The sequence below is a fragment of the Arachis hypogaea genome, chromosome 12 (genome assembly GCF_003086295.3).
Source record: "Arachis hypogaea cultivar Tifrunner chromosome 12, arahy.Tifrunner.gnm2.J5K5, whole genome shotgun sequence".
Classification (NCBI taxonomy): domain Eukaryota; kingdom Viridiplantae; phylum Streptophyta; class Magnoliopsida; order Fabales; family Fabaceae; genus Arachis; species Arachis hypogaea.
Genome location: NC_092047.1, coordinates 5,418,260 through 5,490,348, shown reverse-complemented (window position 1 = coordinate 5,490,348; position 72,089 = coordinate 5,418,260). Strand labels below are relative to the sequence as shown.

The 72,089-nt window shown below is 29.3% G+C and overlaps 6 protein-coding genes across 6 annotated transcripts; 4 read left to right on the top strand and 2 right to left on the bottom strand.

Annotated features, from left to right (window-relative positions):
• Positions 1 to 2,690: 2,690 nt before the first annotated feature.
• LOC112726556 (uncharacterized) lies at positions 2,691 to 4,524 on the top strand. The gene is made up of 2 exons (XM_025775983.3): positions 2,691 to 4,039; positions 4,356 to 4,524. The coding sequence occupies exon 1, from the start codon at positions 2,886 to 2,888 to the stop codon at positions 4,029 to 4,031; it is 1,146 nt and encodes a 381-aa protein (XP_025631768.1). The 5' UTR covers positions 2,691 to 2,885; the 3' UTR covers positions 4,032 to 4,039; positions 4,356 to 4,524.
• A 7,692-nt stretch (positions 4,525 to 12,216) lies between these two features.
• LOC112726554 (uncharacterized) lies at positions 12,217 to 14,050 on the top strand. Its single transcript, XM_025775982.3, has 2 exons — positions 12,217 to 13,565; positions 13,882 to 14,050. Exon 1 carries the CDS (start codon positions 12,412 to 12,414, stop codon positions 13,555 to 13,557), a length of 1,146 nt encoding a protein of 381 aa, XP_025631767.1. The 5' UTR covers positions 12,217 to 12,411; the 3' UTR covers positions 13,558 to 13,565; positions 13,882 to 14,050.
• Positions 14,051 to 25,703: 11,653 nt separating this feature from the next.
• Positions 25,704 to 28,851, bottom strand: LOC112726553 (cytochrome b5). The gene is made up of 4 exons (XM_025775981.3): positions 28,717 to 28,851; positions 28,440 to 28,543; positions 26,540 to 26,606; positions 25,704 to 26,282 (listed from the first exon to the last, which is right to left on the bottom strand). The coding sequence occupies exons 2-4, from the start codon at positions 28,518 to 28,520 to the stop codon at positions 26,008 to 26,010; spliced, it is 423 nt and encodes a 140-aa protein (XP_025631766.1). The 5' UTR covers positions 28,521 to 28,543; positions 28,717 to 28,851; the 3' UTR covers positions 25,704 to 26,007.
• Positions 28,852 to 32,452: 3,601 nt separating this feature from the next.
• Positions 32,453 to 36,226, bottom strand: LOC112726552 (protein TILLER ANGLE CONTROL 1). Its single transcript, XM_025775980.3, has 5 exons — positions 36,132 to 36,226; positions 35,878 to 35,923; positions 34,831 to 35,573; positions 33,739 to 33,883; positions 32,453 to 32,726 (listed from the first exon to the last, which is right to left on the bottom strand). The coding sequence occupies exons 1-4, from the start codon at positions 36,135 to 36,137 to the stop codon at positions 33,740 to 33,742; spliced, it is 939 nt and encodes a 312-aa protein (XP_025631765.1). The 5' UTR covers positions 36,138 to 36,226; the 3' UTR covers positions 32,453 to 32,726; position 33,739.
• Positions 36,227 to 69,394: 33,168 nt separating this feature from the next.
• LOC112729557 (uncharacterized protein At4g02000-like) lies at positions 69,395 to 69,961 on the top strand. Its single transcript, XM_025779731.1, has one exon. The coding sequence runs from the start codon at positions 69,395 to 69,397 to the stop codon at positions 69,959 to 69,961; it is 567 nt and encodes a 188-aa protein (XP_025635516.1).
• A 466-nt stretch (positions 69,962 to 70,427) lies between these two features.
• LOC140176584 (uncharacterized) lies at positions 70,428 to 71,662 on the top strand. Its single transcript, XM_072208109.1, has 3 exons — positions 70,428 to 70,577; positions 70,868 to 71,295; positions 71,407 to 71,662. Exons 1-3 carry the CDS (start codon positions 70,428 to 70,430, stop codon positions 71,660 to 71,662), a joined length of 834 nt encoding a protein of 277 aa, XP_072064210.1.
• Positions 71,663 to 72,089: the final 427 nt, after the last annotated feature.

Genomic DNA, 72,089 nt, shown 5'->3' with positions numbered 1-72,089 from the left:
CCTTTTTTTGTCAATTTATGATTTCTTCCCCCACTTTTTTGTCCCTTCTTTTTTCATGGTTCATTTATATAATAAGGTAGCATAACTTCATTTTCTATATTCATTTTAAACCATATATATTTATAAAATTAAGAGATATAATTAATCTGAATTATAAGATTTTAATTATAAGATTTTTTTCTTTTTTTTTTCGGATACAAAATTTTAAATCCAAGATCTTATTCAAAGAAAATCAAAATGTATATCATTTGAATCTTTTACAATAAATGAAATTTAACTCTAAATATTGTCATTCATTATAACCAAATATTTTTGCCTAACAAACTTCATTTTTCTTCATTTTTATAACCAAATATTCTACATTTCTACCTAGCATATCTCAAATTTGATGAAAAAAAATCATGTATATAAAAGGGATTAAATTTTTATGTCATAAATATATATAAATAAGAATATTTTTTTATTTTTATAATCTTATCAACATTAATATGAAATTGAATTCACAATTGAAAATTTTCAGCTAATTAACAAGGCCGTAACACTAAGAACCAAATAAAACTATTGAATGTCAACAGCCATTCACGATAAGAACTAAGGCTATATAGTTCATACAAAAGTAGCACTTTTATGGAAATTAAATGGGCCCAAACACATTAAACTTGTCATTCCAACATTTTAGGAAACAACATGAGTATTGGGATGACAATCCCAAATTGGTGGACGACGTAGAGAAATATGCCAATGTTTTTGTTCTGTCTATCTTGGGATTTATCTCCTTCCCGTTCTCAAATTTCTTTGATATTTAGAATATGCTATGCACATATGATTGGTTTGGTGTTAAATTCTAAACTTTTATTCAATAAAAATATAAATTTAAAATATCGTCTACACAATTTAAACACAATTTCAAGCGTCCTTAGTATGGTTTAATAAAAATTAATTTTCTAAAATATTAAAATGAATTTAGAATTTAATAAACTAAGAATTTAACAAAAATTAATTAAATTAATCTTGTAAACCATCAAAATAGACTAAATTTATGATAATTAAAGCCAATAAAAATTAATAATACAAATAAAAAATTTACTTAGTACATAAAAGCACCCTATTCAGTGGGTTAGTTAGTACTATAATGATGACTTGGTTGACAAGTAAATTAAAAATATATCAGCATGCATAGAGTTAAACTTAGTGGATGAAATTAAAATTTTGACTAGGAACGGTTAAAAACTCATATCATCAACATCATCAAATGGATACGTATATACCGTACGTATTCACTGATGAGTACTTGTATCTACAAAACACACTTGAAATTACTAACATAAATATTTGTTTATTTATATTAATTGTCACATCAACTTTTTGTTTAAACCATGATGACTAATCCTTGCCTTTCCCCACTCTACTACTTAGATTATTGGTATAGCCGTGAAAGATATATATACGTTTTGCACATGTCATCAGTATTAAACCATTAATTGTGCCCTAATTCATTTCTTGATAGTTTGTTCATGTTTCTAGTCCAACATTGTGGAATTTTTCATACGTTAGTTTTTTCTTTAATTTGCCTCCTTCACTAATCCACTGGTTTACTTAATTTGGTTTCAAAGAATTGAATCAAATGCTCTCTTAATTCATTTTTTTTATTTTTTTGGGTGAATATTCATCTCGACTCCTAATAATTTTTTCGAAAGACTTTGAGATTTTTAATAAAAAAAAATATTATTTTCGAATTTTGATATTTAACTTTGCAGGATGATTAACTTCTTATCGATCTCTTTTCAAAACATATTTATGTGACACGTTAATTACTAATATATCTTCTATTTAATTTTTATAAGTAAAAATAATTTAAAAATTATTAATATTTTTTAGTTTTATACCGTAAATTTAGCTAATATATTTAAAAAAGATAATAAAAAATATAAAAAAAAACTATATAGCATTGATAATTATCCTTAAAAGACAACGAAATTTTCAATAAAAAAGAATTTGTCAATCCTAGTTGACTCTTAATGTATAAATCAACAGTTTAACATGTTATGTATGCTTGTTTTGTTAATACAGAAAAAAAAATATTAATAGAGCAATCTTTTAAAATAATTATCAAAAATTATTTAAAATTTTTTCTCTTATTTTTTCTTTTCTTTTATTTTGCTATAATTATTTATATGGTCTAGTTGAGCTAGCCTACTATACTTGTATGAACTAATTTTATGTATATGTTTTTTTTATGACTTAAAAGTAACGAACAAAAAAATAGAAAAAGAAAAATAAAGAAAGTGCTTAAAAATATAGCAGTTTCGTTAAATACTATTCTTAAACTTTTTTTAAGGTCAACAAAGTTTCACGTAATAATAATGAGATCTCATCAACGTATTTATATTTTTCAAAATCAAATGAATATCAACACATATCAACATATGTATTATTTTCAAGTCATGATATTCCTGATCTTAAGTACTAAAAGATCAACAAAATCAGATTCAATATGAAAATTATTAATAAAATTAAAAGTTTTCACACAATCTATCTTATAAATAATATTTCGGTGACTTAAATTCTAGACTAAGAAATATCCATACTAAATAACAAATAACTCTTCTCACAAAATACTCTTTATGTATATGCCTTTAACATTGATTAACAAAGACAAATATAATATTAAAAGTCAATAGCTACTTAGATCAAAAGGTGAAATTGTGTTAGCAGTGGCTTCAAGTGGTATTGCATCTCTTTTATTGCCTGGAGGCAGAACAGCACACTCTAGGTTTGCAATTCCTCTCACACCAGATGAATATTCCACTTGCAATATCAAACAAGGTACTCCTTTGGCAGAATTAATCATAAGAACAAAGTTAATTATTTGGGATGAAGCTCCTATGATGAATAGATTCTGTTTTGAGGCACTAGATCGAACGATGAGAGATTTGTTACGAGTTAACAATGAATCAAGCTCGGGATTAAGCTTTGGAGGAAAAACAGTTGTTCTAGGTGGAGACTTTAGGCAAATACTTCCAGTGATAACAAAAGGATCTAGGCAGGATATTGTTAATGCATCAATCAATTCATCCTATCTTTGGCAACAATGTAAGCTACTTAGGTTAACACAAAATATGCGTCTAAGAGTTACTAATGGAGATGAAAACATTGAAGATTTAAGGAAATTTGCAAATTGGATTCTTGATGTGGGTGATGGAAAACTAGGAAACTTAGAAGATAGTGCCAGTGTAATCAGTATTCCACCTGAGCTTCTTATAAAGGAATTTGATGATCCAATTGAGGCAATTGTTCAAGCTATCTATGGTGATTACTTAAAAGACTCGACTGATTTTAGTCATCTTCAAGGTCGCGCAATATTAGCTCCAACTACTAACATCGTTGAAGAGGTCAATCACTACATGCTTTCTTTGAACAGTCACGAAATGAAAACATACCTAAGTTGTAACTCAGCTTCCTTTAAAGGTGGTAATAACACGTTTGACAATCTTCACACTCCCGAATTTTTGGCAACTATCAAAACTTCAGGTCTTCCAAATCATGAGCTCAATTTTAAAGAGGGATGCCCTGTAATGCTTATTCGAAATATTGATCATTCAGCAGGACTTTGTAATGGCACAAGATTAGTCATCACTAAATTAGGAGAAAAGATTATTCAAGCAGAGGTGTTATCAGGAGACAACGCTGGTGACAAAGTTCTCATTCCTAGGATGACTTTGACTCCCTCTGATGTAAGATTACCCTTTAAATTTCAACGGAGACAATACCCACTGATACTGTCCTACGCCATGACTATTAATAAAAGTCAAGGACAATCTTTAAATCAGGTTGGATTGCTTCTTAAACACCCTGTCTTCACACATGGGCAGCTTTATGTTGCCGTCTCGCGCGTCACAAGTAAAAATGGTTTGAAGATTGTGATCTCACATGATGATTCAAACAACTCAACTGAAACAAGGAATGTGGTTTATTACGAAGTCTTTAGGAACATTTCATCTCATTCTGAAAATGCATACTCTATTGACTAAATAATCAGGTAACATCAAACCTTCCAGATTACCATATTACAACTATCGTATTCAAATTTACAATCCCATTTCTATATATGTCTTCCTATATCTATATTGTTATCTTAGGTCAACTACATCTAATATTTTCTTCTATCGATAATAACAATTAGCCCTTAATCCTACATTCTATAAAGCTATCTTCATAACTTCACCAATAATTTACGAAAGTAATTGCATATAAAAATTGTCACTTTTCATGTATCCTCTGTTTTTGACATTTCTAACAAAAAAAAAAGTAACCTTTCTCAACATGCTAAAAACTCATTGTTGATATCATTTCAGGGGATGGCCTGTTTACACAACTTCAGAAGTTCATTTTGAGCAAACCATGTATGATCTCTATGTCTATAAATATATTTATCATTTTTAATATTAGGTTCCATATAATGGATTCATTATACCTTTGGAATCACTTGCAAAAACAACTCATCCAACCAACTTCTTTCACAAATATTCATGACAAATATGAAATGCGTCGATAATTGATCAAACACTAACACGCACACAAATATTTTCTTATCATAAATTGTGTCTATTAATACAGCCATAACGACAAACTCATTGTATAAATAATTCCCAATTATGACCTACACATATTGTCTAATCTATTACTCCATTATAATTATATGGCATTAATGCTTTGCAATGTACTACATGGCAAGCTTATCATCTTCAAATTAACCCTAATAAATATTAAAATTAAGTTTCAAACTTTGTTATTCATACTCACACATGTCGATACAAATTTTGCCAATACGAAGCATTACTTCTTCCATGTTTACCGCGCGGAGGCGCGGGTGGACAGCTAGTATAATATTAAAAGTCAATAGCTACTTATTATATATGATTATATTAATTAATCATGGTTAGTGTTTGCTAAACTTGTTCAATTGAGGGTCTTTAATTAATATTAATATTTGAGTGAACGCTTATGATCAAACAAATGCTAATTGGTCAGTCCTTACGTGTAACCATGCTTCTAAGTTGTTTTTCCTATTTGGCTCATGTTTATTAAGACGGTTGAAGAAACTTGATGGAACCCACCATGACAATGATCTAAGAGACAATTAGGCCTTTTCTCCTAATACTGAATTTTGATAAAGACTTTCCAACCATTCATTAAGATATGCATTGAGTAAAGATTTAATTACTCTATAAGTTTATATAATTTCTTTCAATTTTCATTGAAAGTTAAACTATTATTGAGTAAAGTATCGTTTTTGTCCCTAACGTTTGGGGTAAATTCTATTTGTGTCCCTAACGTTTGAATCGTCCTATTTGTATCCTTAACGTTTGTAAAAGTGATTCAATGTTATCCTACTATTAATTATACTAACAAATCAGATTATATTTTTCAATTATTCTCACTTGGATGTATTCATTCTCAATTAGGTCTCACTTGAATGTGTTTGATTTTAATATTATATCCACTATTTGTGTTTAGATTTAATTATGTCCTTAGAAAAGTGAATTATGTAATGTTGTAGGAATTAGTTTCAACTTTTGATGAGCTATTTTTCGAAGTGGATCATCGATTTTATCCCAAACATTTGTATTCTAACTTCAAGAAGAGATTTTTAAAACTCAAACTAAAGCGTTCATGATGTGTAATTGACGGTAGGATAACATTGAATCACTTTTATAAACGTTACGGATACAAATAGGACGATTTAAACGTTAGGGACACAAATAAGATTTACCCCAAACGTTGGGGACAAAAACGATACTTTACTCAATATTATTTTAATTTTTTTATAATTTGGTTAAGTTTTAATTTCATTTTTATGTTAAAAGCGTTTTATTTTTATTTTAAACATTTGATTTTATTTTATTTTTATCCTCTAATTAAAATTAAATTATTTTTAAAAATATATTTGTTTTTTCTATTATTTTTTATTTTTTTCTTTTCTTTTTATAATTTTTTCTCTTAAATCGTTAAAATCACAACTATGATTACTATAATTACAATTTTTTGCACTACCTAATAAAAGATCTAATGGGAATTTCTGAAAAAAAATTTACTAAAGAATTAAAATAAAATAAAATAAAATATTTAAAATAAAAATAAAATATTTTAAATATTAAAGACAGAATTAAAATTTAATACTAATATTATAAACTAAAATAATATTTTATTCATTTTAAAGTCTCTCTATAGTTTATGATGGAGTCACTTCTCTCTGTTGCACACCATTTTTTGAAGTCGCGGTAGTTTAAAATTTTTAAATTAAATCTTTTTTTTATCGAAGATATTGAGACTCAAACTCGCAACCTCTTAATTGAGTATGAGGAGACTATGTCATTTGAACTATTGTTTTTTGGCTTTTAAATTAAATTCTTATTATTTAATATTTTTTTTAATTTATAAATTATGTGATAAACTTTTTAAATTGTACGCAAATTTTTAGAAAAAAAAACAATTATTTATTATCCTGTGGTATACGTGTTTAATTACAAAAGTTTTAAATTAAAGAGACCTATTGAAAAATATTTTTATATATATTGTAGAAAAAACTGGTCAATGTTTTAGGATCATATATTGCGATTTTATGTAACCGAAAATAATGTTTTGCATGCACAACACATAGGAATCTGATATATAGATATCTATTAATAATTTTTATTAAAAAAATTAGCACCTAATTAAGTCATTACATGACCACTTCCCTAAAGTAGGCTTGCCCCGCATCTTACTAGATAGAGACACTGACCCAAGAGCAAATCCAAGCACAAGGAACAAAAGGATAACATGTTATGCACTACGGATACGAATACGATACGATAAGAGATACACAAATAAATAAATTTTAAATTTGTATAAAATATATAGACATATTATATATATAAAATATAAATTAATTTTTAATTTTTTAAAAAAAATTTAATTATATAAAATATTTAAAATATTTTTTATTTTAATAATAATATATATTATTTTTAAATTTATTTCAAAAATATATATTAAAAATAAAATTACAATAATTTATGAAAGTGTTCGTGTCTCTTAGGTAATATCCCTTGTTTGGATAAGTGTGCTCAAACTATAATGTTTTCCATTATTATTATTCCAATGGGGGCTCACATATTACAAGTCCATTTCAATCTGATATCGCACATCTAGATGGATGCTTATTTTTGCTTGCATATGCTATAGTTGTTTGATACTTATACCTGTGGCAGTTGTTTTGCCTTAATTTAATGAAAATAATATTCACAAATTAATATATCGATTTTGTTACGAATTTAATTAGCGGGTATAGCTAACTAGAACCGATTAATTTTAAAATAGAAGGTTTGTTATAAAAAAAAAAAAAAACCTCACTACTCTTAATTTTTCAAATTTTTTAAATTAAAAATACAAAAAATTAGTTTGAGTTGGTTCATGATATAGTTAGTTTTTTAGATTTTTTCTTAATATATATATCTTTGTGTGCAACAAAATTTATCAATTCAACAGTTGAATTTTAACATGATCTTATATTATATAAAGATCAATCCAAGAAAGTTTCAAAAATTTAAAATTAATTTGATATATCATCATAATACTTTATTTTGTAAAAAACTAAGGAACACGACTATATATATATATATTTGTGTGTTTGAGGACACCATGATAATATCAATGAATCTTTATGTTGGGGATTTGAGGCTAATAAGCTAATTAAGGACCACTCATTTACAGGATTGTGACATTGACATGTTACAATTTATATATATTTCATTTGGATTAGCTACAAAGTTCTTTGAGTGGTTGGGGAAGTACGTATAAATGTATATCTCAAAGTACACATATGATTAAAAAGATTGTTATTTACGTATAAAGTATAGTAGCAAGGTTTATCTAGTGCAATTTTTAATTAAGACAATTTCTATATATGTATACTGATAATGTTTCGATTGCGACCTTGAGGTTGGTAAAAGTGGTAGGTAGTTTGGTTCTTTAATAAGAAGTTTTAGGTTTTAGTTATAAAAATAGGAAATAAATTTTATTAGGAACTTAAGCACTTAACCCTTCTTTACAGGATATCAGCTAGGTTGGATTGGATTGTTTTTAGTTAATTTAGTTTTTAATAATAGAACTAATCATATGCCAGTAATTTAATAAATAGAAAAGAAAAGAAAAATAGAAACAAAAAAAAAAGCCTTTGAATTTTGCCCATGTGCAATTTAAATAAATCACAAACATTTAAACTGTACAATTCAACTCTCCAAAACGAAGTTAATATTCAATTTGGTCTCTAAATTTGCACACAAGTCTTAATTTAGTCTTTAAAGTTTTAATTACCTCTATTTAGTCCCCAAAATTTTATAAATATGTCTCATATTAGTTCCTGAGATAATTTTTAGTTCAAAAATATTAATGGAACGTTGAAATGGATAATCAAATGCCACACTGAAACTTATAAAATGATATCATTTTGATTTTGGCATTCAAATAACTTAAAAATGATGTTGCATCACTTGTTTTGTTAGGTAAAGTTTCAATAAACACCAATTATGATGTTGTTTTTGAGTTATTTGAAATGACATTATTTTACAGAGTTGTTAGAATAGAACAAGGATTAAATATTTGAATTGTTAGAATAGAACAACACAAATTAAAAAATATATATTAATTATTGAAAAAAAAAAATTAAAACTAGTTAGCACTATACAATCACAGATAGAAAACCTTAGCATGATGTGACTCCTCACATACTACATGGTTCCCTAGGCATTCTAGTTTCTTGGCAACTGTGATTGTGACTCTAACGCACACAGACATTGCCATTAATTTAGTGTGGGGCTATATTGGTTTTTCTACTTGTCCTCCTTTCCACCATGACTGTCTATACTATAAGCTCTTTCCTTGTCACAAAAATAGGACCACACATTTTTGTTTAAGATTTAAAATTATTTAGCCAAAGCCAGGATAGATTATTCTATTATGATTGTGATCAGATTTAATTTTTTTTTTATTTTTAATATTTATAAAAAATTTTAAATTATTTACTAAAATAATTCAGTTTTATATTGAGCAAAAATCAAACTCATTTTTTATAAAGGAATTATTTTTTACTAGTTGTGTTAATTATCTTTATAGAATTTGGATCACAATTTTAATACCCTTATTTGTTAGGTTTTCATTTGCAGGGAATGGTATGAATATAGTTGTAACTTCAACTTATCTATGTAAATTGACAAGAGAGTGTTGTACAATAATCTTACTAAGATTTAGTACATATAATTCCCTTTGTTGAGTCATATTTTCTCATTTTGGACAATTCAAATTAATTTCAGGCAGTGACTTTACTCCCATTTGAATGAAAATGGTTATTATCATGATGGCATGATAGGTAAAAAGAATTTATAAATTATGATTGCAAAAGGACATTTACGACATTCTATGAGTACATAGATTGCTATTACCATAGTTGGACGATTAAGTTTTGTTGACTATGGTCTTTAGTTATCCTTTTTTTGTCAATTTATGATTTCTTCCCCCACTTTTTTGTCCCTTCTTTTTTCATGGTTCATTTATATAATAAGGTAGCATAACTTCATTTTCTATATTCATTTTAAACCATATATATTTATAAAATTAAGAGATATAATTAATCTGAATTATAAGATTTTAATTATAAGATTTTTTTCTTTTTTTTTTCGGATACAAAATTTTAAATCCAAGATCTTATTCAAAGAAAATCAAAATGTATATCATTTGAATCTTTTACAATAAATGAAATTTAACTCTAAATATTGTCATTCATTATAACCAAATATTTTTGCCTAACAAACTTCATTTTTCTTCATTTTTATAACCAAATATTCTACATTTCTACCTAGCATATCTCAAATTTGATGAAAAAAAATCATGTATATAAAAGGGATTAAATTTTTATGTCATAAATATATATAAATAAGAATATTTTTTTATTTTTATAATCTTATCAACATTAATATGAAATTGAATTCACAATTGAAAATTTTCAGCTAATTAACAAGGCCGTAACACTAAGAACCAAATAAAACTATTGAATGTCAACAGCCATTCACGATAAGAACTAAGGCTATATAGTTCATACAAAAGTAGCACTTTTATGGAAATTAAATGGGCCCAAACACATTAAACTTGTCATTCCAACATTTTAGGAAACAACATGAGTATTGGGATGACAATCCCAAATTGGTGGACGACGTAGAGAAATATGCCAATGTTTTTGTTCTGTCTATCTTGGGATTTATCTCCTTCCCGTTCTCAAATTTCTTTGATATTTAGAATATGCTATGCACATATGATTGGTTTGGTGTTAAATTCTAAACTTTTATTCAATAAAAATATAAATTTAAAATATCGTCTACACAATTTAAACACAATTTCAAGCGTCCTTAGTATGGTTTAATAAAAATTAATTTTCTAAAATATTAAAATGAATTTAGAATTTAATAAACTAAGAATTTAACAAAAATTAATTAAATTAATCTTGTAAACCATCAAAATAGACTAAATTTATGATAATTAAAGCCAATAAAAATTAATAATACAAATAAAAAATTTACTTAGTACATAAAAGCACCCTATTCAGTGGGTTAGTTAGTACTATAATGATGACTTGGTTGACAAGTAAATTAAAAATATATCAGCATGCATAGAGTTAAACTTAGTGGATGAAATTAAAATTTTGACTAGGAACGGTTAAAAACTCATATCATCAACATCATCAAATGGATACGTATATACCGTACGTATTCACTGATGAGTACTTGTATCTACAAAACACACTTGAAATTACTAACATAAATATTTGTTTATTTATATTAATTGTCACATCAACTTTTTGTTTAAACCATGATGACTAATCCTTGCCTTTCCCCACTCTACTACTTAGATTATTGGTATAGCCGTGAAAGATATATATACGTTTTGCACATGTCATCAGTATTAAACCATTAATTGTGCCCTAATTCATTTCTTGATAGTTTGTTCATGTTTCTAGTCCAACATTGTGGAATTTTTCATACGTTAGTTTTTTCTTTAATTTGCCTCCTTCACTAATCCACTGGTTTACTTAATTTGGTTTCAAAGAATTGAATCAAATGCTCTCTTAATTCATTTTTTTTATTTTTTTGGGTGAATATTCATCTCGACTCCTAATAATTTTTTCGAAAGACTTTGAGATTTTTAATAAAAAAAAATATTATTTTCGAATTTTGATATTTAACTTTGCAGGATGATTAACTTCTTATCGATCTCTTTTCAAAACATATTTATGTGACACGTTAATTACTAATATATCTTCTATTTAATTTTTATAAGTAAAAATAATTTAAAAATTATTAATATTTTTTAGTTTTATACCGTAAATTTAGCTAATATATTTAAAAAAGATAATAAAAAATATAAAAAAAAACTATATAGCATTGATAATTATCCTTAAAAGACAACGAAATTTTCAATAAAAAAGAATTTGTCAATCCTAGTTGACTCTTAATGTATAAATCAACAGTTTAACATGTTATGTATGCTTGTTTTGTTAATACAGAAAAAAAAATATTAATAGAGCAATCTTTTAAAATAATTATCAAAAATTATTTAAAATTTTTTCTCTTATTTTTTCTTTTCTTTTATTTTGCTATAATTATTTATATGGTCTAGTTGAGCTAGCCTACTATACTTGTATGAACTAATTTTATGTATATGTTTTTTTTATGACTTAAAAGTAACGAACAAAAAAATAGAAAAAGAAAAATAAAGAAAGTGCTTAAAAATATAGCAGTTTCGTTAAATACTATTCTTAAACTTTTTTTAAGGTCAACAAAGTTTCACGTAATAATAATGAGATCTCATCAACGTATTTATATTTTTCAAAATCAAATGAATATCAACACATATCAACATATGTATTATTTTCAAGTCATGATATTCCTGATCTTAAGTACTAAAAGATCAACAAAATCAGATTCAATATGAAAATTATTAATAAAATTAAAAGTTTTCACACAATCTATCTTATAAATAATATTTCGGTGACTTAAATTCTAGACTAAGAAATATCCATACTAAATAACAAATAACTCTTCTCACAAAATACTCTTTATGTATATGCCTTTAACATTGATTAACAAAGACAAATATAATATTAAAAGTCAATAGCTACTTAGATCAAAAGGTGAAATTGTGTTAGCAGTGGCTTCAAGTGGTATTGCATCTCTTTTATTGCCTGGAGGCAGAACAGCACACTCTAGGTTTGCAATTCCTCTCACACCAGATGAATATTCCACTTGCAATATCAAACAAGGTACTCCTTTGGCAGAATTAATCATAAGAACAAAGTTAATTATTTGGGATGAAGCTCCTATGATGAATAGATTCTGTTTTGAGGCACTAGATCGAACGATGAGAGATTTGTTACGAGTTAACAATGAATCAAGCTCGGGATTAAGCTTTGGAGGAAAAACAGTTGTTCTAGGTGGAGACTTTAGGCAAATACTTCCAGTGATAACAAAAGGATCTAGGCAGGATATTGTTAATGCATCAATCAATTCATCCTATCTTTGGCAACAATGTAAGCTACTTAGGTTAACACAAAATATGCGTCTAAGAGTTACTAATGGAGATGAAAACATTGAAGATTTAAGGAAATTTGCAAATTGGATTCTTGATGTGGGTGATGGAAAACTAGGAAACTTAGAAGATAGTGCCAGTGTAATCAGTATTCCACCTGAGCTTCTTATAAAGGAATTTGATGATCCAATTGAGGCAATTGTTCAAGCTATCTATGGTGATTACTTAAAAGACTCGACTGATTTTAGTCATCTTCAAGGTCGCGCAATATTAGCTCCAACTACTAACATCGTTGAAGAGGTCAATCACTACATGCTTTCTTTGAACAGTCACGAAATGAAAACATACCTAAGTTGTAACTCAGCTTCCTTTAAAGGTGGTAATAACACGTTTGACAATCTTCACACTCCCGAATTTTTGGCAACTATCAAAACTTCAGGTCTTCCAAATCATGAGCTCAATTTTAAAGAGGGATGCCCTGTAATGCTTATTCGAAATATTGATCATTCAGCAGGACTTTGTAATGGCACAAGATTAGTCATCACTAAATTAGGAGAAAAGATTATTCAAGCAGAGGTGTTATCAGGAGACAACGCTGGTGACAAAGTTCTCATTCCTAGGATGACTTTGACTCCCTCTGATGTAAGATTACCCTTTAAATTTCAACGGAGACAATACCCACTGATACTGTCCTACGCCATGACTATTAATAAAAGTCAAGGACAATCTTTAAATCAGGTTGGATTGCTTCTTAAACACCCTGTCTTCACACATGGGCAGCTTTATGTTGCCGTCTCGCGCGTCACAAGTAAAAATGGTTTGAAGATTGTGATCTCACATGATGATTCAAACAACTCAACTGAAACAAGGAATGTGGTTTATTACGAAGTCTTTAGGAACATTTCATCTCATTCTGAAAATGCATACTCTATTGACTAAATAATCAGGTAACATCAAACCTTCCAGATTACCATATTACAACTATCGTATTCAAATTTACAATCCCATTTCTATATATGTCTTCCTATATCTATATTGTTATCTTAGGTCAACTACATCTAATATTTTCTTCTATCGATAATAACAATTAGCCCTTAATCCTACATTCTATAAAGCTATCTTCATAACTTCACCAATAATTTACGAAAGTAATTGCATATAAAAATTGTCACTTTTCATGTATCCTCTGTTTTTGACATTTCTAACAAAAAAAAAAGTAACCTTTCTCAACATGCTAAAAACTCATTGTTGATATCATTTCAGGGGATGGCCTGTTTACACAACTTCAGAAGTTCATTTTGAGCAAACCATGTATGATCTCTATGTCTATAAATATATTTATCATTTTTAATATTAGGTTCCATATAATGGATTCATTATACCTTTGGAATCACTTGCAAAAACAACTCATCCAACCAACTTCTTTCACAAATATTCATGACAAATATGAAATGCGTCGATAATTGATCAAACACTAACACGCACACAAATATTTTCTTATCATAAATTGTGTCTATTAATACAGCCATAACGACAAACTCATTGTATAAATAATTCCCAATTATGACCTACACATATTGTCTAATCTATTACTCCATTATAATTATATGGCATTAATGCTTTGCAATGTACTACATCGCAAGCTTATCATCTTCAAATTAACCCTAATAAATATTAAAATTAAGTTTCAAACTTTGTTATTCATACTCACACATGTCGATACAAATTTTGCCAATACGAAGCATTACTTCTTCCATGTTTACCGCGCGGAGGCGCGGGTGGACAGCTAGTATAATATTAAAAGTCAATAGCTACTTATTATATATGATTATATTAATTAATCATGGTTAGTGTTTGCTAAACTTGTTCAATTGAGGGTCTTTAATTAATATTAATATTTGAGTGAACGCTTATGATCAAACAAATGCTAATTGGTCAGTCCTTACGTGTAACCATGCTTCTAAGTTGTTTTTCCTATTTGGCTCATGTTTATTAAGACGGTTGAAGAAACTTGATGGAACCCACCATGACAATGATCTAAGAGACAATTAGGCCTTTTCTCCTAATACTGAATTTTGATAAAGACTTTCCAACCATTCATTAAGATATGCATTGAGTAAAGATTTAATTACTCTATAAGTTTATATAATTTCTTTCAATTTTCATTGAAAGTTAAACTATTATTGAGTAAAGTATCGTTTTTGTCCCTAACGTTTGGGGTAAATTCTATTTGTGTCCCTAACGTTTGAATCGTCCTATTTGTATCCTTAACGTTTGTAAAAGTGATTCAATGTTATCCTACTATTAATTATACTAACAAATCAGATTATATTTTTCAATTATTCTCACTTGGATGTATTCATTCTCAATTAGGTCTCACTTGAATGTGTTTGATTTTAATATTATATCCACTATTTGTGTTTAGATTTAATTATGTCCTTAGAAAAGTGAATTATGTAATGTTGTAGGAATTAGTTTCAACTTTTGATGAGCTATTTTTCGAAGTGGATCATCGATTTTATCCCAAACATTTGTATTCTAACTTCAAGAAGAGATTTTTAAAACTCAAACTAAAGCGTTCATGATGTGTAATTGACGGTAGGATAACATTGAATCACTTTTATAAACGTTACGGATACAAATAGGACGATTTAAACGTTAGGGACACAAATAAGATTTACCCCAAACGTTGGGGACAAAAACGATACTTTACTCAATATTATTTTAATTTTTTTATAATTTGGTTAAGTTTTAATTTCATTTTTATGTTAAAAGCGTTTTATTTTTATTTTAAACATTTGATTTTATTTTATTTTTATCCTCTAATTAAAATTAAATTATTTTTAAAAATATATTTGTTTTTTCTATTATTTTTTATTTTTTTCTTTTCTTTTTATAATTTTTTCTCTTAAATCGTTAAAATCACAACTATGATTACTATAATTACAATTTTTTGCACTACCTAATAAAAGATCTAATGGGAATTTCTGAAAAAAATTTACTAAAGAATTAAAATAAAATAAAATAAAATATTTAAAATAAAAATAAAATATTTTAAATATTAAAGACAGAATTAAAATTTAATACTAATATTATAAACTAAAATAATATTTTATTCATTTTAAAGTCTCTCTATAGTTTATGATGGAGTCACTTCTCTCTGTTGCACACCATTTTTTGAAGTCGCGGTAGTTTAAAATTTTTAAATTAAATCTTTTTTTTATCGAAGATATTGAGACTCAAACTCGCAACCTCTTAATTGAGTATGAGGAGACTATGTCATTTGAACTATTGTTTTTTGGCTTTTAAATTAAATTCTTATTATTTAATATTTTTTTTAATTTATAAATTATGTGATAAACTTTTTAAATTGTACGCAAATTTTTAGAAAAAAAAACAATTATTTATTATCCTGTGGTATACGTGTTTAATTACAAAAGTTTTAAATTAAAGAGACCTATTGAAAAATATTTTTATATATATTGTAGAAAAAACTGGTCAATGTTTTAGGATCATATATTGCGATTTTATGTAACCGAAAATAATGTTTTGCATGCACAACACATAGGAATCTGATATATAGATATCTATTAATAATTTTTATTAAAAAAATTAGCACCTAATTAAGTCATTACATGACCACTTCCCTAAAGTAGGCTTGCCCCGCATCTTACTAGATAGAGACACTGACCCAAGAGCAAATCCAAGCACAAGGAACAAAAGGATAACATGTTATGCACTACGGATACGAATACGATACGATAAGAGATACACAAATAAATAAATTTTAAATTTGTATAAAATATATAGACATATTATATATATAAAATATAAATTAATTTTTAATTTTTTAAAAAAAATTTAATTATATAAAATATTTAAAATATTTTTTATTTTAATAATAATATATATTATTTTTAAATTTATTTCAAAAATATATATTAAAAATAAAATTACAATAATTTATGAAAGTGTTCGTGTCTCTTAGGTAATATCCCTTGTTTGGATAAGTGTGCTCAAACTATAATGTTTTCCATTATTATTATTCCAATGGGGGCTCACATATTACAAGTCCATTTCAATCTGATATCGCACATCTAGATGGATGCTTATTTTTGCTTGCATATGCTATAGTTGTTTGATACTTATACCTGTGGCAGTTGTTTTGCCTTAATTTAATGAAAATAATATTCACAAATTAATATATCGATTTTGTTACGAATTTAATTAGCGGGTATAGCTAACTAGAACCGATTAATTTTAAAATAGAAGGTTTGTTATAAAAAAAAAAAAAAACCTCACTACTCTTAATTTTTCAAATTTTTTAAATTAAAAATACAAAAAATTAGTTTGAGTTGGTTCATGATATAGTTAGTTTTTTAGATTTTTTCTTAATATATATATCTTTGTGTGCAACAAAATTTATCAATTCAACAGTTGAATTTTAACATGATCTTATATTATATAAAGATCAATCCAAGAAAGTTTCAAAAATTTAAAATTAATTTGATATATCATCATAATACTTTATTTTGTAAAAAACTAAGGAACACGACTATATATATATATATTTGTGTGTTTGAGGACACCATGATAATATCAATGAATCTTTATGTTGGGGATTTGAGGCTAATAAGCTAATTAAGGACCACTCATTTACAGGATTGTGACATTGACATGTTACAATTTATATATATTTCATTTGGATTAGCTACAAAGTTCTTTGAGTGGTTGGGGAAGTACGTATAAATGTATATCTCAAAGTACACATATGATTAAAAAGATTGTTATTTACGTATAAAGTATAGTAGCAAGGTTTATCTAGTGCAATTTTTAATTAAGACAATTTCTATATATGTATACTGATAATGTTTCGATTGCGACCTTGAGGTTGGTAAAAGTGGTAGGTAGTTTGGTTCTTTAATAAGAAGTTTTAGGTTTTAGTTATAAAAATAGGAAATAAATTTTATTAGGAACTTAAGCACTTAACCCTTCTTTACAGGATATCAGCTAGGTTGGATTGGATTGTTTTTAGTTAATTTAGTTTTTAATAATAGAACTAATCATATGCCAGTAATTTAATAAATAGAAAAGAAAAGAAAAATAGAAACAAAAAAAAAAGCCTTTGAATTTTGCCCATGTGCAATTTAAATAAATCACAAACATTTAAACTGTACAATTCAACTCTCCAAAACGAAGTTAATATTCAATTTGGTCTCTAAATTTGCACACAAGTCTTAATTTAGTCTTTAAAGTTTTAATTACCTCTATTTAGTCCCCAAAATTTTATAAATATGTCTCATATTAGTTCCTGAGATAATTTTTAGTTCAAAAATATTAATGGAACGTTGAAATGGATAATCAAATGCCACACTGAAACTTATAAAATGATATCATTTTGATTTTGGCATTCAAATAACTTAAAAATGATGTTGCATCACTTGTTTTGTTAGGTAAAGTTTCAATAAACACCAATTATGATGTTGTTTTTGAGTTATTTGAAATGACATTATTTTACAGAGTTTAGCGCAGTGTCCGCCTATCTATGACATCATTCTATTAACGTCTATACATTGAAAATTATTTCAAGGACTAATATGAGTCATGTTCGCAAAATTTAGAAATTAAATAAAGACAATTAAAATTTTATAGACTAAATTGAGACTCGTATACAAATTCAGGGACTAAATTGAAAATCATCTCCTTCAAAATGGTGAAAGATAATTTAGAAAGAAAATCATCTTTGGTAACTTTTTTTCATCAAAAATTATTTATCCAAAAAATTTAGACCACATTAATAGTTAGATAGTTAGATATTTTACACTTTATTTAATAAAAATTGTTATGGAATTCTTAAATTTTATATAAATTATTTTTTATACTTTTCATATGTTAAAAAAAATTTAAGTGTCAATAAAATTAAATTTTAAACATTTTAATTATAAAAATTATAATATTATATCATAAAATTAATTATTTTAAGAGTTTAAACAAATAAAAAATAATGATGTGATTGCCAAATAAAACTTGGCAACAGAAATAAAGTATAACGGATTGTTAATGCAAAACTTGATGGTTTTCATCCATTCATGCACCATGACTAAGGTTGTGTAGTTAATGTGGATGTTACTTTTGTAATTTGTATGAGACTAAAATTGTGTTAGAAACAGTGAATGAGTAGAAACAACATAATGTTATTGTCCTAGGCCTAATCAAATAGATTAATTATGATCTAAGATGTGGTGCACTAAATAATGTTTCTCCCTATACTTGATTTTGACATAACCGTACCATGACAACCTTTCTATTTTACCATGTTTTTGTTTGGTGGAATTGGCTATTCTTAGTGTCTAATCCGATTAGTCATTCATACCAATTAGCGTGGCATATCCCCCAAATCTCGCAGTGTTTGTGACACAATTAATGGATGAAGATAAACTTATTAACACAATGCAATAAGTTGTTCTTAGGAATGTGAATTTTTTTTTTTTACCGTATTTGCAGTTGACAGATCAAGAATTAGTCTGTTATAAATTTAAAATCTATTTATAAGTTTATTATTAATTGATTAATAAATTATTATATATATACATGAAATAGAATTTAAATTTTTTATATTTATTTAAAGATGAATAAATTAATCATTCGATTAATCCATTTTCTTAAATAGTGTTGATTTTCGAAGGGCTTTTTTGGTCCACAAGTTGGTTTTGTAGTGATGAAATGATTTACTTTAATTGTTCTGTAATTATTGTGCGACTATCGTAATGCATCTTATCATTACAAAATAGAATATAATATATAACACAATAAGGAGTGTTTAATTATAATCCAACCCAATAAAAAGGGTTAGAAATAAGAGATTAAATTAAAAAAAAATTATAGGACCAGTAGTTTTATTAAAATTTGATCAGCACTTAACCAGAAAAAAAAGTAAGCAATTCTATATCATTAAATATAATCTCACACATTAAAAATACTAATAATGATTAATTAATAACTACGAATTATAAAATTTGATGACTCCTTAACACTCCTCTTAAAAAAAATAATGTATTATTGAGTTATAAATAAATAATATAATATACAAAGATATATATAAATACTAAAAAAATTAAAATAATAAAAATATAATATCTTATAATAAAAATATACTAATTGATGCTAATTGATCTAATTGATGTTAATTGATCTTAATTATACACTAACAAAAATAAAAATATAGTATGACATAAAATTTCTTAGGTTGACTTTAAATTTATAGTTTTGACTCGATGTAATTTTTTGGTCATGTTTATTTAGTTGGTTCAATTTTATTTATTCTAAATGTTAGATATCTTTAAAATTATATTTTTTAAATGAATTTAAATAATTTATTCTTTAACTAATATTTTTTATGCTACGTAATTTTACTTTTGCATTAAAATGATATATTTTAATACACACATTGTATTTTAATTTATAATATATATTAATTTTATTTTCAACATTTACGAATTACGATATAAAAAAAACTTAACTCTGAGCTTAAATCTCCCTCAACTTAGTTAATTAATGTAGATACACCTCTTTAGTAATTAGCACAAGAGTAAAAAAAAAAAAATTTAACGCGTACGTACACACATATATTTTGGCATTAAAATGGGGCAAATGTTTTTAAAAAAAATAAATAAAAGCTAAATACAAATAAAACAGGGTAAGATAATTCCTCTAGCATTCTCATGAAAGATTTCAACTATTTTTAGTGGAAGATGATACTAGGACAAAAAAAAAATCTTCTAATTCTACACTTTTTTTTACTAGAAAATCATCACTTTTATTATTTTTTCTAAATATCTGTATAAATGAAAGAATTTTTCTGTTTAATATTTTATGTCATTAATTTTTTTATTAGAGAATTTTATTGTTCTTTTTTTCGCTCATACACACACCCAAAATTGTTGGGGTCATATATATGGACCTCCAAAATTGTTGGGATACATACATCACTGAAGCTAACAAGGTACATTGAACTTATCCAAAGTTTTTCAACTATTTTCCGAGCCTAAAACCATGCACATGCACATACATGCAACACGAAAAAGTCTTAGATAACTATAGTGTGATCACATGAATCTTAATTAGTAAACCTAGCTAATTGTGAGATAAATATGAGTGCATTGAACTTTGCCAAAGAATTTCAACTATTTCGGACCCTATAAAATCATGCACATACATACAATCCAAAAGTTAGATAACTAGTCTCAATAAGTATATATGATATATATATTTGGAAACCCCATTGTGTGATAATAAGAGTGCATTGAACTTTTCCAAAAGTGTTTCAACTTTTCCGGACCCTAATTAAAACCATGCACATGCAATATGAAAAGTCTTGGATAACTAATCTCAATAAGTATCACTTCTTAGGAAATTAAATTGCCATATATATATGCTCATTGTTTTTGACATTTGTTTAATCTATATAATCGATTTATTAAATAGAAAAAATGTTGAATTCTGTAAAAATTTGAAATACTTCCAAAGAAATTACTAAAATTCTTGGCTTGAATTATTATAATTATGAGTAAAGTATCGTTTTTGTCCCAACATTTGGGGTAAATCCTATTTGTGTCCCTAACGTTTAAATCGTCCTATTTATATCCCTAACGTTTGTAAAAGTGATTCAATGTTATCCTGCCGTCAATTATACGTCATGAGCGCTTTAGTTTGAGTTTTAAAAATCTCTTCTTAAAGTTAGAATACAAATGTCTGTGATAGAATCGATGATCTACTCCGAAAAATAGCTCATCAAATGTTAAAACTAATTCCTACAATATTTACATAATTCACTTTTTTAGGGACATAATTGAATCTAAACACAAATAGTGGGTATAATATTAAAATCAAACACATCCAACTGAGACCTAATTGAGAATGAATACATCCAAGTGAGAATAATTGAAAAATATAATCTGATTTGTTAGTATAATTGATAGTAGGATAACATTGAATCACTTTTATAAACATTAAGGATACAAATAGGACGATTTAAACGTTAGAGACACAAATAGAACTTACCCCAAACGTCAGGGACAAAAACGATACTTTACTCTATAATTATTGCAAAAGAATATAAAAAATTTTCACATTTTTCTTAATTAGAAATAATTAGGAATTAAAAGTAACAAAATTGTGATAAATGTGCTCACGTGCAAGCTAGAAATAATGTTGCATGCAATGAATTCTAGTAATCATAATTATTGGTATTCACTAGTGAGAGATATTTGCTTTACAGGTTTCCAAAATCTCAATTATTATGAGCTTACTAGAGCCGAAATATATACAGCATTCTCCTTTAAAATTAAGCTATATATGATGAAAACTTCTAATAAAAGTTATTAAAATAAATTCCTATTATATGAATTTGTCTAAACATCATAGTTCATTGAGGTAAGTTAGAATTTCGTTTGATCTGATCTATTCTTCTTTTGGATTATTTATAGCTTTGTTTGTTTCTTTTGGAAGTGTGAACTCACACAAGGTCTAATAATACATAAAAGAATATAATCATATTATAATAATGTATAGAGAAACCTCAACTCTTCATGAACTTCTTCAAGAATGTATATGATCAAACATTTGGTTTAGATACATCTGCAATATATTTTATTTTTTTTAATTCTTTTAAATTTTTAAAAAGATTAAACTTTGTTTCTATCATTAACGATGTTTTGAAAATAAAATAAATAATTATGTTATGTATAGTTATATACATAAATAATCAGTATTAAATGGTATAGAATAATATTAAAATATATATTAAAAATGAATAAAACAATACATATATTAATATATAAATACATATTGACTAATTTTTTAAGTATACATAATATTTTGAGTAATTTACGTTGATAAAATAAATAAAAATTTAAAATTACGCATATATCTTAAATTAAAATTGGTTACAGGCCATGTTGAACATTTCTATATAAATCAAATCAAGTTGATTTATAGAAAAATATTCATAACAAAATATGCAACCAATTTTAATTTAAGACATCTGCATAATTTTAGACTCCATTTATTTTATCAACATAAATTACTCTAATATTTCTGTAAAACAAAATAGAACTATTATATATACTTATTCTTATTTTACCTTGTATCACGGGTCAATAACACACTCTTTTCTATTCTCCTTTTTAGTGGTAAAAAAATGTTATGAATTAATTTTAAAATAAAAAAAGTACAAATAACATATCTAAAAAATTAAAGAAAAGAATAAGAGATTGGAGCTAGCTATCCTTTTCTCTTTATAAAGGTTGTTACAGTCCATCAGAGCAAAAGACATGAAAGAATCTCACCATAATAAACCCTATCAAGTGTGAATGACAATGACAACATAGTAGTAGCATTATTAGAAGAAGCATCACTCTATCTACCATAAGTTAAAGAGAAGTGGGAGAAAAATCCAGAGGGCAAAAATGAAAAATCTCATCCTTTTTTTTTTACACTTACAATTTTTTAACTATATAAATTATAGAAAAAATTTGTTAGGGAATCAACTTTTTTTAGTCAATTAAACAATTTTTTAAAAATTATTTTGTTTATCTTAAATTTAAACTCTAAAATCTAAACTTTTAATCTAAACTCTAAATTAAAAATTTTAAATTCTAAAATCTCAAAAAAGGATAATTTTTAGAATTTTTAAAAAGATTTGGGTAATGTTAACTAATTAAAAATTAATTTTTTTATATTTTTTCGAAAAATATAGGGTTTCAAGATTTAAATTAACAGTTCTTTCTTCGTTCAAAATGATAAAAAAAAAATTGAGTGTAATAAAAATTGGCAAAAGACGAGATTGTTCAATACGAAAAAAAAAAGTTTAAAAGGGAGAGATTTCTTTCCGATATATAACAAGCAAGGAGAAAAAAAAAAGCAATTGTGGATTATTGCAAGTTATAATAATAAAATAATGAATCATTTAATAATATTATGACCCAAACATGGTTCTCCATATTCCATAACTCCATCTGTCTATTGCCCTCTGAATTAAAAAACAAGGGTCCAATATCATGTCTACAACTATGTGGCCCATTTTGTCAATGGATATACATAGAGCCGAGGCCAAAACTTTTCTATTACATACTCTTATCATCATCTTTTTTTTTTTGAAATTCTTATCATCATCTTCTATATCGCTAAAGCTGCAAGTTTGGAATATCGCGACGGATTAGTCCTTACGATATTAAATCAGGGGATATTGTTATGGGTGAGCACAGGGTGGGTATTCGATTATTCATTTGAATCTGAACTAAATCAATTAAATTGGTTCTGGAATCAATTAAATTGATTTTGGAACCAACAAGTAATTGGGTTCAACCTAAATTAAACTAATGACTTTTGTTAGTGATTAGTTCGGGTATCGATTCTGAGGGTATAGAATTCGAACCAACCTGCAAACCTGATCATATATTAATTAAATAAAAAAATAAAAAATATATATGACTTTTCTATTAGACTATGATTATTCATATTAATATGTTTGGATTTTAATGAGTTTAGTTTTTAATGTATTTGGTGTTTAACACGTTTGGATTATTTCTATTGATGTTACATGTTTATTGTATTTATTAAATTTTTAAGATAAAAAAATTGGTTTTTTTTATGAATTTCAAAGTTATTGGTATCCAATTACCCGAACCGAACCAATCCGTTTTTAATCGGTTTGGTTTGGTTCGGGTACATATTAAAAAAAACGTAAATTTGAACCAAACTAAACCAATTACATTTTGACCAGTTCGGTTTTAATTTTACCATAAATCCGAACAAAACCGACCTGTGCTCACCCCTAGATATTGTGAAAAAAAATTGCAAGTTTTAAAATGAGGAATGCTAGGGGGCCAGCAATTTTTGTGTTTTGTAACCATCAATTGGCCATCAATAGTGTTTTTAATGGTGTGAGATTATATTAAATGGTGGGAGATCACTCACTTTTCTTTTGATGGTTAAGTGTTGGCAACAAAACACAAAAGTTGTTGGCCCTCTAGACTTTCTCTTTTAAAATAACTATTAGGAGTTATATGTCTAACACTTCATTAATGGCTATATTTTTAACATTCCTTTTTAAATAAGAGCTTCTTTTGGGTTCATTTGATTTTTTGTAGACTTTCTTTTTTCTTTTATTTGTCTTATGCTATTTTTTTACTTTTGCAATTCTCTAAGCATCTAACTTACTTTTTGAGGTTTCCCAAAGACCTGACTCTTCACCTTTCATACATAAAGCTTTGATACCATATCATAAAATCACTAATCCTAAAAACTTAAGCTAATAGAAAAAAGTAACATTAATAATTATATTTCTAATTGTTTTAGTCTAACTAGGATAAACTTGAGACACAAGTCTTTCATAATATTATTGTGGTCAAGTACATTGTTTGTTGGAAAGAGGGAGTTTATTCAGCCATTAGTTACACTAGTTTTTCTTCCAAGAAGTTCTAATTTTCTAGACCTTGTTTCCAAAGAAAAAGAAATGTTTTCATGAAAACCAAGTGCCCAAGCAATAATTAAGTTCCAGTAGAATATGGAGAAAGATTATGGTGAATAAGTATGAAAATATCACCTATGATCTATTAAGATTGAACCTCATCGAGGTAATTTTATGAGTTACGATTAATTTGTTTTTCTTTTTCTTTTTCAACTTTGAGATTCTACGATCGAATAAACTAATCTTTTGTTGGTTTGAAAGTTATGAAGATATCCCCTAATCCGGGGGGTCAAGGACTAATCCGTCGCGATACTGAGCTCCATTTAAGGGTTTGCCGCTGGCCAATGGGTTGCTGCATGCACAAGGCGGGATTCGAACCCCCGACACTTGCTTAAACGGATTAGTGAGCTAACCACTAGACCAACCCAACTTGGTTGGTAGTACAACTATTTACAGCCTAATCAAGATTATTTTTGGTATTGGACCTGAACAAGTAATCAACCACTTAATAATCCCCATTGGGCCTATTCCAACATATTACACTATCTAATATTGGGCCACGCTCTTATGAAGATCACACTCAAAAAAAAAAAAAAAAGAACAAAGCCTTGTGATGTAAGTCACAACCAAAAGCCTTTGATCTAAGTAAGGTTTGTTGACCCATTTCTCTTCATAAAAAATACATTTAGCCATGGCTACATAATTAAACATGGCATATATCATAATAGCATAAATATTTAGACTACCCACAATGCTTATGATGAAATTCACTTCAACAAATTCATATACTATAAAGTCTAAAATAAACAAGTTAAAACAACACTGCCTCAAGTCTATGATTACCAAAATGATATTTGTGTGAATAATAATAATCATAACAATAATGGATATACCAAAAACCATGGTTCAAGCTCATATTCTCAGTTTTCTTCTGGCTTGGTTTTCTTGCCATAGTACTGCAGAGCAAATGCAAATCCCAATATCAGCAACGGCAGCACGTATTGCAAGAATTGAAGGACGAATCCGGCCGAGGATTGGTTGCTAGAGGAAGGTGCTAGTGTTGGTGGTGGTGAATTGTGTTTAGCTTTTGCCGGAAGTGTGTTGGTATCTACCTCGCCGACCAAGTATTTTTGCATCATCTCTACAGCAGAGTCACTATGGCCAACATCCTCAAAATCAATGGTAGCATCCTTTGCTGTTATAAACAAACACATGTGAAAATTCTTAGCTTTTCTCTCTTCTTTTCTAGATTTCAGTATGATCATTGGTATAGCTATGACAATTTGTTATCAGAAAATGAGTCACACAGACACATATCAGTATGCATACATGAAAAAAGTTGAAGTATTTTTAACCATCACAGGCTTTCATTTTCTGTCATCATCATAACAAGTAAATAAGAACAGAGTTTTTTAGTCGAAAATCGCTGATGGAGAAAGAGAATCTAATTACCTGTAGATGTTAGCAAAACTTCGTCGCCTCCTGGATGGTCATCCAAAAATGGGGTAACATCATATGCCTGATTCAATGACATGCATGTTATAATTTTCCATGCCATTATTTTCTTAAATCTATCATTTTTTCTTTCAATGGAAATCATCTAATGTTAGATAGTGAATCTAAAAAGATGGTGATCAAAGTTTTCATGGCATCAAAAGACATTAACATGATGTTTCACAGCATATGCATACAATGTGTTGAAGCATAATTGATTAGTCAATTCACATTCAAATATTTCCATCATCGATGTTCTTAGATAGTCGCGTTTATATGAATTCATAAGGCCAACATTTCACAGTCCCCCAATTAGTATGTGATGAAGATCAAACTAGAACATGAAGAATCTTTGTGGACAAATTGAGGGAGATTCTCAAACAAGAAAATCTTGACAAATTTGACATCTGGAGTGTAAAATTTGCAAGCATGGACATCTGCGAGGGACGCAACTACTGAACAAAAATCGATTCTAATACTACATGATGGTTATGAACACACAATTCAAATAGTTAGCATGTTGAATTGTAGTTCAAATACTCTCTTCCATCTTACATTAGTTTCCTATCTTTTCAGGACATCCCTCAATTTTCTTTCCCCCTTCAAGCTAATTAATATTCAACACCAAGGGCATGAAACTTGAGAGTTAATATAATCTTGTGGAGTTTAAGTAAACTTGAATAGCAAATTGGGAACCTAAACTTGACGCGATTCGAGTTAATTCCAGCACTTGATAGCCTTATTCAACATACTACAGTTAAGGCAATATCTATAATGAGCAGTGTTGGTTGTGTTCAAACCCACATAGCAAATGCCATATAGTTTTACAAAGCATTTCAACTCGGTAAGTAAGTGCTAAAATATAAAGAATTTAATTACTATGCACTGACAATATAATTAGATGCTTGTGTAAAACTTTTTAAGATAATAGAAAGTTAAGTCAAAGTGTCAAACACTCTTCCTGATGTATCAAAACATTTTATTTTATTTTTCGATAAGTGAATGCCCAAACAAAATAGAACAACATCAAGGAAAATACAGAATGAGTCTAACTACCCTACAGCTTGAATTCGACTATGCTATGTATACACCAAAATCAGCCACCAAAGTCAGCCACAAGTATAAAATACATGTTGGAATACAAATACACATTGAAAATAAAATTAAACCACACATATATATTGGTGGCTGATTTTAGTGGCTGATTTTGGCGTACGAATAAGTACACAGGTAAGTACTATGCAGTTTTGCTATATATAACAAATTAACAATACCAACATGCACAAGCTTATGAAGGTATCCCTCTTCCCTATCCCTTTTTGACTTCTAGAACCTTCCAATATACATCTATAGGAACCCTATTTTTCAATAAACAATTTCTTAAAATTATTCCTAGTGAATGGAACTGCTCCAAAAGCAGTTAGAAACCACAGATCAGAGCAAAACAATTTCTCAGTAAATTTACTATCTTTCTTGTAATTCTAAGAGAATCAAAGGCATAGTTACAAAACTAGTAAAATAGTTAGGTTGTACACTGAAAGAGACTAATCCCCTTTCTCTTTGATGCTCTCTCAATTAGTATTCTCTCTAGTGGTAAAACCCAGAACCTAATATTTCTAGAGATGCCAATCCAGTTTTCCTATAATTCTAGAAATGCCAAATTAACCCAATCATATTGCAATTCAGTCCTTGTAAACAGTAAAAATATGTTCTTTTATGCTCAAACACATACGAATCAGATATATGTATTCATCTTATTAGAAGCATAGATGAGTATAAATCAGATCCAACCCAAAATCTACAACAGATGAATGTAGAACAACAGATCAAGAATAAGAAGCAATTGTCAAAAGTTAACCTTTCCATTGATTATAAGCCAGCAATCATTCTTGTGATTGTGCTTAGCCACATCTTCAAAAGTAAAAATCTTTGAACTCATGTTGCTTCTGTTACTTCTTCTGACTGTTCACATACAAATCCAAACACACCTCACTTCAAAATTATTCATAAAACCCACTCCATAATAGAGAAAAATAATTTCCAATACTAGAAGATATCAAGAAAAATATCATTGAGAGTACTTTTTCATTTTTATATTTTAAATGGACAAGAAGAGTTTGAAAGAAATGTCTTACATTGAGATGAGTGATGACAATTGACAGAAAAAGTGGATGAGTCAGGCACTTCACCAAGTATTGTGTTTTTATTTTCTAGTGAGATGAGTTATGACTTATGAGAATCTTATATATTTTTATATTTTTTAATAAAATCTAAATTTTAATTGGTTATAAGAGTTGTATGCGGCTAAAATTTTTATATATGAATAATTTTAATGTGAAATACAAAAATATTTGATCATTTTGGTGTTCTACACGGTTGTGGTAGTAACACAAAACGTCGTTGACGTTTTGCGATAAAAAAAATTTTTTAATCATGAAAGAACAAAACGTCGCTGACGTTTTGTAATAAAAAATATTATTTTAATTGAAGAAACACAAAACGTCACTGACGTTTTGTAAATGGCCATAGTTGTGCTCAACACATAGTTTGGTTCATGATGAAGGATTTCACTTCTAGTAATACAATATTAAAAAGAAAAAGTTCAGTTGTATGCACCTCGTTGTTAACGAGATATTAAAATATAGGTGAGTTACCTTCTTTGAAATTAAAGTTCATTAAATAAAATGACTCACTAAGTACTATTACTAATTACAAATGAATCATACGCATTAATTAAAGGTGAGATTTAGCTATCTTGTATAAAAAATAATTTTTTAAGTTTTAAATAGTTTATTCTTAAACAATTTTTATTAAGTAAAAATGTTGCACTCTTTATCAATTAAATTTAGAGAAAATATAGGGAACAACACTTTTTCAGCTAATTTTTTTTATATTGATTAAATATATGTAATACGTTATTATTGAAAGATTAGGTGTTTTTCTTTGATATGGCATTTTTTTAATTGATAATATTCAAATCGGACGGTCCGATTTATTTGAAAAAAAAAATAAATTAAAAATCGGAGGGTCCGATTTTAATATTAATTTTTTTAAATTTTCAAATACACAAATCGAACCGTCCGATTTATGATTGTTTGTTTAAAAAACAAAACAATACAAACAAATTGGTGTCTCTGATTTGTATAACCCACAGCAATGTAAAATAATTCTCTCCTCACAGCATCTTGTAATATATCTCTCTCTCACACGAAAAATAAAAAGCGCACTTTTTCTCTTAACAACATAAATAATAGGTTAAAAAAAGGAAAGTTAATTTTAATTTCAAAAATTAAATTTTGAATTAATTAGGATTAATCATAATTTTAATTTTTTTTTATTTTTGTCGCAACCGCTCTCTCGCAATCTTGTGCCGCCATCCTCGCCGGGGTCGCCGCTGCTGTATCGCAACTCTGGTGCCCTCCACAGCTGCTGTCTCGTTACTTGTTTCTTATCAACTAAGTCGGATGTTCATTTTACTGTGTATGCGAATGGTTCTTTTCATTTTAAAATGCATGTTTATTTGGGTATATCATTAGTATTTTACTTGATTTGCTTGATTCTGCATTTACATGCTCCACTGGATGTTTATTTTACTATGTATACGGATGGTTCTTTTCATTGAGATGTGAATGTTTATTTGGATCAAATCATTTGGGTGAAATAAGACGAGGACAAAGTAGAGATGTGTCGTGTCATCACGGTATGGCTGTATGACGGACAACCTTCTTCCTCGGCAAGAATGCGTGTCATAGGGAACCAGTAGAACGGTGCGGTTGTGCACGGCGCAGTTGGGCGATTGGCGGCCTTCTCACTCGTTGGGAATGCGCGGCTATTGAGAACAGATGCACGGTGCCACTGTGGGGAACAACTGAGCAAGGGCGGAGATAGCAACGACATTTCGCGGGCTTCAGAGATGGAGATGCGACGGTGCAATGTGAAAAAGAGGCGATGATGCGGCGTGGAGGAGAGGCAGCAGTGCAGCATGGAGCAGCCACGGAATAGCGTCTCTGTTTTGGACGAGGTGGCAATGGTGGCACACCGCAGCTTCTTGATCAATGATGGTGGACAATGTTTTAGAGGACGTTAGGTGGCAGTAGAAAGCTGCGGTGAAAATAGGGTTTAGGGTTTGGTGTGAGTGAAAATAGGTAATGGAGAATATGAAAAGTGAAAGTAAAATTAGGCTCTGGTATTTTTTCATAGTTATGAGAATTGGGAGTATAGGCCATTATTCACACCTCCCATGTCTACCTAGCGGAATTGTTAAATTTATCATTAAAATCACTCAAGTTGATGGATTGGACCGTTCTCAATCTTAAACATTATATCACACTCATACACATATTTAAGGATTTTATCTACTACTTGGTTATTGTTAAGATTTGAATCCGAATATAACATAGTAAGAGACAATATATTTAACCACTCAATTAAAATCTCAGTTGCAAGTTGATTTGTTTTTTTTTGGGCTTGCAAGTTGGTTGTTTAAAACACATGATAGCAAAACTGCTTTTTGGTCAGGATGAGACCCGTTAATGTAAATGATGTTTTTTTTAATGTCTGGAAAGATTATTGCTAGCCCTCCATGCCTGAGCCTTATTACAAGCTGATTGTTTTGGAGATGCTTAATTTTTGCGAGTCTTATTGGGCCTTTGATGGATCTACTCCTAAGCCCAAACTATAAAAAAATCAGTTAAAATTGTAATATGATGTTCAAACATTTGATTTCTTGACCCCCCAAAAAAAAAAAAAACATTTGATTTTGTTTTATTGTTTGAAAGAGCAAACATAGAGTATTTATTATTTAAAGGTAGATACCAATAATAAATAATTGGTAATCAACTTGGGTTGGTCGAGTAATCAGTTCACACGTCTGCTTAAGTAAGTATTAGGGATTCGAATTTTGTCTTGTGCATGCAACAACCTATTGGCCAACAACAAATTCTTAAATAAAACTTAGATCCGTAACGAATTAATCCTTAGTCTGTTAAATTAGAGATACTGTAGAAAAAAATGGTATTAATATAAAAAATTCTATATATTATTAATTTTATAATTAATCATTCAATGGCTAGCCATTATTTTCAGAGAATCATCATTACAACAGTAATCTTTTTATTTTTTATATTTTGTGAACAATATGTTATTTGAATATAAATTAAATCATCTTTCTTTTGGTGACTTTTTATTTTTATTTTTTTTGTTGACTAAATTAAATCATATCTAAATACATCGATGAATGATCTATAAAGAAGGAATATTGTTTGACATTTTTTTTCGGGAAAATACTTATTCTTTTACCAGAGTCATCTACATGGCAAGTTGGCAACAGTGTTTGTAAAATATTTTCACCTCCTTTCACTTTGGAATTTTTTGTTTTTCTCTCTGTTTTTAATTTCCCTATCCGATTATTCTACTCTTCTGATAAGACAAACATTAAGTAACAATCTTGTAGGTACTCACATCACATAGCAGGCAGAAAAAAAAAATTATTGTGATGAACAATTAAGATTGATGGAGAAATAAATTAAATTTATTTTGTTGACTGATTTTCCTATTTGTTTTTTTCTTTTTTTTTTTTGGAGGAACCTTTGTTTATTTCCACCCTACAATATTAATTCAAGATAGGGTAGTACATGAAAAATTAAAAATATATAAATACAAATTATGTGCCTATTAATCTGCTCATTTTTTAATTAAATATGAATAAATAATAATCAAATACAAATTAATTAAGATAATAAGTATATTACTCTATCTTTTAATAATTGATCATTAGTTCAAATGTTAGATGATAATAAAAAAGCACAGATCTATACGATAAAATTAAATAATAAGTCTCAAAGTTAAGCCTAGATTAAACGAAGAGCCAAGTTTAAACCTAATTCATACATATATAATTGAGACATGGATCCACATTCTTAGGTCAAATCAAAGTCAAAGCCAAACAAACAGAGGGATAATCACGAATTACAAAATCACACGGTTCAAGGCATTTCTCATATATAATACACTAATAATAATGATGATAATAATAATAATATTTTATATTTAATTTTACAATATAATATATAGTGAACAAAACTACATCTCCACATAATAAATAGAGGGGAATCTCCCACAGAGCTTAGCAATGCATAGCTGGTGCCTGTAACAAGTCATCAGAGACCAAAAAAAAAAAAATTGATTAATAAATAAATTTGATTTTAATTCATTTTATATTAATAAAAATAATTATTTTTTATTTTGACTGTATGAATAATCATTTAAAAAAATTAATATAATTATTAATTATATAAAATATTTTATACTGTCAGTATCAAAATTAATTTTTTAATAAATAATGTTATAGATTACATTATTTTGACCTTTTTGTTTGGATTTTTTATTAGTTATTTGTGTAAGGTAGGCCTAAGGATATAAATGATTGGCTGGTTATTATGACATACATGGAATTGAATATGACTTTTGGGAAACATATATTTCTCAAGCATGCACCTATGTATCTTCCCTCAAGATGCATGAACAATGATATTCAAGAATTAGGCCCTTTTCATGTGTATTTTGTGATGATCCAACATATATACAAATAAAGAAAAATTGGAGTGAAAAACATTTGGTAGGGTACGGTTGAGATAAGATCATATCAATAATAATTATGGGCTCTTATGAATTGACATATTAATAATTATAGGCCAAAAGAAAATTAATGGTTTTAATGAGTTAAAAAATAAACCCATCATATCATGACCAAAAAAAAAAAAAAAAAAAACCATCATATTGAGTCTCTTTTTCCATCTCTCAGAACAATTTGCACCCACAAGTTTATGATAACTACATGAACTTATCTATTTGTCTTGTTGAAAAAAACCAAAGAAAAAAAAATTCCATATATTTAATTAAAGACACTTCACACTTCATCAATATCTTAATAAAAAATATATTAAATATATACTAAAATCAACTACTTATATAATTTAACTATTTTTAATATTTTATGTTAATAATTAATTTTAGTGACAGATGATTTTAGTGTATTTTTAATATAGTTGTATCTTAATGTATGAAAACATAGTACCAACCACAATATCTGATTTGCCATAAACCTTCCTCCAAAAAAAAAAAAAAAGAATTAAATTACAAGAAAAAAAAACATTCACCTTAAATTGGAATACAATATATTGAAGCCTTGCGGCCTTCCTTCTTCTTGGTGTGATTACCATCAATGGATTCCTTCTTTTCTGGTTTTTGATTTTTGGCATCGAAATCCGGGTGGATTTTCCTCTTTAACATTTTCTTCATGAGCTATAAGGACATATAATCACAACAAATTATACTTAATGAAAGACTAATTTTCATGAAAATGCATGCCAATTAGTACATATATATCTGAATTAGTTTATGTTCCGAGTTCGAAATAATATATGGAATTAGAAATGTTGCAAATTGATTGTTATTTATATAAAACTATTAACTATCACTACTTATAGCTACTTAATCTTTATCAACAACAATATTGTTAAAATTTTGTAGTAAGCTTTAATAAATATCATGGATAACAAAATTTATGAGTAGATTTTATTTTAAAAGGTTAAAAAATTCAGGTTTAAATAAGTTTTATAAAATACTCAATTTTTGGTTTTGATAACATAAAATTTAAAAGATATTTATTTTAGTCTTTGTTATTAGTTTGATCCGTTAAGTGTTGACATAACAAGTTAAATATTGACAAATTAAAATACTAATGATAGAAATTAAAATAGAGACCTTTTAAAATTTACAAGACTAAAATTAAAAGAAAAATTTTATAAAATCTAAAAACTTAATTATGCCAAAAATTTAAATAATTTTATGTTAACAAAAGATTACAAAACACAATTTTGACTAGGTCAACCTTTGCAAAATTCATTGGGTCTCTTGATTTTCATACATAGTCAATTAAAGAAACATTAGAGAATTTCTTCATATTCCTAATAAACCACATACATAATTATTCACTTATATAATTTTAAAATATAATAAATATAAATTAGTTATAAATTATAATTTAGTTTCATATATTATCAATATAAAAAATGCTACTCTAGCAACTAATTATATACTGTCACATTAATAAAATTAACTAATTTTTAAATATATTATTTAAAAAATTATCTAAATAAGTAATTTAATTAAATAATTGTATAAAATTGTTTACACTTTTAGTATATAAAAAATATTCAAATATTTTTGACATATTAAGCAATACTTACTTTCTTGATATCTTTCATTGGTTGAGGATTATCCTTGACATTGGGAAGAAGCTTCTTTGCAAAAGACTTTCCATGCTTTACTTTAAGGTTTGATTTTTCATCATCATTTGACTCAACCAAGATTTTTGTGGGGCCCATTATTTTCTTCTTAACTTCAGAATCAGCCAAGAATAGATCAGCTAGTGTGATCCTTTCCCCTCTCACAATCTTCTTCTTTTGATCATCATCAACATCATCACTCTCTCCATCATCATCATCATCATTCGATTCATCAGCAAGAACAATTTCATTGTTGATCAACACTTCTTCTTTGGTCATAACATTATAATTAGCATCAATGATAATTTGGTTTGCACCACCACCAACATGAACTTCTTCATCATCATCATCATCATCATCAAAGTTATTGTTGTGATGTTCAAATGTGTTGAGCATCAATGGATTCACTTCCTCATCATCATTTTCAGCATAATCATCAAAAACATTATTATTATTATTATTTTTATTTTTATTTAACCCTCCATCACCACCTAATAATTTTTTATCTTGAACTTGCAAACCAAAATATTCTTTGTGATCATAACCAAGTGTTCCAATGGTTAGAATCCCATCTTTCCAACCACCAAGCATATTAGTAAGTGCAACTTGTTTCAACAAAGCTACTTCATTATCCCCAACAACCTTATTATTATCATCATTGCTTATTGTAACTTCATTCTTTTTCATATCTGAAGCAAACCCATCTAAGAAAAAAAAAAGAATAATAATCAATTGAATTTATTAGAACTATAAATTAAATTAAAAGGTAATACTAGGTAAACAAAAAAAAAAAAAACAGTCAAGAACTTGCTTTATTTAACATTAATTAATTATCACAACAATTAATGAATACTAAATAAGGCAAGTTATGGCTGTTTTTGGCTGATTTTCTTTGGTTTACAAACATTTTCGTTAAAATATGAATTGTTTGTTCATTAAGGTAATTTATTTGGAAAATCAATGAGAGTATATATGTAGAATTGAAGTTTAAGTTTTAGAAGATCAAACCCTTTGGAGGTTTATGATTGAACCGCTTGTGCACCCAATTGAAGATCTGTGATAAATTAATAAACAACAATTGAAGAAGATCAAATTAATTAAAGAAATAATAATACCATAGGCCTATAGTAGTTAGTTAGGACTAACACAAAAATGTGACTATCCAAAATAAATTAAGTAGTACTAAAAGTAAAGCAAAATAAACTAAATTTACAATGCAATATAGAATTTTTAAATATATAAATATGCATGGTTTGAATCACCTTCATATTGTTTTTCTTCTTAGAAAAGTTGGACAAAGAAAGGGTTAGTTTGCGAGTGCTTTATATATATGGAATTTGAGAAACTATATGAACATGTGAATATGAAAACACATGAACGGGGCCAATTTAGATGGTTGAACTAGAATGTGCCACGTGGCCAACTGGTACCTACATTACATTTTGGTTAAGAGATAGCAATTGAAATAATCTCTTAATTTTAACTTAATAATCAAAATGATCTCGCAGTTTTTAAACTAATCAAAATAATTTCTCAATTTAAACCGTAAATAAAAAAAACCCTTTCGTTAATCATCAAAGTAATGCTATTAATGAAACTCATCCATGAAATTATATTGACTCGTATTTCGGATTGTGGACATGCTGTTATAATGAATTCTATTACGACTCTATTCATGATAAGAACTTTATTTTCAGAGACTGAAAAAAAAAAAAAATAGAAGTTACTCACATAAAAATGTTTAAAATGTTTTTTTTTAAGATATTTTTAGTAATTAAAATTCAATATATATAATTAATTAAATTGTATTATTTTTATTAAAATTAGATCAGATATAATAATTTGGCCAAAAAATTAATGAACTAAATCTTGAACTAATCTAAATTAATATTTTTTATAAAAAATAACAACAATATCCTTATTCTAAAAAATGACTAAAATACTCTTATTTTATATATATATTGAGAATCCTAAATCATAACTCTTCTTTTCTTTCTATGTCGTCATGGGTTAAGATTTAGGGTTCTCAATATATATATATATATAATGAGTATTTTAGTCATTTTTTTATAATAAGGGTATCGTAGTAATTTTTTATAAAAAAATATTAATTTAGACCAGTTTAAAATTTGGTTCATCAATTTTTTGGCCAAATAAATTTGTTCGATCTAATTATGACAGAAATAATACAGTTTAATTGATTACATATGTTAAATTTTAATTGTTAAAAAATATCTTTAAAAAAGATGTTTTATGCGTCTTTATTTGAGTGGCTCCATAAAAAAAGAGTTTGGATTTGTTACACATACAATGGAGAAGGAAGAGAAGATAATGAGAAAGCATATAGGATTCAGGGTTGGAGTTTAAGAAATTTAATCGCAAATTTAAGAGACTAAATTGATTGTATATTTTTTACGCCTAATATATTATGTCAACATGAAAGTTAATGACATACATAGAATTTTTGTTAACAGTGTTAACTTAGTAATTAATAGAAGGACCATCTTAATTTATGTTTTAAAATTAAGAGACTATTTTGATTAGTTTAACAACTAAAAGAACATATCTATTATTGAATTAAAACTGAGAGATCATTTTAATTGTTATCTCTTTGCATTGGTTAACTAGGTTAATATAATGAAACAGATTTTAAGTATTAAGTATTAACTACTTAATTAGTATATGGTTCAAGAGCTCTCTTTTCAGATATTGAAGAGAAAGAGTTTGAATTTGTTGTAGATTTGATTAAAAAAAAAAAGAAGATAATGAAAAATAGATTTAAGATTGGGGTTTAATAAATTTAATTCTAAATTTGAGGGATTAAATTTATTGTATTTTCTTTACGTCATATTAGTATGTTTAACATTATGCCAATATAAAAGTTAATGTCACACATAAGATTTTTAAGAAATCATTTTAATTATTACTTCTTACGTTAATTAGTGTTATATATATAATTATTTATGTTGCCTTTTTCTATCGGCTTAAACTTTTAAAAGAAGTGATTTCATGATATGATATCAGAATTCTATATTCGAAAAGATTAGAGTTCGATCTTTAGTAAAACCTAAAAGTAAGACAAATAAAAGAAAAAAAGAAGACTATATTTAAGTCAAGTAAGCAGAAAAAAAAAAACTCTTATTTAAAAAAGAGTAAAAAAATGTTAGAGATATAATTATTTATGTTATTTTTTTCTATCAATTTAAATTTTTAGGAAGAGTAATTTTACATCAATTAGATTAATATAATTAAAATTAATGAAGCAAACATCAAGTATGAACAAAAAGTTGTCAATGAATTATAGCTCAAATGACATAATTTTCTCATACTCAATTAAAAAGTTGCGGATTCGAATCTCCTATCTTTGTTAAAAAAAAAAAAATCAAGTATGAACTGCTTAATTAACTATAAGATACATATAAATATAACTAATAAAAGTTTTGTGCATGACTAATTAGCGTACTAATTAAATAATGTGATGATCAAATCAATCAATAGGATAGGATTTTTTGAATTCATTGGATATATAATAATATGTTGTACTAGTCACCATCCATCATAGTCCTGTCAAGTTTATCTTTGAAGAATCCTAAGTAAGTCAACAAGAAAATGCTCACCTGCTCAATTAGAAACCAACATTTACCTAATACAAATATTAATTTTAATTTGTGGCCCTTGTTAAAATTTCACAAGTAAAAATGTTTTATGATAAAACCAATACATTCTAACAAAGAGAACGATTGAACTCAAGTGAAATTAAAATAACTTGTGGAAATACTTGGCTGAGAAAAATGAGAATTGTAATTCTATATATATATACTAAAGTTGTGGATCATGTATATAGTTGTGAATTTGAACACTAAATTGTCCGAGAATAATAATCAATTATTTGACTGTGAGATATATTGCAGGTTGTTGCACAGTCACGTTGTTGAACTGCTTGCTCTTGTTATTTTCTATTCCATCACAATGCATGAAAAACTACTCTTATATATATGCCTCTTGACTAGGGTTTCGTGCTTTTTTTGTTGACAGATACATGACCTATACCATAAAGGGAACAAAGTTCTGTAAGATAAGAGAATGGTAAAGTAATCAAATAAAAAATAATTAATATTAATTGATCTAATAGTTAATTTATTAGTTTACTTAATTTAGTAGGGTTCGAATTTTACTTTGTGCATATAGTAACCTATTATTTAGCGACAAATTTTTAAACGAAATTCAGATTTACAATAAATTAGTTTTTAATATACCGGGTTGAAAAATATCGTGAGAAATAAAAAAAATTATCATTAAATTTATAACTTTTATCATTTAACCTTTTCTAGAAGAATGATTTGGGAAGAGAAAACAAGACACCCAACAAGACACGCAATTAGAGAGAGTTTGAGTACCTTTTTCTAGAAGAATGATTTGAAACGAGAAAATAAGACACCCAATGAGATGGTGATGCTTGGGAGGCGTAATGACGACGACGAAGGAGTGGGGAGTAGTAAACGCAATTAGAGAGAGTTGGAGTACCTTTTCTAAAAGAATGATTTGGTAAGAGAAAACGAAGTACCAATGAGATGGTGATACTTGGGAGGCGCAACGACGATGAAATAGTGGAGAAAGTAACTCAGGTTAAAATAATACACCCAATTAAAATATGACACATCATAGAAAATAACTTACATGTTACTTTAGAAAAAGTAGAATAGCATTCACCTAATTTTATTATTTTGATTTAAAAGTGATTAGATTTTTTATTAGTTTTTCATTTTAGAAAAGTTTGATTGTAATAAAGTTCATGTTAAATTTTAGTTCATGATGAGTTAATTATCAAGAAGTATCTATCTCATCATCATGCGTGGTGTTGTTGATATATCTAATATCTATAGGGTAGTTTGCGGATGTGAACCAATCCATGAAATTTCAACATTGAAGGAGACATTGACCAAATTAAATGTATGTTATTTGATGCTACAATTAAGTTATACATTGGATATTAATAATGCTAAAGAGTAGATAAAGTAAGGTTATTCATGCTTCCATGACTTATCAAAGTCTCTATGTCCGAGTGAGATATTTCCTTTCACTATGTTTACAACTTCACATGCATGAATATGGTGGGGCAATGCAAGTGGGTGTCTTGGCACTACATACCCTAAAGCTACTTTCATTGCATATACCAATATATGGGACTTCTTTTTCAATTAATTTTTACAACAATATATAAATATTAAAGTATTATTACCCATTTTCGCTTATGGTTAATTCCCATGCAAAGCAAATTAAAATAATCATTATTAAATTAATTCTTTTAAAAATTTAAGTAGACAGAAATAAATATATATAATGATTATATTTTTAACATAATTTTTTTACGTAAATTTGTTTTTGAATTTACGTAAATTATTTTTGTATTGAATCGAGCTCTTGATTTTTAGGTTATAGAATCTCTGATAATATATCACAAAATCACTTCTCTCAAAAATTTAAACTAATAAAAAAAGATATATAAAGTTATATCTCTAAAAATATATTTTTTTACTTTTTTTTATCATATATATATTGTAGCTACAATAGTAGTGTTATGTTTGTGGTCTAAGAATAAAAACAATAAGCTAAGTCCAACAAGGCCTATCTTCTCAAATGTACTGGTAATAAGACTCGGTGTATAATTTAATGTCCTGAAACAATGTGCATAATAAATTTGAAAGGAGCTCCATTATTCAAAATGTAAAGCATAAGAGGGACAAAATAGCATGCAAAACACCCCAGACAATCACAAGAATCAGAATGTTCCATGAAAATGGAAAAGTTTATTAGCTGGAGAATGCAAGATCCTCCAAGAGGGAGTATCCAAAGGGCAAAACAAAGCCAAAGAGAAATTTGAATATAGAATTCTTCTAAATTCTAATGATGGTACTATTGTGTTTTGTCTACTAGTACATACCATGCACTCAGCAAATTAATTGGCTACTCATAATTCGGATGGCATTTTTCTGGAAAAAAAAAATTAATTTAAATTTAGTGACTAGAAAAGTTTAGGTCATCAAGTTGCATAGTTTTTACTATTTTTCCGTACTTTGTGGTTTCTTATTTGGGATGCTCCCATAAAGATGCGTAAAACATCTTTCTGTAAAGACATTTACGTGTCGCATTATTATTGGACGTATTAATGAACCAGTTATTTTTGAATTTTTTAACGAATTAGAATAAAACTGATTTTTTTATAAAAATAACAATAAATCCAATTTTTTTAGAGATTTAATTGTATTTTTTAATTTTTAGGGATTTAAATATCCAAAAAACAAAAAGTCAGGGATATAATTGTCTTTTTATAAAAAAATTAAAAATATTCGGTTTAGATGGTATGATTCGATCGGATCAGATCGGGTCTAATAATTATAATGTAGACAATTAGGTTTATTATTGTTACTATAATAAATCGATTTTGTTCTGATTTATAATAAAAAATAAATTATTAACCGATTTAATAAGAATGTCCAATAATAACATGACATGTTTAAACGTCTTTAAAAAAAGATATTTTTAGTGTCTTTATTAAAGTGGTCTCCTTCTTATTTAATTAATCTAATAGTTTGAGTCTGTTTGTTAATGATTCTCAAAAGCTGATTATAACATGATTTTTTTTTTAATTTTTACATTATTGGAAAAAAGTTGAGAATCAATTTTAATCAGAAACCATTCTATTCTTTCAAAAATACTGAAAAATAATTTTATTTTTGTTTTAAGAGTTGGTAATTTCATTAAATTTTTACAAATATTAAAAGGTGATTTTTTTAATTTATTTTTTAATAAACACCCCCCCCCCCCTTTTTTCTAATCATCCATTAGTTCTCATTATATAGCTTTGGATTCTTTTCTTTTCATGTTTTTTGATGAACATGTTCATATGGCTTTGGATTCTTGTTAAGGCTAAACGGGTGTGTTATATATCTTTAATTTCCAAATCTTAAAAGGGTAATGTATGTCACACATATTTTGCCACTAATGTGGGTGGGTCATATAATTATTGAGCAGCATGTATTTATTTCATCATCACTATCTTACAAAGTAAGGATATAGATATGGCTCCACTATGTACTGTGATAACTTTTCATCGATGAAATAGAACACATAATAGACTAACACAATATATATCAGGTCAGCAAATTGGCACATTTTATAATTATAACCCTTTTAATAATTAAGCTTTTGGATGTTTCGATTTTTAATGGAATAATTGAAGATAATTAATAGCAAATGGATAATTTTAGAAAAATAAAAAGTTTGAGAAATTATCAATAAATAAAAAACTGTAGTCATATGGTTATTAAGTCACATCTTAGCTGAAAACTTTAAGGATTCTGGATTCATGATATTCACGTAACTATATAATAATCGCCATTAATTTAATATTTTTAATTAGTGTGGAACTTATTTGTACTTTAAGTCTATTATTTCCTCTTCTACTTCCAAAATAAAACTTCTAAATCGATCAGTAATTAGCAGATATAAAAGCTAACAAGTCTTGTAATTTAGTTTGAGTTTTGTGATCTCAAACATTATAAGAATGCGGGAAGTTTAAAACACAAGAATAGTACTAAAAAGGTGAAAATTCAGGTGCAGTCAACTTTACGTGAAGTTGATAGTTGAGAGCCGTTAGATAAAAAATTAATCAAATCAGATCAGTCAAATTATCTAACTGTTCTCAGTTATCAACTTCACGTAAAGTCAACCGCACTACCACCTCAGTTTCCACCTACTAAAAAATGCATGCAATATGCACAATGCAAGATTTTTTCACATGCAATGAATGCACTAATTGCAAGGCTATTTTTTTTTAGAAATAGAGGAAGATGTGGTGTGTAAGCAGGCACGAATCTATTCATTAAGGTCTGGGGCATTTGTCCCCGTTGAGTTTCTAAAATATATTTATTGATTTTTGTTATTTTATTTAATTTAGTTTTAGTCTTGCATATAATGATTATTTTCGTTCAAAATTTTTTTACCATAACTTTTATAGAGTATTAACTCTGCAATTAAATAATAAAAATTAAATGATTAGTTTAAAAAAAAGACATTTGATTATTTAGACTAAATATAAAAAAATTATAATTGTTTGATTTGAATTTTTATCTTTTTTATTATTATATGTTATCTTTCTCACACAATTATATATTGAGATGTAGTTTTTTTCATATTATATAAAAAATAATTAATAATATATAATCTAACAGGCACAAAATATTTGACAAGACATTAATATTAAATATATTAAACACAACATTGTCAAAATATTGAAATAAGAAGAAAATACTTCTTAATTAATATGCTTTTTGATATATTAATTAAATTATATTAGAATTTTGTTAATATACTTAATTTAAGATATGTGAATATATTTATATTAATTTATTATTATTATTAATTTATTATTATTGTTAATATACTAATTTTATCCCACTAATAAAATTTTTTAGATTTGTCATTGTGTAAGTTAATATAATGATTAGCTGATGTATTTTTTTTAATATAATTTTTTAAAATTTTAATTAATAAATTGAACCTTCACTTGAGGGGTAATAAAATTTATAAAAAAATTGATGGTCAAATTTTATGGTACACAAATTGAAGAGTAATTTGACTTGTGTTAAAGTAAATTTTGTTATTTCACCATAAAATAAATTAGAGGGTCCAATTAACACCTTAAAAAAATTAGCTTCAAATCTAAAGGTTTGAATGTTCAAAAAAATTTAAAATAAAAAATAATAAATTTGCTCTTCAGATTTATAGTTTAAAAAAAATTAAAATCAAAAGTTACAAATCTAAAAATTAAGTTTGTGATCCCCACATCATAAAAAAAAAAAATCAAATTTTAATAGTACTGAAAAACATTATCCGAAGGCCAACATCAACATCAAATTAAAATTAAAAAATGTGATTGCATGCAATATGCAAGTACAAAACTTGCTAGCATTAGTGTTGCAAATGTATCACTTTGCCAGCTTCTTCTTTTCTACTTGCCACTGTCTCTTCTTTATTATTTTTTTCTTCAAAGGGTACTATAAACTAACTAGTACTCTTCATTATTTCATTCCTCATGTTTCACTTGTATTGGAGCTTCCACCTAACTCACTTGTGACTTGTGAGTGCTTACACGTGATAATAATATTCATTCATTCATTGCTTGGTCTGTTTTAGGTATACGTGTGAATTGTTTTTAGTTTTTATTTTATTTTATTTTATTTTTTTAGGTTGACTTAGTTTTTTTAAAAGTTTGACTCAAGTTAATCTTTTAAAAGTTTTCCAACTCATGTTAATAGATTAATTTAACTAATCAAAACTTATAGAACCCAAAATTAAATAACTTGTATACATACTTTCACATAAGAATTGTTTTTGAATTTTTTTAAAATTTTTATTTTTTTATTCGTCTTCTATAAAAATGTTTTCTTTTAAAATTAACAATGATTAAACTTAAAATTTTTTTTAATGATAAAAACTAAAATATTATATTATAAAATCACTTGTCTCAAAAATTTAGAAGAAGAAACACGTCATGTAAAATTATATTTACGACAATAATGAGCCTAAAAATTAAATATTGTGAAAACTTACATATCATTTCAAAAGAAATAAATGTTATCAATGGATAAATTTTGATAGGAAGATCAATTACTTTAGCAAAATTTATTACTTGCTTTGTGTAATATAATTATTCAAGATAATCATCATAAGAATGATTCTTCAATCTTTACTCTTTCATCTTTCTCTACTCTCAAACTCACCTACCTTTCAAATTTATTCTACTTGGTACGGTGGATTCTTTTAATAACAAAATATTTGTTTCATCTTTTATTTCATTGATTTTGTCTTTTACCGTACCATATAGCTTTAACTTTTGTATATATTTTTTTTAATTATCATTGAATAAAATGAAAGATATCAAAATCGGATGAGAGAGGCAATGAAGATGATAGAATTGAGAGAGAAAGTAGAGAGAATGTAGAGAGTTTTATTAGAGAGAAAAACTGAAAAATAAAAAAAAGATGAGGTACAATTAATTACAAGCTAACTATATATAATAAGGAAAGAAAAAAAGATAATGTATTTTGTATCGTTTAGGGTTAACTATGCTCTGTTAGAGTTTTTTTTTTTTAAATAGAATTTCTATGTCATTTAGATCAACATTTAACTTTTGTCAATTCTCTTCTTACACATTTAAATTTCTTTTTTCTTTTCTTTTTCTTTCTTTTCTACAATCTCTTCTCTACATAGTTGAAAGCACGTCAGAATGCAGTACTCTAAAAAGGATAACGACGAAAAACATGGATGAGAAAGACACAAGGATAGGGATAAGCTCTTGTATCAATAGCTTGACAGTAAAATATTTGCAGGAAAGCCATTTTCTATTGGTACCATGCCTGGTGCACTACGGGCAATATGGGGACGTCCAAAAGGATTTAGAGTGGCGAAAATTGAAAAGAATCAATTCTAATTCTTTTTTAATAAAGAAGTGTTTGAAATTGAAAAAATTCCTATCCAACAGATTTCGAACTCAGCAAAAAAAATTTGTTAGGAGACAAATAGAAGACAAATTTTCTAATTTCCTAATGTATTTTTCTTTCGTTAGTTTATTGGTTATTACTGTAGCCACTTATGACTTCAATTGGGAGAACCCCGCTGCTATTTCTTTCGTCTCACATTGGATTTTGTATCACTTTCTTAAAGTAATGCAATTACCTTCACTTTGGAACAAAAAAAAAAGGATTGTTAACTAACTTGGACAGCTATGGGCAGCACAAATTATCCAAACCTACTTGTCAAAGTATAACTAACTAGCTTAAACTTCATCTCTAACATGTTCCTCAAACCAATGGTTCCTTCTTCTGTTTGTTACTATCTACTTATTGTCCCTTAAGTCAACATACTAGTTTTACTTACTCTGAATTTTTCTCTGAACTTTTGAAAGGTTGCAGCTGAAAGAGATTTTATTAAGGTGTCTACTAGTTAGTCCTATCTAGGAATATATTGAACAAAGACTTCCCTTTTTGCTACATAATCTCTCATAAATGACTAATTTAAAGCAAAGTGTTTAGTTTCGTTGGGCAGAACTATATTACGTGAAAATAGTATTGCGCTTTGATTATCACAGTAAATGACTGGTTTGATTATGCAAGGCAATCTGATTTCTTCAAAAAGGTTTGGCAACCAGACTATCTCAGTTAATGTGTCAGCTATTTCTTGTAATTCAGCCTCTATGCTGCTCTTGGATATTGCCTTTTGTTTTTTGCTTGTCCATGAAACTAAGTTTGACCCTAAAAATACTTTAAATTCATTAGTTGACTTTCGATCATATCTATATCGCTTGCTCAATCAGAGTCACAAAAGTCATAAATTTGAAAACTTGAAAAGCAAAAATTTCATCCCATGATTGAGTGTGCCTGCCAAATATTTGAGTATCCTTTTCACTACTTTTTAGTGAACTTTAAGAATATTATGTAAGAACTGAGCTACTTTATTTATTGGAAAAAATAAAAGATCTCAGATACAGTAATTATTGTATATTATAATTCACCCACTATTGATTTATAGAGGGTGGGGTTGTTGAAGACTCCATCTCAAAATTCTGATAGCTTTAGTGAGGAGGTCATTGGGGATAGGTAGAGATTTAGTATTGATCACACCAGCTCTCTTCAAGAGGTCTCTGATATATTTGGTTTGGCTAAGAATGATTGACCCTACTATATATTTCTTTACTTTAACTAAAAAAAAAAACATTTTGCTTAAATCCTTTAGTTAAAAAGTGATGTGTAGCTGAGATATGATGCATTTGATTTTATCATCTGACTTCCAGTTACTAGAATGTCATCGACATAGACAATTATATAGATAGATGAAGAGGCAGTGAACTTGATGAACAAGAAAATGTCTTATTTGGTATTTGAGAAACCGAATTGGTGAAGGGTGGAGCTAAGTTTTGTGAACCGAACTCTAGGAGCTTGCTTGAGACCATTGAGAGACCTCTAGAATTTGCAGACTTACTTTGAATTTGGTGAGCTAAATCCTTCAAGTTGAAGTATATACACATGGAGATCTCCATTGAAAAATGTATTGTTGAAGTTAAATAGCTTCATTTTTCATCCTTTTGCAAAATCTAGACTGATGATTACTGGAATTGTGGCTAATCTTATAACCGGACTAAATATTTGGTCATAATCAATTTCTTATTTATGGTGAAAGCTGTTAGCTACGAGATGAATCTTATACTTTTGAATGGTGTCATTGGGGTGTTTCTTTACTCTAAATACTCATCTACAATCCATAGGAGTTGTTTGGGGTGACAAATCAACAAATGTATGTCTAGGTGATATTTCTCATTAGTGTTGAGAACTTCTCTTCCATGGCTATTCTCCAATGAGGGATTGCAAGTGCTTGGAGAATGCTCTTGGAAAAGCTTTGATCAGAATCAAGCAAGGATGAGACTGTGGTGTTGAAGACCCGTGGCTTAAAGATGTCATTTTCACTTTTAATTGTCATGGCATGTTGATTTTGAGATGCTAATAGTGAGGGAACAACTTTGCTTGATTGAATGTTGGGACCAATTGCAACCTATTTTGAGCTGCTGATAGTGAGGGAACAACTTTGCTTAATTGAATATTGGGGCCAATCGCAATCTCTAATGGTAATCTCATAAGAATCCGCATTTATAGTGTTAGCAGCAGTTTGAATAAATATAAAATGTAATGAAGCACATACATTATTGGAAGATGCATCATGAATATCTATACATCTAGGGTGAGTAATTGGGGTGAAGGGTTCAATAACATTATTAGAATTGGTAGTTATCTAAGGGAGTGTGAAGGTTACTGCTAGAACTAGGGACGGTGATGAGGTGTTGGTAGTGGATTGAGTTTGGAAAAGGGTAGAGTAAGGGTAATCACCTTCATTGAACAAAAAAATTTGTGCCATGTATATTCTACTAGATGGGGAATGACATTTGTAGCCCTTTTGATCTGAACTGTATCCAATGAATATGCAGTTATGTGATTTGTGATCAAATTTGTGTTTGTTATATGGTTTGACTAGGAAAAAACATACACATCCAAAAGGTTTGAGATGGTGGTAATCTGGTGTGGTTTTGTGTAAGAGTTCAAATGGACTTTGAAGATTGAGTGTTGGTGTTGGTAGTATATTTGTGAGATAGGTAGCTATTAGGATTTTTTCATCCCAAAAGGTTAATGATAGTGAGTCTTGAGAGAGTAAAATGAGGCAAGTTTCATCAAGTTATTTATATTTTCTCTCAGTACACCCGTTTTGTTGGCATATGTGTGTGAGCATGTGAGTCTATGTTAAACTCTATGAAAGTTGAGGTATTAGGTGACACTTGTAGATAAGTACTCTCCTCCATTGTCTGTTTGGAGGTATTTGACTTTGCAACAAGTCTTAGTTTCCATTAGTGCTTTAAATTGGCAAAATACTCAGAAGGTTTGGACTTTTGTTTGTAAGAGATAGATATAGGTGTATCAACTAAAGGCATCTATGAAACAGACATAATACCTATAAAATGATCTATTGAGGATTGGAGCTGGTCTCCAAAGGTCTATAAAGATTAGTTCTAATGGTTGAGTGTACTTGGTTTGTGAGTGAGGAAAGGAAAGTTTATGGATTTTGTTGATGCAGCAGGAATCACAAGGTACTGAGATGATGTTATGATGAGGTATAGGAATGTTGTGTTTGGTGAGAACATGTTTGGTGAGTTTAAGAGATAGATGAATAAGTTCCTTGTGCCAGAGATCAAGAGAGGAATTGGTGGAGTTGGGAGGGTGGAGTTATGATTTGAATTGCAAGGTGTGGTTGTTGTAGCAAGAGTATCAACTAAAATAGTATTAGCAGTAGTGTTGAAGGTAGATAATTCAATTTTATTTGAAACTTCAGTATTGTTATTGATTGTAGCAGCACATGTATTTGTGTTTGTGATACATGTAATTAAAGAAAATCAATAGGCTTAGCAGAAAATCAATAAGCTTATTTGCATTTCTATTTTCAACATTTACATCATTAATATTATCAGTAATGTTGTGAACAACAAACATATTGCTAGTGCTGCTAATGCTAGCACGAACAAAAATATTTATCATCGTCATTATTACAATTTTCTTTTTCTTTTATTGAAGTAAAACTGCCTAGATTATCTTTATTTATGCTGCTCTTTTTGCTGCAATATTTGCACACAGTTTCTTTTCAGCCTTTTCAATGTTTTCTTTTTCAACTTTTCTTATGGATCTTGGAATCCAAATATCATCAAATCTATACACCCCATTTCTAAGCCTGCCTTGCAACAAAATTCTTTTAGATTCCTAGAATTTTACAGCACATATATAAGGCTAGAATTCAAAGTAAACTCCATTGTCTAATGTAAATTTTGAATTACTACTAATTTAAGTTCTTTGAAATGGTTGGTACATACTACAAATTGTGGAGCTTAAAAACTGGTTAGACATAGATGCATGCATGATGGATCTTCCAATATTAACAATTCTCATACCTATTCCATTACCTCCAAATATCTGCTCTGAACCTTCATACTCAAAACTGTTGATCGGGTTCATTTGGTCAAAGGTGATTTGGTGAGAAGCTCTAGAGTCGGGATACTAGCCTGTGTCAATTGCACCAAAGGGAAAGATACGTATTGCTTATGGGTCTAGGTTGGATCTGATGGGAATAATACACCATTCCCCCTTGAGAAAACACCTTTGACAGAGAAATAAAATAGACACAATCACAACACAAGAATTTAACGTGGAAACTCCAATTACCAGAGAAAAAACCACGGCCGTTGTCAAATGACAACCAGAGAATATCACTATGTGAAAATTGTTACAACACATAGACTTCTTTCTCTCACCGGCACCCTAGTACACCCACACTCTCTCAAAGTAAATATCTAACTACACCTCACAACACTCTCTAATAAAGAGTACAGAGAAAAAGAAAAATCAGATACAAGCTTAAAGTGTTTCTGACTGGTGCAAAAACAAATGGAGAACTTAGCCTCATATTTATAGCCTAGGCCACCCACTCCATTTGCTATCCTGAGCAATGTGGGACTAATTCAACCAAATCCTAACAATCTCCACCTTGATTGAAATAGTCACACATCTTCAGCTTCCATTGTCAACACCAACAATTCTTTGCTGCCATTGTCTATACCGACAATCATAGTTCAGAGAACTATCATACTCCACCATGAAAGTATACTCACTTGGAATTAGACCACTCCAAGCATTTCGCCTTGGTACAGATCGAAACCTTGCTGAAAATTCATGGTGCAACTTCCAAATTGGCTTTTCCTGGAAGTTCTTCAGCCATCGACCTAACTCCGCCACACACCTTGCATCTCAACGCCAACCAATGCCCGTGTGCAATTGTGGACCCGATTGCCACAACTCATCCTTATCCATGGCAGTGCGATAATACCATGAGGATCGCCTTGTGCAAACCTGATTGTATCAACACATCCTTGACTTGTATTTGCCACAAGCCAAAATATTCTTCCATCAAATTTCTCTATTTCAAGCTTCACAGCACTTGAATATCCTGACATTGTTGCAACTGTATACTGGAATAGTATAACTCAACCGTGCACTAGGAAGGGTCCCCAGGAAAGAGAGGTGGGTCACAATAGACACACTTAAATACCAAGTCTTTCCTTAGCCAGAACCTTTCCAAACAGTACTCTCACAGTGTCACACTGCCTTCTAGCAACAACAACAGCAACCAAAGATCAACCTCAAGCCACAGGGACAAAATTATTTTCTAATGTGGAAGGTCAGACTAGGCTGCAACCACAGAGCATACTAAGAATAAATCCCACCGAACCGAAGCTCTGATACCACTTGATGGGAATAATACACCATTCCCCCTTGAGAAAACACCTTTGACAGAGAAATAAAATAGACACAATCACAACATAAGAATTTAACGTGGAAACTCCAATTACCGGAGAAAAAACCACGACCGTTGTCAAATGACAACCAGAGAATATCACTATGTGAAAATTGTTACAACACATAGACTTCTTTCTCTCACCGGCACCCCAGTACACCCACACTCTCTCAAAGCAAATATCTAACTACACCTCACAACACTCTCTAATAAAGAGTACAGAGGAAAAGAAAAATCAAATACAAGCTTAAAGTGTTTCTGACTGGTGCAAAAACAAATGGAGAACTTAGCCTCATATTTATAGCCTAGGCCACCCACTCCATTTGCTATCCTGAGCAATGTGGGACTAATTCAACCAAATCCTAGCAGGATCTTGGAGGTTATTGTGGCTAATTCTGTTGCTAAGGACTGATGAAATGCTAAATTTAGTGGTGGTAGATCACTGGAGTGCTGTATTTGGGAATTTTGATAACTCTAATTAAATTGATGAAAATAATTTCACACTATATGACTTACTTTGCCACATAATTAGCACTAAGACCTATCGCTGTGCCACCATGACCTGCCACCTCTAAAGTTTTTATCTCTTTCTCTTCTGCCACCTTGTCATCTACCAAAATCTCTATTGTACTACTCATAGTGTGTATACTCATTGTTATTCTTTTCTAAACCTGATTCCTTTTGTACCAAGTTTTTATGAGCCATAGATAGTTCATTCTTTTTAAATATTTCATTTACTTCTTCTTGAGCTACAATTGAGTTTCAAATTCGCTTATAAACATGATTTCTGATCTTGTATTAGTCATTGTTATAAATGCATTGAATTTCTCATTTAAGCTTCCTAAAGCATATTTAAAATACTCCTCTTTGGACAAAGGAGCTCCAAGAGCTGATAATGAATTACTAACCTTATTGTTTTTGTAATATACTCTAAATCAGTGCTGCCACATTTCTTGATAGTTTTAAGTTGAGTCTTCAGTACTTTGATCTTCGATTTCAACATAGTCGCAAAATACTCTTCTAATGCTCCCAAATTTTCATAGGCATAATTATATTCAACCACCTTGAATACAAAAATTTCATCCATAGCTGACAGCATCCAAGCTACTAAACACTCATCGCACTGCTCCCATTCTTCAAATTCTTGAGAGATCTTTTCTTTTTCACGATCTTCCTCTGACTTAAATCTCTTTAAAACTGATCTAGCGCTGATATGATTTTGTAACTTGTTGGATTTGATGCAGACTAATGCTTGATGCTTCCATGCTTTAAAGTTGTCCTCATCAAGTTTAATTATTGATGGAAAAGTTGCAATTATTGTAACTGCGTGAGGTTGTAGACAGGGGTGGCAAACGAGTTGAAACCCACCAGGCCGGATCGTGTAACTCGCCAAAAAAGGCGAGACGAGCTAGAAATTTGAGGCCGCTATGATAAAAAGTCTGCCTAACCCGCACTGTCTAATCCATGGGTTTTGAGGAGTTTCGGCGGGGCGAGACGGGCTTGCCTGGCGGGCTTTTGGCTTTAAAATGATAATTAAATTTGGAATGTTATTTTGTGCTTGTATTTATAATGTATGTTTGTTTTACTTTACGTTATAATTTGGAATGTGTTTGATTGATTAGAGAGTTGGACAATATTTAATTATGTATTTTGGGACAATATTTTGCTTTGGACAATGTTAGTTTTATTATTTTGTTTCAAAAAAAATTGGTTGATGATTATATTTATTAATTATTTAGAATTATAGAGACTTTAGCGTTTGTGAATTTAGAAATTATAATATTTTTATCTTTAAAAATTGTAAGTTTATTTATTGAAATATTTGTAAAATTATATATTTTTTAATATTTAATCATTTAATAATTTATTTTAAAAGAGAGAGAATTGGCGAGTTTAGCCAATCCGCCATTAGGCAGGACGGTATAGAAATTTGGGACCGTCTCATTAGGTGGGGTGGGGCAGAGCAGGCTAGCCCGCTTATCACCCCTAGTTGTGGAGTTGGATTATCAAAATTGGACTCAAGAACGTGAGAAACAGAAATTATGGAGCTCATGGATAAGAACCTAGTGAAGAGCTTAAGAAGATGATGGAATTGCGAGAGAAAGCAAAGAGAATATAGAGAGTTTCATTACAGAAAAAAAACTAAGAAATATAAAATGGTGAGGTACAATCAGTTACAAAATAACTATATACTGTAAAGATTGTTAACTAACTTGGGCAACTAAGGAAAATACAAATTATCCGAACCTAGTTGTTAAAGTTTAGCTAACTAGCTTAAACTTAATCCTTGACATAAAATATAAACTCAACTGAAATAAGAACCTTTACTCAGTCGTTGATCGAGTTAAACCCTAAAATGGTGTCTGATATTCACAAAATGCATTGATTTGGTCCCTACTTACTAATTGCAACATTTAGATTCCCGACATTGTAAAAAATGCACCTAGTTGGTCCCTTGCTTTATTTCCGATCAATTAGCCTTCCTGCCGGTAGTGACATGGCACCGGCATAGCAAATGGTTGCCATGCTATATACCACAAAATGGTGTCGTATGATTTTTGGCGCTAAAACACTTCTGAAACGACGTCGTTTAACAAGAGTAAAAACTTTGTAAACCCAAACGTCTATGATTACTTCTTCTTCTTCTGAACTTAAACACTCTGCGCGACAAAATCCTCTGATCTATAACTATAGTCTAAGATTTGTCTGGTGAAACGATTTGGCTTGTTGGAGTTTGTTGGCACCCTAAACTGTGTGTGCGATCAAAGTCATTGAGGGAAGGAGAAAGGATTCTCTGTGAAACCTAGTCACATAGAAGTAAGTGACATCAATAGTCCGATGAAAATTTTTTGTTAGTTCAACTTAAAGATATGCGTCATTGTGTTTGTTAGTTCAAAATCTTGTATAGTTTGATGAAAATTTTTTGTTGTGAACTATCTGCTAGGGTTTTTATGTATATTTTGTTTTGTGAGTATTTTATTCAATGCAAATTTACTTGGGATGGGTGATGGATATTTGTGCATTTTTTTTTTTTTTGTGTTGTAATGTGAATTCCTAACTTTATTGTTATATGTGATTGGATTTGTTTGTGTTATATTACTTTATTCCTAACTAAATGTATTTTTACAATGTTGAAAATTTAAACGATGCAATTGATAAGTTAAAAAGTAAATTAATACATTTCGTAAATTTCAAAAATCATTTTAAAATTTAACTCCCATTGGCCAAATTTCCAAAAAAATTTACTTCTAAATTTCGCGAAACTCATAACAAATATCAAGATACATTATTAATGACTTTATTGTTCATATATGTATCTATCTATTTCTCAATAGATGATTATTTCAGTGATTAGGTATATATAATAAAAATGGTCCATATATAGAATTGTAGGTCATGTATGTTTTCATGCACTACAAAATTGTACCTACAACAAATACAGAAAAAAAATGGAAAATCATGTCCCCTCATTTATTCAATTTCCCGCACAACATACATTTTGCCGTTTTTATTCGATTTGAAGTTCAAGAAATATCTACACCCTAATTAGTAATCAGGTATACCATCATATTTGTTCAATATGCACATGCAAGATTCACAACACATGCACAAGACCCACTTACAGAACTTGAAACTAAAGTTAACAAGTGAGGCCCGGCTTGAATGCGGATAATTGGCTAGTAAAAAAAAAAAAACCCGTAACTAAATTTAATTTGGATAATAATAATAATAATAATAATAATAATAAGCCACCAAATAAAGCGGAGCTTATAGACCAACGTGGATCTAACTCAAGTCGCAAAAGTTGTGCTATTTTTTTTATTTATTTTATATTGTATTTTTCAACTTGACAGATAAAAAATTAATTCACCATAATATCGAGTTTTATTTAAGAGTTTATCGTTGCCAAGGTAACATTTCTTTTTAGAGACTCGGACTGAAATTAGAAGACTAAAATTTAATATTATGTTTAGTGACTAAAAACTGAAATTAAAATTTTAATCTCGAAATATAAAATTTCAGCTTCTTCAATACCTCCAAAAAATAAAGACATAGGGATTTGAAATTTTTTAAGACAGAAATTAAAATTTTAATAATATTTTTTTAAAAGAAATTTTTATTTAAATTTTTAAATTCTAAATTTATCTTTCAATTTTTATATTTATCTTAAACTAAATATATACTGAGACATAACTTAATCAAAAATATTTTATATCAAATATAATATTATAAAAATAATTTAATTTTTGTCTTTTAATTTCTATTTTTTAGTCTCAATTTTTTAATTTTAATGTCTCTTTTGAATATAACCTAAGATATTTTTAGAGAGATAACTTTATTGTTTATGATCAGAGAGAAAGAGAATTGAGCTAATAATAAGAAATTTAAATAATTTGAATCAAATATAAGTTTGGGTTGATTAAATTTGGATTTAACGCTTTAATTAGCTAGCTTCAAAATTGGTTGTCAATTGAAAGTATTTGTAAAAGGTGATTAGACAATCAGATTCTTGCATTGCTCTTGAATATGGTTGATTGCAGATCCTAAATTACACTGTGACTGTACTATTTGTTCTCTTTCTTAATGGTTTATATGATACATATGTATCCAAAAATATAAAATAAAATATTTGTGATGCATACTCATTGCGATTTGGTCCTTGAATTCTGTGTGTCTCTTTGTTTCGAATCTTTATTAGTTTTCATTTTGTCTGGCATTGCCGACAGAGATTACATTCTTAATTAAATTTAATTTTCCATTTGTTCATTAATCTTTTGAATCAAATAGGTTTATCATGAACAATAAAGTACATGATACGTATTCAAAATTGATTTGCCCATTTAGATTTGAATAATGTCCCGGTTTTTCCCCTGTTTTGTCCATAAATGCCGACGGTTACTTAAATTCAATCATCCAAATTGTAATTATTTGTGTACGAAAAAAACCAAATTAAATAATCCAAATTCTGGATTATGAATCATATAACCGTATCAAAGAAAAAGCATATGCTAACTTTTAATGTTGATTTGGCCAATTAATTATGTATTTTTATAAAAGTAAGTATTTTAAAGAAAATAAAAAACTCTAACCATTATTTTAAGAGACAATGAGATTTTTAATATAAAAATTTTTTTTTTGGCCTTTGAACTTTAGTTCTGTAAAATCGTTTAGTTTCTTTGTCAATATTGGGGTAAGTACAATTTTGGTCCCTAAAGTTAAGTGCCAAAATCGAAATCGTTCCTCTTGTATTTTTGGAATTAAAATCGTCTTTAACGTTTTTTTTCGTATTAAAATCGTCCTTTTTATTTTTTTGGACAAAAATACCCCCACCACTACCAACATAATTACTTCCTCCACCACCACCACCACCAACACCAACACCACAGCCACAACCTCCACCAACACCACCACTAACACCACCAGCACCACCACCAACGCCGCCGCCGTCCCCCTCCCCTGTCCCCTTCCCCCTCCCCCTCCCTGCCTCCCCTCCCCGCCCCCCACCCCGTTTTCCCTTCCCCGCACTCCCACCCCGCGTCACCCCCCTCCCCGTCTTCCCTTCCCTGCACCCCCACCCCGCGTCACTCCCCTCCCCGTCTTCCCTTCCCAGCACCCCCACCCCCACCCCGCGTCACCCCCCCTCGCGGTCTTCCCTTCCCAGCACCCTCCTCGTCTTCCCTTCCCAGCACCCCCACTCCCTTCCCAGCACCCCCACCCCCACCCCGCGTCACCCCCCCTCGCGGTCTTCCCTTCCCAGCACCCTCCTCGTCTTCCCTTCCCAGCACCCCCACTCCCATCCCGCGTCCCCACCCCCTCCCCGTCTCCCCTTCCCCCACCCCTCACCTCCATCTCCACCACCACCAGAGAAGCAGGAACAGAAAGCAGAAAATCAACAAATCCAACACAAATTTAACACAAGTAGAAACAGAAAGCCAAATCAACAAATCCAACAAATTCAAGCAGAAGCAGATGCAGAAGGTGAATGGCGGCGGCGACTGGGTGGTTCCTTTTCCCCACCCCCAACGCGGTGGTAGGAGCATGCATGAACGGCGACGTCTTCCTCTGGTCGTGGTTCCGGCGGCGGCTTGTGGGCGGACCGGCGATGGTGGCGGCGGCGTTTCCTTTCTCCCCCCCACTCCCACCCCAACGCGTTTCCTTTCTTCCCCCCACCCCAACGCGTTTCCTTTGCCCCCCTCCCCCAAAACGTGTTTTTTTTATTTTTTTAAATTTTATTTTTTTTATTAAAATAGGGGTAGTTTAGGAATTAAATTAAAAATTTTATTAAAAAGGACGATTTTAATAAAAAAAAATGTTAATGACGATTTTAATTCGAAAATTACAAGAGGGACAGTTTCGATTCTGGACCAAAACGTTAGAGACCAAAACCATACTTACCCCTCAATATTTTTCTTTTGTATTAACGGAATAAACTTACGTAACATGTTAAACTATTGATTTATCCATTAAAAATTAATGTTCCAGGGGCTATTTAAACTAACCAATTCAGAATTCTCCGATGTACTAGTATTAGCAATAGCAAGTGCATCTTTGATGCAGTCATCAATTCTCCCGAGAGGCTACAATTGCCGCGAGCAAACATATTAATGACGAGGAAGGCATTTTTGCTATGCTACAAATACTTTACTTGTTCTGCTATTCTACACAAGTCTGGCTGAGGAAGAATTACGAAGGGTAGGATTAACAAATTCTTTTTTGTTAGGAGTCTAGTTGTCTTTTAAGGATAATTGTTATTTTTTTGGGTATTTTTTTAAATATATTGACAAAATTTACTCTGTAAAACTAAAAAATATTAGTAATTTTTAAATTGTTTTTACTTATAAAAATTAAATGGAGGTATGTATTAGTGATTAACGAGTCACATAAGCAAATTCTAGAGAGAAATCGTCGACAAAGAGCTATGATGCACAGACACGGGACACGACACGGGACACGACACAGGACACGCTGACTCGTGAATTTTAAAATCTTATAAGACACGGGGATACGCATACATATAAAATATAAAGTATTTTTTTGATAAATCGTAATGATATTTTGATATTTTATTGATATTAAAATATAAATTAATTTTTTAAATTATTTTTAATGTTTTATTTTAATTATATCAAGTATTTAAAATATTTTTTGTTTTAATAAATAATAATATATACTATATCTAAATTTATTTCAAAAATATATGTTAAGAATAAAACTGAACACACTGACACATGATATTTAGGTGTGTCTAAGCGTGTGAAAAATTTTTTTACTTTTTATTAAGATACGTTTGGACACAACAGATACGCGTGTCAGACGAGTATCGATGAGTGTCGTGTCCGAAATGTGTCCGACACACGAACAAAGCAATTCAGCAAAGTATCTGTGCTTCATAAATAAAAAGACTAACCAATCTTACGAAATTAATTATCATGGACAGAAATTAATATTTTTTTTTTCTTAAATGCTCGTAGTCCTTTAAAAAAATTATCAAAAACCGAAATAAGTATTCACTCTGTTTTAAATACTCATTATATGTTAGATAGGAATATATGAATAATTAAATATCTATTATATTCCTTCATGCAAAAGTTTTTTTTAGATAACGAAATATAAACTTTTTTTTATTTGCCCTTAAGTTAAAATTTGAAATAAATTTTGTTTCACTTTCTTTTATTTTGACAATATGTACAAAATCTAATCTATAAATACTCATCATTATACAAAGAATTTTAAAAAATTATGATTGCAATTATAGTTGTACTAACATAGTGATTGTAGAAACTCCAAAGAAAGATGCAACAAATTAATGTGAAACCAATATGTTAAATATTATTACGCATAATTAGGATGTGTTTAAACGATGTGTTCTTAAACTTTATTATTTAAATTTTGTATTTAAATATCCTTTAATTTATATCTTTTGTTTTATTGAGGTAATTATATATTAGTATTTTTATTTTATTTAAAAAAGATAACTAGATTATCTTTATTTGAATATATAATTGGTTTTATAATTTATTAGTTTTAATGTTAATATATATATATATATAGAGAGAGAGAGAAAGAGAATTGAGATTCCCTCTCTATCAAAATCATCTTTTTTAATAAAAAATAAGAAGACTCGAACCCGCAACTTTTTAGATGAGTATAAAAAAATCATGTCATTTGAACTATAACTCACATCAAAATCATTTGAGTTATAGTTCAAACACATTATTTTGACATTATGAATCTTAAATACTCTTTAAAACTTTTTCTTACTACCCTATCATCTAGACACACTCTTAATTAATACTAAGTTAATGCACGGCTTTATTATCATAATCATTTTTAATTTGAATTATGATATTAGACACTAGATAGGTAGTCAACTATAGTCATATATGATTTTGTTTTTCAAAATGAAATTGATTAAAAATAGTTACTAGTGTACGTAGTTTCTTTATCTTTATAATTAATAGGTAATTTTTTATATAAAAATATTTGATAATAAAAAAATATTAATAAAAAATTGTCAAAATTTATTATTTTTGACTTTATTTAATACATCATGTAATAAATAAATATTAAATAAGATAAATTAAATTTAAATTGTTTAGGTTAATTTTTTTTGTCTCTTTAACATTATCTTTTTTATATTGAGATAATTGAAATGGATATTTATGACAATAATAATGATAAATTAGGGTTGTATTGTATGACAATTATTTGTGGTTACATGCACAATAATTTTGTAATTGAGAAAATAATAACGCCAAAAGTTCTAATTTCTAATTCCAATTCCAGAAGCATTCCCTCCATCCAACATTAGTATAGTAGTGCCTTTTTCATATCTATGCAATTATCGTAGCTAATAATTATAGTAAAAAAAAGTTTTTTTTGTTATATTATAATATGTGCTAATATTTGTGTAATTGATAAAAATATAGAGTTTTGATTTTAAGGTTTACTAATATTAGTGAGAGTAGTAATAATTAAACATTGTTAATGTTTTGATACTTAATTTCAATAATAATATATGTTAATACCAAAAGTTTTATAATATAATTTTTAACGCATATAAATTAAAGTAAAGTAGGTAATACCAAAAGTTTTATAATATAATATAATGCATGCATGGTAATAGTTGTGTAATTAATAAGATAATATAACAACCATTCAAGTTTTAAAATATTGTTTGCATGAGTTATGTAACACCGAATATTTTTAAACTGAATTTAAGTCTTATTTAAATTGTATTGATAGTTGATATTCAAAATCTTACAATTTTTTTTTAAAATCTTTATTTTTATATAAAATAATTTATATATGTAAAAATAGTGAATAACTAGTTTTTATTAGAATGGTTACTACTTGAAAAATATAAATAGATTTAGAGGTACTAACATAAAAAAACAGATGTGCTAAACTATAGAGGCACAAATAATGACAAGCTTTACTCATACTAAATAATCATAAAAAAGAAATACCATAGCCACAATTGCAATTATTCAATAAAAGATAAAACAAGACACAGAAAATTCTAATTCTCTTAATTTGTATAACTATGACTAAAACAATCGCCTATTCTTCCTCTTTAATATCAATTGCGCTTAATAATTCGTATCTACGTTCTTGATATCTCGCTCCTAATAGTGCACTCATATTTTCAAGCGGAAGCACATGAGGTAGCCGAGTCAACGCCGCTGGGCAGGGTTCGGGAGAAGCGACGAAGAACATTCAAGGGACAGCCCGATGCGTGAGGTGCTTCGGGCGATAGCCGAACAGCCGCACCGTCTAGATTAAGCAACACGTCCAACCCACACCGCATCGGGCACCGTCGTACGTCGACCCTAGACGTAGGGCGAGCACGACACGTTGCCCGTCGGGAGTGGACACGAACAGGTAACCGTCTTCCGCAACGTGCCCCCTCAAAGTGCTGGGACGAGCACGTCGCGTTGCCCCCTGCCCATGCACCCGCTGCCGCACGCATATCCATCATCCGCGTCGTGCGCCACACTAGGCCTGGCCTAGCGTTGGCTACTGCATCGTTCCTGAAGATGGTACGAAGAGAGGAGTGAGAAACAAAAGTTTCTCAGTAGTTTATTTATATATGGTGTCATAGTATCCATCCCTAACCACTCCAAATTTTAAAATAAAATAGTGATAATGCAATGTTGTTCAATTATTATTTTCAAAAATTCTTTGTTGATCGAAGTGGTGTGACTTTTAGATGCTTCTTATTTACTTATGTTATGACACACGTGATTCATAACGAAATGCTTATGACATTAAAACATATAGAATGCAAACTCATATTTGAATAAAATAAGGATCTTAAACAATATCATAAATCAAACAAAAAGAAACTTTGAATAAAAGAAAGATCTTTGAATGAAATAATAAATATAATAAAAAATCAAACAAAAAGATCTTTGGATAAAAGAAGGATCTTTGAATGAGATAATAAACATAATCATAAATCAACAAAAAGGATAAAAGAAGAACAATCATAATCACACTTTTCATTGTACTTTTCGTTACTTTTTCTCGTAGCTTTTATGGAAGGTATTGAGTTCAAACCGATATAAAAGGTGGGAGAGTCTCCTTCCCTTATCAGAGGTTCTTATCCAAACATTTTGACGATCACCTTTCCTTACCGAAGGATCATATCGATATCTTGTCTTTGGGGGTCACTTTCCCTTACCAAAAGATCATTCTCTCAGTTCAATTTACAATCAATGTTATTTAGACATACACAAGAAGGGAGTTATATCAACAAAGATATATTATTATATAAAATTGATGGGAGTCCCCTTCCCTTACCGAAAGTTTTTATCCCAAAAGTTTACTGATCACCTTCCTTTACCAAAAGATCATTTCAATTATCTTGTCTTTGGAAGTCACATTCCCTTACCGAAGAATCATTCCCTCATTTAACACATAAAATTGTCATTATAATGCATAATGTGTATGAAGTAAAGAGACATTATATCATGACATGCAATGTAATAACATCTATATTAAAAAAATATTTAAGATATGACATATAAAAAAGGTAATATAAAACCCTTGCCTCGAGTGAAGTTTCTTTTTGTATTCCGATGCAAATAGACGTGATTTGTTAGCGAAGAGAGACTTATTCCATGGCTAGACTTTGTGTATGTTTTGATGTAGGTATGAATCCTTGACTGGATAGAAAAAAAATCTTTATATTCTGTACTTTGCATAATTCAAAAAGGATATCTTCTTAAATAATATATGAGTGGAATTTGTGAATATTTTGGCAGAAGATTTAGAGTGAGAGTAAAGAAGTGAGAAGAGATAATGGTTTTTCTTATAATGGAAAAAGTATATGAATGACAATTTATAGAGATAATAGAAGCTAGAGAGGATAGGTTACCTAGAATGTTTTGTATAGAAAAAAAGGAATACAATGAGAAAGGAAGGACTCGAATAGCTCTTAGGTATGTACAGATTATGTTAGGAGAATCTAATTCATGTTTAGGTGAAATCTCCAATCTGAATCGTTACTTTGCAAGTTCTATAAAATTTTCTATGTTTAGAATTTAGAAATAGCTATTAGACGCAAATTTATAGAGAATTGAGTTATCTTTAAAACTAATCTTAAATGAAGTTAATCGAATAACCACAACTTGAGATATTTCAAAAATAATGTTAGTATATCAGGCTGGTTGATAAGAACGCGATTTTTCATTATGGACTTGTAACATATTTATCTACTTAATTTAATTTGAATTTGATTTTGTACCTGTAACACCCTCACTATTAGAATGTCACGCTTCTGGCTGCGCTACTCTGATAGCAAGAAGTATTACGACGACTTTATATACTTAACATTAAAATAGGAGCCTTTGACTCGACACCGCATCGCTGATTTCTTTTTAACCCGGAATAAATACTTTACCTAAAAAAAAAAAACAAACAGGCATAGATTCATATACCAGACTTCTTACATAATAGCGTATAATGTAGTATACATATAAAACATACAACTCTTATCCCTCTTACAAAATTGTAATAACAAAGACGAGGGAAGAAAAATTATCTAATTAATACAATATCATATAAACCAAAACGCAGTATAACTCTTCATAAGACTTCTTCATCCAATTCCTGAAATGGTAAAGCTGTAGGAGGGTGAGAACCTAACCACACGGTCTCACCACAGAATTTCAGAATTGTCGTAAGAAGATATTTAATAAGAAAACTGTTTTCAAGTTCAGTGATTATCATTGCCTTATGAATCTTTTAAAAACCAATAGCTCATCATTCAAAATCTTTTCAAAGAAATGATATTTAATATTTCAGAAATCCAAAACCTTTCTTTTCTTATAAGAAAATATTAATCAGAAACCAAACACGCAATCAACCAACACAATCATCAATTCAGCAACAAAGCTCATTCTCAAAAATAGCAGTTACAGTAAATAGTTCAGGTAGTAGTTAAGAACAATTTAACAATTAGGCAAGGCAAAACAAGTTCAAACCCAAGCAAAGCATACAAATGCATATGATGCATGCCTGTCATATGGCAATGAGCTCATCTGTCGGTTATCCAGCCAACCCGACAAGTCTGGAAGCCTTAGACTGTCCCTCGATGTGCATCCCCAAGAGTCTATGCATAACTTTTTTTCTCAAATAATCAATATTGTTTAATGGGGGTTAACATTCCTGGGAATTTATAGTGCCTGGTCACCCTTACGTCATAGGGTCAACAGAGTATCGAATTTTCAATCTGGTACACGTGGTGGCAAGCCACGGTACTTTATCTAGAAAACTCGTGTCTCAGATAATTCAAATTCATAAGCTTCCTTGCGTGCGGCCGTGACGACGATGGGAGCATGTGCGACAGTGGCAGCAGACCAAGCTCCTCACGTGCGGCCGTCTGGCAGTAGATCGGCGGCGGCAAGGTTCCCCCTCTCTTCCTTCTGCTCTGATCTCCTCTGCTTTCTCTCGGGTCTCTGTCTGTCTTTCTTTTTTTTCCCTTTCTTTCTTTTCTTTCCCATGGTGTGTGTGTGTGTCGCATAGTGAGGAAGATGAGAGTGAGAAAAGGCGGCGCTGAGTTAGGGTTAAAGGGTGGGCATTGTGTGTTAGGGTTTATGTTAGTGAGTGTAAATTAGGGTTTGTGAAATTAGGGTAATAGTATAAGAGGAATGATAGGGGGCCAGCAACTTTTGTGATTTGTAGCCATCAAATAGCTATCAATGATGATTTTAATGGTGTGAGATTGGTGTGAGATTTCATCCAATGACTCACTTTTATTTGCTGGTTACATGCTGGCCATAATCTAACAAAGTTGCTGCCTCCCTAGACTTTTCCATAGTAAAATTTGGGATTTTTAATAAAATTAAGGGATAAGGTATAAATCTAAAACCAAATTAATTACAAAATAATTATCTTTAAAATACTATTTTATTATCAACTTGTAAATTATTTTCAAATATTTACTAATTCAATGAAGATAATTAAATTAATTTTCTTTTGTTTATAGAATAAGGTTAAAAATCTAATTATTCAAAATATAGTATATAAAATCTCTGAAAATATAATTTTGAGTAAATATATTAAATCATACAATAACTTATTATTTAATTTTCAAAAATCTAGGGTCTTATAGTACCGGTCAGTTCACTCGTTCGCTTAAACAAGTGTCGGGGGTTCGAATCCCGCCTTGTGCGTGCAGCAACCCATTGGCCAGCGGCAGACCCTTAAATAGAGCTCAGATCCGCGACGAATTAGTCATTGACCTATCGGATTGGGGGATACCGTGGGCAACCAAAAAAAAAAGATCATTTAAATCCCATAAGTATGAAATTAGTTATGACTATATCTTAAAAGATAGTTTATTGTCGGTTAAAAATTCACTATAGCTAGTATTTTTGTATATTTAAATTTTAAATTAAATATGTTAATTTTTCAAATACATTATTTTTTAATTTTTTATTTTGAATTTAAATCTTAAATCATAACTATTTTAATTAATTAATTAGTTATTAAATAAAAAACCTGATTCAAAAAATTGGAATATTATAGTTTACATATTTTTTAAATGTAAATGTAAACTTCAAGTTAATTTTAAATAAATATATTGATGGATTTTTAAGCAAGTAAATACTATAAGACAATATATAATCATGTATGTTAATACAAAATAATACGATCAATTAAGATTCAACAAAACCAAATGATCTTCTTGAATTTAATTTATTCTCTCTCTTTTTTTTTTTTTTTTTTATCTTGCATGCTCTTCTTTTTAGATATATCTTAGATTCTCGCATTGATATATATAATTTCATATGCTCTACTTTTTGAGATATATATTCTTCTTTAATTTTATTTTCCTTCTATTTAATAGATGTAATAACCATATCAATTATGGTCAATATAAAAGTTGATAAGAACAGTACAAATTAAATCAAACTATGCATGTAGCATGTTTGAGCAAAGAACATCATCAAGCAGTGTAACTTCACTGTTTTTTTTTTTAAGGCTTTTGGTTTGGCTCTTCTGTTTGTTTTTATTTATTTTGTTCACTTGTTTATGTTTCTAGCTAGTGCACCCTGTTTATTTTTTATTTATTCATTTTTGTTATGTTGGCCCCTCCCTCTTCTAATAAGATTTAAATTGTGCTTGTGTATAAATAGAAAAAAAACATTTGATTAATTAAATGCACTTTCTAATTTAAGTTCTTATATTATTTCCATCATTAACAGTATATTGTTTCGTCATATTTTTTCCAAACCCTCAATGCAAGAACAAAGGTGGTGTTTGTTAATTGTCCTTTTTCTAGTACAAATTTGTTAATTGTCTTAAACAAAAATACATACTTACTCAGGGAGATAAAGATAAAACAGAACAAGATCAAGAACTCCAATTCAACATAAAGATCAAGAACAAAACAATTCTTTCTTCAATTTATCCACATGACAATAGCTTCTAATGCCATTTTCTAATTTGCAATTTTGACAAATTCAAGAAGAAAAAAGGAACAATAAGAAGGAAAAAAAAGTTTCCCAGAAACTAATTCTCATATTTCAGAGCTTCATTTAAAAATGTGCTGTTGGTCAATGAATTGTTGCATATACAAGGTAATACTCGAACTCGAAGCTTATATTAATCCATCAAACCTTTTTGGTTTATGTTCATAAGGTCAATACAAAAAGGCAAATTTGGGCCATCTTCTCCAAACTTTCTAACCCGGATGTTTTTTAAACGAATAGCTCACTCTTGGAGAAAATGTGGCCAAAAACTAAATGGGCCTTAGGAAAGGTGATTTTGGATCTAAAGAAAGGTGAATAAGATACTTGAACATCCCTATTCAGTCCAGTTTGTACTAACGATTTTACCAAAAACAAAAAAAAGTAATTTTGGGCTAGTTATCAACAATAAAATGATACCTAGAAAAAAGTATATATATAAAAAGATGAAAACTCAGGACACCAAGGTTGCAAGAAGGAAACTCATGCCACCAAGACACATTCATTCTTACTAACATATATCCCAATTATAATACATATAGTAACTTTTTATTATACTTATATTCAATTAATTTTAATTTTAAAGTCACTCAATTTTATTAATATATATATTAAAAAGATAAACAAAAAAAATTATTAATCACAAATTATTTTTTCTTTTCATGATTATATGATATCTATTAATATTATTTTTTCAATAAATACTTGTAGTATATAATAATAGGTAAAGACTCACATGCAGTTGTCTTCATATGAAGTTGATAGTTGAAAATCATTAGATGATATTTAGTTAAATTTGTTAAATTATCTAACTATTTTTAAATATTAACTTCACATAAAAATTAACTGTATGTAAGTTTTTATTTATAATAATATAATAATACAATAAATATAAATTTAATTAATAAAATATTAAAATTTGAAAATGATAATTATTTTTATAAAAATAAATAAAAGTACTTATAATAAATAAAAAATAATTAAATTTTACATAATTATTTAATTATACCGGGTTAATCGGTTCGATCAGTGACCTACCGGTTGAACCAGTAACCCAGTGACCCAGTAACCTCACCCGTTCGGTTCTGATAACTATGCTCTCAGCTATCAACTTCACGTGAAGTCGACTGCACATGAGTTTCCACCGTATAAAAATGTGTTTTCTTGTAAAGACGAAGAGAATGACATATTAGTAAAAAAATAAAAAATAAAAGTGATATAAAGAATGAAGAAATATAATCCGACGTTAAAAGCTCAACTTATAATTTTTCTTGTTTGAAAGTAACTTATTTAATTATAAAATAAATAACCATGTAGTTAAGGGTGGAATCCGGTTAAACGGCCTGTTAGAGATCTTAAATCTGGCCATATAATCAAATTGGCCTAATAAAAAAAATTTTCAAACTCAAACTTATAATAAAGTCTTTTCATCTTAAGAAGTTAGGCTTAGGTTTACAAAAAATCTACAAGTCTTATATGTTATTTTCTACATTATTAAATCATCACGAAAAACCCTTATTGATCACTGCAAAATGCAAATCCAAGAGGTGTATAACCCTTAGTTGAAAAATAGTTGATTTTCTAGTTAAATTCTAATTAATAATAACCATAATTAAGGTAGTCTTAGAAGTTCAATTATAAACTAAATGTATGCATAGTCCCATTTGCTTTCATCCTTGATTTACTTTGAGTTCAAAACAGAAATGAATTGTAAAACAACCAAGAATAAAGACGAGGGAGAATGAGAGGGAGACGGAACAAAAATGAAAACAAACAAAAAATAATTAAAGGGGAACAAAAAGATAGGATTAGATGACAAACACAATGAGCGAGAGATAACAACGATACTGAAAAAGAGAGCAAACAAAAAAACACAAGCAACGTGCAGATAGAGAGCCCTACTTGAGGGTTGTGGAGGTAGAACATTACTGTGTTTAGGGTTGTATGCATATTTCTTAAAATCGAATCAGTGATCAAATCAGTTGGATTATTGATTTATTAATTTATTAGTTTAATCAATGAGTTATTAGTTAAATCCGTAAAATGTGTCTTACATAAAAAAAATATAAAATAATAAAAAATTTAAAATTAAAATTTAAAGTATATATTTATTAATATTTTAAAAATAATTAAATATCAATAAATTATAATTAATAAGTTATAATTTAGTTATTATTAAATAAATATTAAAATTTTAATATTTAAAAATTTTTAATTTTATTTTTATATTAAAATAATTATTTTTTATTTAATAACTAACAAATTAGTTTATATTTATTATATTATTATATATTATATATATTTATTAAAAAAATATTAATAAATATCATATAATCATAAAAAATAATTATATTATAATTAATCAAAATATTTAATATTTTTTATTTATATATGTTTAATAATATTTATATTAATAATTATGAATAATAAAAAATATAATTAATTTAAATATAAGTGAGTATAAAATTAAAATAATATTTAAAAAATTATTATATATTTTTATTTTATAATTAATAACTAACATATAGAATATTAAAGAATAACTTAGTAACAAGAAAAATATGCATCACAAATAAGATTCAAATTTAAAGAAATAACTTATTAGTGGACCCTAAAACCTCTCTTTTTTGCCTGTAATGCACTGTTAGAAGGGGTAACCATGGCCGTTTTTCGGGTAGCACCGAAGCAGTGTACTTTCACATTGAGTTTAGGGATGACGATAAATATATAAATATTTGGTTAAATTAAAAGGTCAAAAATTATTTAATATATGTTTTAATATTGTAGGTTTAAGGTAGTCTTTGGTTGAGAAGTCCAAACACAAATAAGGTCAGTAACATGGTTCATTTATAATGAAAATTTTTTTGCCGGTGCTGCTGAAACTCAGCCAAAATTGGTAAAGCAAATAAAAAAACAAAGGCTCACTTTTTTATGGCAACAAAATATTTTCTTAAACAAACTTTTGATAAAAAAAAAAAAGTCAATTAATGGAGTTAAGAATCAAATTTCAATTAAATACTGATGGAGTTTAGAAGAAAAGAGTTGCTGCTTTGTTATCATTCTTGTGCAAGCAAATAGTTTGTTGAAGATACACATTTTTGCTATATCTATTATTCAAAAAAAAAAAAAAAGGGCCTCTCTTCTTTTGATTCAAATGAGAGACTAAAAATATTTTTGAATTAAGATCAAATTCTAACAGAAGAAGAATACGTATTTCGTATTCAGGGAGAATGAGAGAAGGAGAAAATGGGAGCGAGTGTTTGAGGGCAAAACACAGGGAGGATGGCGGCCATGCCATCAGAAGAGATAAGGGGGAGAGTGTAGATGGGGTGCATCCGGTGCTAAGGAGGGTTTTTCAAAGTCTACAAAGGTCTCCTTTAGAGATAAAGTCATTGGTCCAGAAAAATCGAAGGCATTTGTACTTGCAGGATCTCTATCTGGGGATAGTATAGCAACGGTAGTGGGCAAGCGATCTCCAAACTTCATGTGTAAACTTCACTGAAAAAGCCAACCTTTGTTTGGCAGAGCCTTATCGAAAAGCTTTGGTGATCAAGGTTCTTGATAAAAATTATAGTTACACAACTCTTTGACACAAGTTTCGGATGGTTTGGCGCATCAAAAGTGGCTTTGATCTGCTTGATATGGGGTTTGGGTATTTCATGGTAAAATTTGATGCAGGTGAAGATCATGAGAAGGTCATGTTTGGTGGCCCGTGGTTAATTGATGGGCACTATGTTGCTATAAAACCGTGGAATATAAATTTTTGGCCATGTGAGCAATCCTTCGAGTCTACGCTTGTATGGGTTCAGGTTTCGGGGCTCCCAATCTGGTGCTATCAAGAACAAGCCATTATGCATGTTGCTTCTGCAATAGGAGTCCCCATCAGAGTGGACCTAGCCACTAAGTTGGCTGAGAGAGGACGATATGCCCGAGCATGTGTTCAAATAAATTTAGCACTGCCGGTGATCAAGCATATCATTGTGGAAGGCGTAACTCATGTAGTGGAGTATGAAAGTTTAAATTTAATTTGTAATTCTTGTGCACGTTATGGCCACGATATGGCACAGTGCTTGGGTAGAGACTCCAGGGAAGGAAAGAGTGCTGATTCCGATGCCACCAAGTCCCGGGAAGGTACAACGGCAGTGCCACATCCTGAGCCCAAAATTTAAAATTCAAATGAAGTAGAACCTGATGTGGTAGGTGGCGTTATTGGCGAGAATCCCGCACCGAGTTTGCAAAGGATTTGGAGGCTAATAATTTGGATGGAAATAACGTTGAGGAGGCTTGCATGCATGATGATCAAGGCTAGGAGCAAGTTATGAGGAAAGGTAAAACCAAGTTGGGCCAGAAGCATTCTAATAAGGTCCAAAGAGGCACTCAATCCAGAATCGATTCGGGTAGAGTAATCAGGCCTACCATCCACTTTTCTCACACGGATGGGTCCAGCTCCCACGGGTCAGGGTTGGACACAGCGCTTCCCGTATTGGTGAGACGTTGATCTCCTCAACTCGACACACCCCAGTACCTCGCGGCTCCTCTTTTTGGAAATGACCAAGGCCGGCGTCCCTACAGAGCTTGCCGGCTGAGAAGAGTGGAGGCACGACGGTGGAAGCATCGTCATGTCCTCTTGCAGCCATGAAGGAGAGTGTTACCGTGTCCATTTCATTAGAGAAGGAAGGCGCGTTGCCGGCTGTTGCTGCGTCGGTAGACGGGAATAAGGAGATATTCCATGGAGATCCGGCAAACATGAAGGTCACGGGAGTCACTCCCGCTGGGCAAGCCTCGGTTTGAGGTTGGTGAAGCACTTTGATTTTCTTGTTTTATATTTTTATATTTTATATTATGGATAGTTTAAATATAATAGTTTGGAATATTAGGGGTGTTTCTAATAAGTTAGCCCGGGTGAATTGTAAAGAGTTGGTTAGAAAATTTGAACCTGTAATTTTTATTGTGGTTGAAACTCACTATCCTTTTCAACACTTGAAACTGTTCTGGGAAAGACTTGGTTATCACTCTATTGGTATAGTGGAGGCGTCAGGACATAAGGGGGTATTTGGTTCCTTTCTGCAATGCAGGGTGCTCACTGCAAATGGGTTGATGCTTTCGATCAGTGTGTTACAGTTGAGGTTCAAGTAAATAATGTGATTTGGAGGTGCAGTGGTATCTATGGCAGTCCTCATTTTAATACCAAAGTTCATCTATCGAATTATCTTGTTACTCAGTCTTCGTCTTTCTGCGGGCAATGGATTATTCTTGGTGATTTTAATGAAGTACTATTCTCTCACGAATCTAAGGGTTGCCTCTTTTCGAGTCACCATGCAGATTGGCTTGCTGCCTCTCTAGGGGATAGTGATCTGTTTGACTTGAAGACTATTGGAAGATGGTTTTCTTGGTACAGAAGGGTTAAAAATAGTGTTGAGGTGGCAAAAAAACTTGACCGGGTCTGTATCAATAGCGGATCGTTATCTCTATTTGCAGAGGCTTACGTAGAAATTTTAAATAGGTTTCAGTCTGATCATTGTCCTATCCTTGTGCGCTGTACAAGTCGTCCCCAACCGAAAAAGAATTGACCTTTTCGGTTTATTGCGGCTTGGGCAACTCATCTGGGGTACAGAGATATTGTGAACCTGTCATGGCTGGCTGGCTACAGAGAGATGCATGGCAAGCTTTCAGAAGTGCAGAACTCTTTGGAGTTTAATTCTAAAGTGTTCAGCAATATTTTCGTTAGAAAATACAAATTGGAGAGACAGATTAATTTCCTTCAGAGGCGACTAGAAGTAATGGAAGATTTGTCTATGCGGCAAAAAGAACAACAGCTGATTGAGGAATTTAATAACACGCTTGTGCAGGAGGAACTTCTATGGTTTTAGAAATCCAGAGAGCAGTGGGTAAAATTCGGAGATAGAAATACCAAGTTCTTTGATGTCTAGACTCTTGTGTGGAGAATGTATAATAAGATTCATGGTCTCTTTCTTCAAGATGGGGTGTGGGAAATGGATCCGGAGGTCCTTAGAAGGGAAGCTGAATCCTTTTATAAACGCTTATTCTGCCAGTCAGAGGATGTAGATTTAGGTTGTCTTGGTGATGTGCCGCTACCTTCCCTGAATGATGAAGCCTGTTGTAGCCTCACAGCTCCAGTTACTCTGGAAGAAGTTAAGTCGGCTGTTTTCAACATGCATTCTTTTAACGCGCTGAGCCCTGATGGGTTTCATGCTTTCTTCTTTAAAGAATACTGGGAGATTGTTGGTTTTGATGTTTGGACTATAGTTCGTCATGCATTCTCTGGTTTGGATATGG

What these genes read in the sequence shown, in the direction of transcription:
- LOC112726556 (XM_025775983.3), top strand. Translation starts at nt 2,886, where the DNA reads ATGATGAATAGATTCTGTTTTGAGGCACTAGATCGAACGATGAGAGAT.
- LOC112726554 (XM_025775982.3), top strand. Translation starts at nt 12,412, where the DNA reads ATGATGAATAGATTCTGTTTTGAGGCACTAGATCGAACGATGAGAGAT.
- LOC112726553 (XM_025775981.3), bottom strand. Translation starts at nt 28,520, where the DNA reads ATGAGTTCAAAGATTTTTACTTTTGAAGATGTGGCTAAGCACAATCAC. An exon ending in GGCTTATAATCAATGGAAAG is followed by an intron (nt 26,607 to 28,439) that starts GTTAACTTTTGA and finishes TCATTGAATCAG; the next exon opens with GCATATGATGTTACCCCATT. An exon ending in AGTTTTGCTAACATCTACAG is followed by an intron (nt 26,283 to 26,539) that starts GTAATTAGATTC and finishes TGTTTATAACAG; the next exon opens with CAAAGGATGCTACCATTGAT.
- LOC112726552 (XM_025775980.3), bottom strand. An exon ending in CAATCATAAACCTCCAAAGG is followed by an intron (nt 35,574 to 35,877) that starts GTTTGATCTTCT and finishes TTTTTTTCTTAG; the next exon opens with ATGGGTTTGCTTCAGATATG. An exon ending in CAATGAAAGATATCAAGAAA is followed by an intron (nt 33,884 to 34,830) that starts GTAAGTATTGCT and finishes ATGTCCTTATAG; the next exon opens with CTCATGAAGAAAATGTTAAA.
- LOC112729557 (XM_025779731.1), top strand. Translation starts at nt 69,395, where the DNA reads ATGGTTTGGCGCATCAAAAGTGGCTTTGATCTGCTTGATATGGGGTTT.
- LOC140176584 (XM_072208109.1), top strand. Translation starts at nt 70,428, where the DNA reads ATGAAGGAGAGTGTTACCGTGTCCATTTCATTAGAGAAGGAAGGCGCG. An exon ending in CTCCCGCTGGGCAAGCCTCG is followed by an intron (nt 70,578 to 70,867) that starts GTTTGAGGTTGG and finishes TCTGCAATGCAG; the next exon opens with GGTGCTCACTGCAAATGGGT. An exon ending in TACGTAGAAATTTTAAATAG is followed by an intron (nt 71,296 to 71,406) that starts GTTTCAGTCTGA and finishes TCTGGGGTACAG; the next exon opens with AGATATTGTGAACCTGTCAT.